Consider the following 72,089-nt stretch of genomic DNA (forward strand, 5'->3'; position numbering starts at 1 on the left):
ACCATACAATATAGTAGAACATCAAGAAACCTACATATAGGGGCGCCTGGGTGGCACAGCGGTTAAGCGTCTGCCTTCGGCGGCTCAGGGCGTGTTCCCGGCGTTATGGAATCGAGTCCCACATCAGGCTCCTCCACTAGGAGCCTGCTTCTTCCTCTCCCACTCCCCCTGCCTGTGTTCCCTCTCTCGCTGGCTGTCTCTATCTCTGTCAAATAAATACATAAAATCTTAAAAAAAAGAAAACTACATATAAAATTTACAGGTGGGCAACATCACTTAAATAAAGCAAAAAACTCAGAAGGAAGAAGACAGGTATATTTAAATAAAATTTAATTTTTGGGGGTCAAATTATGTTCCAAAAGTCAACTGAGATGCAATGATCTGAAGAACTCATTTGAAATGCTGATAACTGGAGAAAAAAAAAAAAAGCAGTAGAAGGGGTATAATATATGGGCATATAATAATAAAGGCCAATAAGAATGGTCATAAAATATATGATGTGTGCTGAAACTGAGGGATAGTTTAAGAAAACAACAAGAGGGCTGTCTGGGTAGCTCAGTTGGTTCAGCATCTACCTTCAGCTTAAGTCAGGATCTCAGGGTCCTGGGATCCAGTCCCACGTGGGGTTCCCTGCCCAGTGGGGAGTCTGCTTCTCCTTCTCCCTCTACCCCTCCCCACCACTCATTCTCTCTTTCTCTCAAATAAATGAAAATAAAATATTTTTTAAAAAAAGAAAACAAGAAATGTCTCTTTCACCAGCAGCCTGGGGAAAACCTTACAGAGCTGTTACATTGTTTGTGGTGGAAACTTGTAAACTGGTGGCCAAAGGGTTACTATGAATTTGCTACAGGAAGTAAGTGTTACAAGGGTGAAGGCAGAAGCTGAAGGCAGCTGTGTTCCAAATACTGATGTTCTTCACCCCAGGGCTTCTCTGTCTCTGCACCGGGGACATTCTGGTAAGAGCTTGCCTGGGGTTGGGGGGTGTGCTGTGCATTGTGGGGTATTTAGACATTACCTCCAGGCACCCCTCTCCACTGTGGCAAAAGAAGCTGGCTCCAGAGTGTGATCAGTGACCCCCCCCAGGGGACAAAATCACACCCGATTAGAGCCACACATTGAGTTTAACAATCTCAACATAGTTTTTCTAGCATTGCAATAATAGCAATTTAATGATAAATAATATGAAAGACTTCAGAAGTGTGAGTAGCAGTCCCTCTGTGAAATTGACATTAGCACTGATTAAATTCATTAAATACTTAATCAAGCAAACCAACAGAGAGAACACTTGCTCTGGGCTAAGTTGAATTGGCTCTCACATGGTGACGGGTCAATATTCTTGGCTTCCATTCTCTCTGACCCTGTCATCCATGCTCCACTGGGGTGTTGGACTCACCTGGCTGGGTGTGTGACAGGAAGGTGTCCTTGTGGAAGTCTGAATTCCTTCCTGGACAGCAGATGATACAGACTAAAGCTCTGTCCTCAGCCAAGACAGCAGGATGGAGTGAAGCATTGGCCTCCAGCCAGAATTAGGACTCGGAACAAACAGACAAGAAGCATGGCTCTTCCCATCCAAGGTTGCACAGACTGATGGACTGGGGACGAGGAGGTATTTACAGCTTCCTGTGTCTGCTCATTAGCACATGTGCCCCTTGTGACTCCAGACTCTAAGCACATAAATCCCAAGTGGAGAAGTCCTCTGGACTGTAAGGATGATTCCCTAATGAATCTTAGTCCCCAAAAGACTAGGTTAGAGATCAAGTGAATCCAGTTCTTCTGTTTGTTTTACTCCATTTCCTTGACCTTGCCCCTTTCCTAATGTATAAATTTCCTAACACTTTATCTAAGCTTCAAGTTATAATTTTCTCCAAGTCTAAAATAGACCGAGAAACACACCTGGGTTAGGGCTCTTTATCGTCAAAACACTGACATGTGGTGGGGACACAGCCCTGCTGTCTCCAGACAGGGTCTATTCTTTTCAATAAGGCAGAGAAGTGGGTTCTTCTGATAATAAACCTTGACCACTACACACATTGGCTTCAAGACACATTTGCCATTACAGTTAGGAATTTCTTACTTTATACAAGTTAAAAGCTGCCCTTTAGTCCCTTGTTATAAAAAAATGTTTATTATAATAGATGTATTTAGATTTTTTAAGTACTATATGTGAGCTTATCATATTATAGGGATTTTTGATTTAATATTTATAAACATCTTATCCCTGAGGATGTACATTTATGAACTCCAATCTACATTGTAGAAATAGTGCTTGGCTCTGCCTAGTGATCTGTCCACATTGAATATCCAAATATGTTGTGGGTCTTGAGTGCCGTTCTGTCAGGAGCCTCTAGTTCTCAATCTCTGGGGCAGTGGTTCTCAACCAGAAATGAATTTGCCCTGGGGAACGTTTGGCAATGTCTGAAGGGAAGCTGCTGAACACCTATAAAACAAAGGAAAACATCCCCACAATATTAGTATCCTGGCGCAAATGTCAACCGTAAATGCTGAGAAATCCATCTAGACCCCCATCTCTCCAACATTAACGTGCCTGTGCGTGCACACAGATCCCACTACAAATGCAGGATCTGATCACAGGTCCTGGGTGGCCCAGACAGTCTTCATTTCTGGCAAGCTCCCGGGGGATGTTGATGTGCAGGTCCTGGTCTATGTTCCTGTGTAAGAGGAAGGTATACGGGGTTTTGTTGTAGGGTTGCAGGGTTCTTGTCTCACGGAGTCGAAGAATGAATCTCGCAGAAACAGAAGGGTGAAGTGAGGAAAGTTTATTTAAGTGAAGGTGAGAACACAAAGGAAAGGGGGAAAAAACTCTCTAGAGTGAGAAGGGTTCTGAATGGGTTGCCACTAAGGGCTTTTCTGGTGGGTCTTTTATAGAAAAGTGACCAGGGAACCTGGTAAATATCTCATCTATAGCATTTAGGACAAACAAGGTGGATTTATAACTATCATGTAAATATTTCATTTATATTTATTTATTTTTTAATGCTTTTTTATTATATTATGTTAGTCACCCTACAGTACATCTCCGGTTTCCGATGTAAGGCTCGATGATTCATTAGTTGTGTATAACACCCAGTGTTCCATGCAATATGTGCCCTCCTTACTACCCATCACCAGTCTATCCCATTCCCCCACCCCCCTCCCCTCTGAGGCCCTCAGTTTGTTTCTCAGAGTCCATACTCTCTCATGCTTCATTCCCCCTTCTGATTACCCCCCCTTCTTTATCCCTTTCTTCTCCCACCGATCTTCCTAGTTCTATGTTCCATAGATGAGACATATCATATGATAATTGTTTTTCTCTGCTTGACTTATTTCACTTAGCATTATCTCCTCCAGTGCAGTCCATGTTGCAGCAAATGTTGAGAACTCATTTATATTTAGAACAAACACGATGGTTTCCTTATGTTCCCTTCTTTCTGGGTAATATCTCGTCTATAATATTTCTCCACATCTGGGATTTCTGTGAGCCTGGTCATGTAGTCCCCTGTGTGAGCCTACTCACGTAGCCCCCTACTTGTCTGTCCCTACCTAGCCTACTTGCCCCTTACTTAGTTTTAAGTCTTCTGCACCAAATACATGTAATTTTGAAAGAATAGTATATGATGGGGGATCATCAAGCCCAACAGTCAAGAGAGAATTCTTGAAAGTTTTACAGTGCAGAAAGGAGATTTTATTATAGCACAGGGACAGGACCTGTGGGCAGAAGGGCTGCACTGGGATTGTGAGGAGTGACTGATTATATACCTTGTAGTTAGTGGGGGTTAGGGATAGCATAAGTCTCTCAGGAATTTAGAAGCAAGGCTATCAGGACCTTGAGGGGCTTGCTGCTGTTAGGTAAGTTGATGTTGATCTTTAATAAAACAAACATTAGGCATTAAGGCAGCCACGAGTTCCTTGAGGAATGTCATGCTCTGCCTGTTTTGGGCATCCATCTGTCTGTCGGCTGCAAGCTTTAAGGAGATTTCCTTTAAGCTACATTTCTCTTGCCTTTGTTTCCCTCACCAGTGTATTCATTCATTTATGAGGCTGTGTAAATTCCACCTTTATTGCTTTGATGAGCGACACAAAATAATGCACTTCTGAAAAAGAAGTTGTAGAGAGCAGAATAAGGCCCTCCCAGAAACGCTCACCTCTTAATCCCCAGGACCTTCAATGTGTTGTTATAGCAAAGAAGGAATAAAACCACAGATTAATAGGGTTGCTAATCTGCTACCATTAAGATAAAAAGATTAGCTGTGATTGTCCAGGTGGGAGGAATGTAATCACAGTGGTCCTCCAACATTGAGGGAGACAAAAGGGTTGGTGTCAGAGAGACTTTGAAAATGATGCACTGCTGGGTCTGAAGGTGGAGGAAGAGCCAGGAGCCCAGGAATGCAGGCGACCAGCAAGAGAGACTGGAATTGGAAAGAAAACAGATTCTCCCTTGAGCTTCTAGAAGGAACTCAACCCTGCAGACATCTTGCTATTAGCGCAATGAGACTCCTTCCAAGATTCTGACTCCAGAACTGTAAGAGCACATATGTGTTTAAGCAACTAGTGTGGGGATATTTTACAGCTGCAGGAGGAATCTCATATGGACATAGTCATAAAATTATTTGAGGGGACTGAGTTTAAGTCTTCCAATTCATTCATCAGCTTCTCTTGGATAAGAGCAATTTGCATTTAAAAAACCCATGTTAAGAATGCCTTAGTGGCTCAGTAGTTTAAGCTGTCTTCAGTTGAGTTCATGATCTCTGGGTGTCCTGGAATCGAGCCCCGCATGGGGCTACCAACAGGGAGTCTGCTTTTCCCTATTCCTCTGCCCCTCCCTCCTGCTCATGCTTTCTCTCTCAAATAAATAAATGAAAATTAAAAAGAAAAGAACCCACATTAACAGAAAAAAATTAAATCAATTTGGAGATATTCTCCGCAATCAGCTGGTTCAGTGAATTCCTCGAGACATAAATATGAGTGTGGTCTGACTCTGAGGTCTTTGAGGTAGTGACCTAGGAAAGGAACTCATGGTCACAATTAAGGTCATCCATTGTAATTTACACTTTTGTGTCTATATTTCTGCATCCTTTTATTTCACGTTGATTCAACCATTCATTCTCTTCAGTGCTATCCCCTCCAACTCTCCCTCGTTTCCTTTCAGCATAAAAGATGAAATCATAGATCATCTGTGTGTATGCATGTGGGAAGTGTGCTTATTTGAAAGAAAAATGTGTACAAATACACACAAGATACAACTACTACACTTGAATATTTTCTTTGGAGTAAAAAAATCAATTTCCACATATTTCCTTCTTTTCTTACAGCATTCATGTGAAATTATGTTCAGTATTCCACACTGCCTTCAGAAATGAGGAAAGAGACCCAGGAAGCTGACATTTTTAGCAATTAGCTAACAGGGCAGTTAAATATTGTGTAATAGTCTAAAATTATACACAGATGGAAGCTTGTACTATACTCTCTTCATTTCCGTGATGCTCCTTTAATTCAACAAAACGTATATTTTCAATATGGAGTTTATAATGTGTCATTAGACTTCAATAATTGACCTAAGTGGGGAAATGTCTATGGTGCAAGGCTAAGGGTAGGGTCTAGAGCACAAGTGGCTGACTCTCCATGGAAGGTTTGCAAACGGGCTCTCCTCACAAGGAAGGAAAGCAAGTGTTAATTATGGATGTAGGAAGAGCGGGATGAAATTTAAAGAATTCACCCAAGTTCATTTAATTTTTAAATAGAAGAATACCTTACCTATAGAAATGTGGTAATAAGACCATGAATTGGCTGAGACAGAAGAGCACTACAGCCCCATACAACACCATGAATGAGCCTTAGAAATATAACATAGAGATTCACGCCTGACTCCAGACCCATGAGGAGCCCAGGAGATCAGAAACACTCCCCAGCATACAATTCCAGTTGATTATAAAGGTATCATTATATCCCATTTCACAAGGACAGCCTGTTACACAGCAAGAGCTGACTGACACAATCATCCAAGAGACCAGATCTGAGGAAATTAGATCATGTGCTGCTTTTTATTTGCCGCACATGATCTGACGTTAAGGAGAACAGTCATGACCATTGTTATTCACGTTTATATCTGATGGCTTTATGACCAGGTGACTATATGTGGGCTCCTTCTGGGTCACTGGGAGAGTTTGAAGGACGTGCATGTTTGTGCAGAAGAACTGGTGACCCTGAACCACACGACCGGCAAGGCATCCAGCTCTCCTGTGAAGTGTCCTCTGATCACGCAGGTGAAGAGATTTCTGAGCAGGAAGGAGGCACAAGATGGGTGATACGGATATTGTTCATTAGCCATCCTTTAGCACTTGTGACAAATATTAGGACAGGGAGGTATTTTGTGTAACAATAGAGAGTGATATTAGCAGGTTGCATTGGAAGATTTCAAGTAGAAACAGGAAGATAATTCGGTGATAAAATATACACGATACTAACCAACCCCTTACCTCAATGAATAAACCTCAGTTGTGGACAGTGAACTTCTAGGCTTCAAGAAATAGATGTACAGTACGAGCTGAGATATTAAAAAAGGAAAATAGAAAAAAAAGAAATATTTTGTGTAGTAACAAAATGGATGTTTTGAAATTCTGCATCATCCTATTTATGGTCATCCTGACACTAAGAATATAGCTGCTCAATCTGTTTGTTCAAATTTGTCTTTCCCTGTAGACGCCCCTGGGAGAGAGATACTTGCTCATCCCTGTCTGCCAGGGCCTGCAGGAGGCTTCCTGGACAGGGAGCTGAATCACAGAATAAAAGCAGGAGACCACTTGAGAAACACAAGAGCACCTTTCTAGAGTAACTGCCTGACATTCAGCTTTTGATTTCTGAAGCATGCATCTCAAAGGCAGTCAGGTTGAATAAACACACTGTGAGGTGTGGGTAACAATGACCAGAGAAGCACTCAGGCTGCCCACCCACCCCCATGAAGTACCTCTTCAAAAAAGCCCTTGGTAAACCTCCATAGGGAGACAAGACTGGCCCTGCTTTTCCCATTCAGCACCCAAATTCTAATCATATAAAAATCTCCCATAAATTGTGAACCCACAAACCCCTAACACTCTGGCCATGGACCCTAATAAAGGGGGATCCCTCAGCAGTGCTCTGTCTTTCCTTCTCAATGCCTCTCTCCCCCTTTGAGACATCTCCAAATGGCTTTAGGGATCCCATGTGCCCTCCAGGACCTGTGAGGAATAGACCTGGTTTTGTTAGAGTTCTCTGATGGGTGCTGCTGAGGCCTGTCTTGCAGTCACAGTAAGAACCCAAGGACTGGTGCAGCCACAGCAGAGGCTCTGGTCAGGGAAGCATCAGTGGGAATGTCCACAAGCACAGGGCGCAGGGGGGTCCCTGGGCTTTCCTAGCGTGAGCATCCCTGTCAGTAGCCTGAGACTTAAAGGGAACAGTGTTAGAGTCCACATTATCAGGAACAGAGGTGAAGGAAGTGGTGAAACAAGATTGACAGACTCAAAGTGAAAACTGGTTTTGAATTCTCCTCTACAATAACAATAAAGTTATGTGTAGGGCTTAGTGGCCAAGTGTAGTTTCTTCCATAAGAGAAATAAAAGTCATGATTATTCTTTTGGTAAATCTAGGGAAAATTTACTTGACATGGTATAAGTCATTTGAAATAAAATTAATTTTAAGAAATCCAACATGTCCCATGTAAGATACAGAAATTTCCAGGCATTTGAGATCCACGTTTGGGGAAAAAGTAAGGAATGTATGAAAATGGACAAAGGAGAAAACTGTCTGTGTATCAGAGCAGAAGCTTAATAAAGTGAGTTATTGAAATGTATGGAGAAGTTGAATTATTAAAAAAAAAAGGAAATTCCAAGAATTAAGTAGGAGAAGCAGATTCTACTTACACAACCTGATTGAAGAATGGCAATTCATGGTTCTGAGGCTGTGACCCTGCAATCGTGGGCACTCCTCCAGCCACAGGACCACTGACCCTTACATCACTGGAACCCCAATGATTCTTTTCAGAGCCCTCTTTATGTCTCTGTTCTTCAGGCTGTAGATGAAGGGGTTCAGCATGGGGGTGACCACCGTGTACATCACCGAGGCCACTGCACTTGCGTGCGAGCTCTGGGTAGCAGAAGAGCTAAGGTATACTCCTAGGCTCGTACAATAAAATAAGGAGACAACTGAGAGGTGAGATGCACAGGTGGAAAATGCTTTATACTTGCCCTGAGCTGATGAGATCCTATGTATGGAGGAACCTATCTTACAGTAAGAGTAAAGGATTCCAGCCAGGGGAGGACCAGCCAGCAGGACAGTTGCAAAATTTATCACCATGTCATTAAGAAAGGTGTCGGAACAGGCATGCCCAATGACCTGATTGAGTTCACAGAAGAAGTGGGGGATTTCCATGCCTGTACAGAAGGTCAGCCGTAACAACATTAAGCTCTGTAACGAGGAATTAAGAACACTGATAATCCAGGACACCAGAACCAGCAGTCCACAGAGCTGGGGGTTCATAATGACCGTGTAGTGCAGGGGCTGACAGATGGCCACAAAGCGGTCATAGGCCATCACAGTCAGGAGAAAATCATCCCAGCCTGCAAAGAGTAGGAAAAAGTACATCTGCATGATGCATCCTGCAAAGGTTATGACTTTGCTCTGAGTCTGGATGTTCCACAGCATCTTGGGGACGGTGGAGGAGGTGAAACAGATGTCTGCAAAGGACAGGTTGGCCAGGAAGAAGTACATGGGGGTGTGGAGGTGGGAGTCAGAGCTGACGGCCAGGATGAGGAGCAGGTTTCCACACACAGTGATCAGGTACACGGAGAGGAAAAGCCCAAATATTAGGGGCTGAAGATCTGGTTTCTCTGAAAATCCCAGAAGAAGAAACTCTGAAATTCCTGTATCATTGTTTGGTTCCATGTGGTGGACATAACTACAAAGAAAGAAAAGAAAATAGCATAAAAATATTCAAGTAATTGGGCTTCATTTATTTATTTAGTATGTTTTTTTTCATTTTTTAAACTTTTACTTTAAATGTCATTAGTTAACCTAAAGTGTCAATTTTGCTTCAAGTGAACAGTACAGTGAGTGATTCAACACTTTCATACAACACCTGGTGCTCATCACAGGTCCCCTCCTTAATCCCCATCCCCCATTTCATCCATCCCCCTCCATGTCCCCTCTGGTAACCAAGAGGGTATTCTCTGTAGGCTGTTTCTTGGTTTGTCTCTTTTTCTCTCTTTTTTCTCCTGGGTTTATTTGTTTTGTTTCTTCAATTCCACATGTCTGAAATCTCTGACTGACTTATTTTGCTTAGCATAATACTCTCTAGCTCCATCCATGTCATTGCAAATGGCAAGATTTCATTTTGTTTTATGAATGAGTAAGATTTGTGTGTATGTGTCCACACACACACACATTATATATATACACACACACCACATCTTCTTTATCCATTCATCTATTGACTAACACCTGGGCTGTTTCCATAGTTTGGCTATTGTAGATAATGCTAAAATCATCCCAATGTGTGTTTCCCTTTGAATTCATATTTTGTATTCTTTGGTTAAATACCCAGTGGTGTGATTGCTGGATCATAAGGTAGTCCTAGTTTTTCACTTTTTGAAGAAACTACATACCGTTTTCCAGATGGCTGCACCAGTTTGCTTTCCCAGCAACAGGGCAAGAGTGTTTCCCTTTCTCCACATCCTCACCAACAACTGTTGTTTCCTGTGTTGTTGATTTTAGCCATTCTGACAGGTGTGAGGTGATACTGCATATAGTTTTGATTAGGGGCAAATGGGCATTATTAACAGAGTGGCATGCTCTAATTTATATTTTCCTATCAAATTATATATATATAAAATATTATTTATTATATATATTATAATATATAAAATATATATAATATTTCCTATCAAATTTATATTTTATATTATAATTTATATTTTCCTATCAAATTATATATAATATTATTTATTATATATATAATATATATATATAATATTTCCTATCAAATTATATATATATATATATTTGTGTAGATCTGATCCCATTTAAGGGAAGTGACCTGACATCTCTGATTAGGAATTCCTGTCCCTTCAGCCCTTTCCCTAAGAGGGAAGGTATTACAGTTTGAAAGAGAAATGCTTTCCTGTATTTGAGGAATATATGTTGAGTAGTGACATCTTCTAGACAAAGACCATAGGGTTCTGAGATACAAAAGTCCATACGTCGTTTGGGGAAATCCTTAGTAGTGCATTTGCTGGGTTGTAGGGTAGCTCTGTTTTTAATGTTTTGTGCAAGTCCATACTATTTTCCAGAGTGGTACTAGTTTACTCTCCTAGCAGCAATGCAAGAGGATCCCCTTTCTCCACATCCTCGAAAATACCTGTTTTTTCCTGTGTTTTAATTTTAGCTATTCTGACTGGTATGAGTTGATATCTCGTTGTAGTTTTGATGTGTATTTCCCTGATGTTGAGTGATGTTGAGCATCTTTTCATGTGTCTGTTGGCCATCTGGATGTTTTCTTTGGGAAAATGTCTATGCATACCTTCTGCCCATTTCTTAACTGGTTTATTTTGGGGGGGGGTGTTGAGTTTGGTAAGTTCTTTGTAGATTTCATATTCTAATTCTTGATGAGATATGTCATTTGCAAATGTCTTCTCCCATGCTGTAGGTTGCACTACTAGGTATCTACCCAAAAGATAGAAAAATAATAATTTGAAGGGATACATGTACCCCAATGTTTATAGTGGCATTATCAACAATAGCCAAACTATGGAGAGAGCCCAAAAATCCACCGACTGATGAATGGACAAAGAAGAGTCGGCGCATATATATATATATATATATATATATATATATATATATGCATATATATGCATATACATACATATAAATGTATATATATATAATGGAATATTACTTAGCCATCAAGAGGAATGTAATTTTGTCATTTGCAATGACTTGCATGGAGGTAGAGTGTATCATGCTAAGTGAAATAAGTCAGTCAGAGAAAGACAATTTCCATATGATTTCACTCATGTATGGATTTTAAGAAACTAAACAAATAATCAGAGTGGGAGATAAAAACTGAGGTAAACTAGGATACAAATTCTTATCTATAGAGAACAAACTGAGAGTTGCTGGAGGGAGGTAGATGGGGGATGGGTGAAATAGATGATGGGGATGAAGAAGGGCACTTGCAGTGATGAGCACCCAGGGTTTATGGAGGCGATGAAATACTGAATTCTACACCTGAAAGTAGTATTGCTCTGTGTGTTAACTACCTGGAATTGAAATAAAAACATGGAGGGGATAAAAGTCCATACAATTCAACGATGGAGAAAGAATATATATAATGAATTAAAAAATAATATAAAATATCAGACAGTGACAGGTGCTATGAAGGGAAGAAAAGGTAGGTATAAACAGAGTAGATGGGGAGGGTGCTATGTTTAATAGGATTTCAGGAAGTCCTGCCAAGAAGGTGACATTTTAACAGAGGTTCCAGAAAGACTGAGCAGGAAGCAGGAGGATATCTGGGGGAGGTGGTTGCCCTGCAGGGAAAGCAGAGCAAAGGACATGCAGAAGGCACTTACTGCAGATCTGCAGATCTCAACATGCAGTCAGTGTGGTGAGGGAATGAGCAAGAGGGAGAGAGAATAGAGGTGGTGGCAGAGAATGTTGAGGACCGAGGTGGCCCTCCTGCCACTGACGGGACTTCAGGACACAGGAGTCCTTCCTTCACATGGTGTTCTTTGCATCTTATTAATTGTGTTCCAAGGTGTTCTGTGAATAGAGATAGATCCCTTCCTTATTTCCATCTGTTGATTAATATTCTGGCATTTAAGGGTCACTAATTGGAGTATATGAACTCGGGTACCATTGCCCTGTGGACTGCTTATGCCCCACAACACACAGGTACACACACACACACACACACACACACACACACACTCACACACAGTACACACACAGTACACACACACACACACACACACACACACACACACACACTGTGCACTCTGACCTCCTAACACTGTTACTATCATGCTTTTCTCACCCCCAGCCACAATAATGTTGAAAGAAATGGTAAAAGGCAAACTGTCAACATCAAATTACCCTTACCCTGAAGAGTGTGTAAATGGTACTTAAATTCTAGTTAGTTGATGTGGAAACATGGGCTCCATTTTGATATGATCACATTGTGGCCCATTTTTAAATAAACACAAAAGAAGCTTCATAAAACATAGAAAGAAATGGACATGAGGGGTCAAGGAGATCTAATAAGCTCAGGGGGTTCCTGAGAGATTGTGATGAGCAGAAAGCTTCCCTGGTTCTGGCAGCATTCCAGCCCCAGTCCACTGCCCTGATGCCCAGAATAACTAAGAAAGCAGAAAACAAACAAGAATGGAGAGCTGGTTTTATGCTGTGAGGATGTTTTCCTGATTGAATATCCCTCTAGGAAAATGTGTAGAGGGAATAAAGCTGCAATTTACAGGAGAAAATACAGGATGTACTACCCAATGTAGGACAATAGGAGGGGATTTTTAAAGATGAAATAATAAAATATTTTTCTGAATGATTATGAGGGCAAAACGTTTGGAGTCAGAAAACTAGGTTTTGAACATCAGATCTGCAACATATAAGATGTTTGATCTTTGAAGAGACGAGTAATCCATTCCAAATGTGACTATCCTCAGGCAGATAGTGGGGATAGCAGCACCCATCCTCCTGGGGTGGCAGACAGCGGTCATCACTACATGTAAGAAGCTTACAGCACAGTTCCTGCCTGTGAGTAATTGAGTTCTTTTCACTAGTGAACAGATTTGGCTGAGTTTTCTCCTCTTTTCACAAATGTCTCCATTGTATACACACCCTCGGTAATGAAGTATTACAAAGTAAAGCTAGTTAGCATACCCCATTTTGCATACAAAACACAATTTCTCATGTGAATACTCACTGCGAGAGAAGATGCTGAGAACTGTATGTCTCAGGAACTGCTGTTGCAAGGGAGCAGCTACCTGCATGGGTCTGGAACTTTCTCTAAATACAGAACATACTCAAAAACAGCACATCCTAAAAAGGTCACTTCACAGATCTGCAAGCCAACTACTCCATTTTCCTGCTCCCCTCAGCTGCAGACTCCTTGAATATGTTCTAATGTCACTGGAACCAGTTTATGTCTCCCATTCCCTTCCTCTGTGGCATCCAACTGCCCTTCCATTCCCACCACATACTGTCAACAATGATGCCTGTGTTGCTGAGTCCAAAGGGCACTTCTCTTTAGAACACATTACATAAATTAATTATAAATGAGTCTATCTCGTCTCAGGTGACCTCAGGTAAAAGTTCTCAGGTTCCATTCTCTCTGATCCTTTCCTGAAATACCTGCTGAGCTCTCAGACTCACCTGGGTGGGGTCTATAAGATGAAAGCCTCTGTGTGCAGGTCTGAATTCATCTCTAGATGGTTGATGATGGAGACAGAGCTCTGTTCCCAGACAGGACAGCAGGAAGCAGTGAAGATTGGGTCACCCAGCCAGACTTAGGAACACAAAATAACAACGATGTCCCGGCCAGTCCAAGGATTCACATGCTGACGTTCTAAAGCAGAGGAGATATTTACAACTCCCTGTGTCTGCTCACTAGGCGCTGTTTCCATTGTTACTCCCACCTCAGAGTACTCATTCCCTGCGGGCCACTGGTCTGGACAGAAAGGAAAATATTCTTACGGATACTCTGTTCCTGGGAGACTAGAGTAGAAGTCAGGTAAATCCAGTTTTGTATTCCTCATTCTCATGAACTTGCCTGCCTTCCAGAGGTCTAACCTAGCACATCCCCTTAACCTTGAGATGATATTGAATTTATTTTGATTGTTTACTTTATCATTTATACCTTTGGGGTGATGTTAATAAACAAGCCATGTGTTCCTCTTTGTGTGTGCTTTGGGGAGAACAGTCTTAGTACTCAGGCTAGAGTCCGAAATAAATTTGCGTGATCCTTCAAAGTGAGGTCCTGTGAGTTGACACCAAATATATCCATGAATACATCTTAATAGGCACAGTAATGTCCCCAGAATATTTCCTCATCTTAACCTACAGAATCTGTGCATATGTCTTGTGTCATGACAAGGGAGAAGTAAGGTTGCCAATGGTATCAACATTGCCAGTCAGCTGACACTCGGGTAATGTTATTCTGATTATCCAGGTGGGCTCAATAGGTCACAGGGGTCCTCCACCTGTGGAAGAGGGAGGCAGAAGACTTGGAGTCACAGAGAGATTTTGAGGTGCTATGTTGCTGGCCTTGATGATAAAGGGAGGGCACATGGGTCAGGGAGTACAGGTGGCTCTAAAGCTGGAATAGGCAAGAAAACCTATTCTCCCCAGACCTTCAGAATGAACTCTTTCTGCAGGGACAGTGATTTTAGCCCAGGGGGACTTATTTCAGTCTTCTGGCTTCCAGAACTATCAGAAAATAAATGATTTGTTTTAAGGAACAGCATGGCCATTTGTTGCAACCACAGTAGAAATCTAATCCAGACATTAATCCAATACACTTTGTTGAAGGGAAATGAATTCACCCTTGGACCTTGTTCATTTTTATTCTCTTGGATTAGGATATTCAGTATCGAAATCCTACTTCAAGTAGACAAATCTGAAGTCACTTTGGAGCTGCTCAGCTCCAATAGCTGGTACAGAAACTCTCCCGTGCCATGAGCCGAGCTGACATACAGACACTAAGGTAGAAAAACTGAATCCTTAAGGCAGTTTGTTCTATCTTAAATCTTGGTGTCCACATTTTTACATCCTTTTACCGTGTTGCTAATCTAAATATTCATTGTTTTCATTCTTTTTAAAAATTTATTTATTTATTTATTTATTTATTTATTTATTTATTTATTTATTTTTTAAAGTTCCATGATTTATTACTTGCGTATAACACCCAGTGCCCCATGCAATATAAGGAGGGCACGTATTGCATTCTTTTCATTGTTATCCTCTCCCACTTTCTCTCAAGTTTCCTTTTGAATTGAAAGATGGCCTAATAATGAGTCCACACTTGTGCATATGAGAGCCTAAGTTTACTTCAAAGAAAAATGTGTATAAACACACACACACACACACACACACATCACACTCCTCACTTTGAATATTTTTGTGGGGATCTACAAAACATGACCACACCTTTGTTTATTAGCCACAATCTCTTTGAAATTAGTCTTATTATCCCATGTTATCTTCAGAAATTAGAAAACCAAGGCTCAGGGGCATTAAATTTTTTAATTTTTTTTTTTTATATTATGTTGGTCACCATACAGTACATCCCTGGTTTCTGATGCGAAGTTCGATGATTCATTAGTTGCGTATAACACCCAGTGCACCATGCAATACGTGCCCTCCTTACTACCCATCACCAGCCTATCCCATTCCCCCACCGCCCTCCCCTCTGAAGCCCTCAGTTTGTTTCTCAGAGTCCATAGTCTCTCATGCTTCATTCCCCCTCCTGATTACCGCCCTTTCTTTATCCCTTTCTTCCCCTACCGATCTTCTTAGTTCTATGTTCCATAGATGAGAGAAATCATATGATAATTGTCTTTCTCTGCTTAACTTATTTCACTTAGCATTATCTCCTCCAGTGCCGTCCATGTTGCAGCAAATGTTGAGAATTCGTTCTTTCTGATAGATGAGAAATATTCCTTTGTATATATGGACCACAGCTTCTTAATCCAGTCATCTGTTGAAGGGCATCTCGGTTCCTTCCACGATTTAGCTATTGTGGACAATGCTGCTATGAACATTGGGGTGCATATGGCCCTTCTCTTCACTATGTCTGTATCTTTGGGGTAAATACCCAGTATTTCAATGGCTGGGTCATAGGGTAGCTCAATTTTTAACTTTTTAAGGGACCTCCACACTGTTTTCCAGAGTGGCTGCACCAACTTGCATTCCCACGAACAATGTAGGAGGGAATCCCTTTCTCCACATCCTCTGCAGCAATTGCTGTTTCCTGCCTTGTTGATTTTTGCCATTCTAACTGGTGTAAGGTGGTATCTTAGTGTGGTTTTGATTTGAATTTCCCTGATGGCTAATGATTTTGAACATTTTTTATGTGTCTGTTGGCCATTTGTATGTCATCATTGGAAAAGTGTCTGTTCATATCTTCTGCATTAAATTTTAATAAGCTACAGAACCAAGTAAAGCTTATTGCGCACTTTCTGGAATTATATAGAAACAGAATCATTCAGAATGTTCTCCTAAATTTCATACAACTCCTCTATGCATCAGACAGTACACTTCAGTTTTTTTTATTATTATGTTATGTTAGTCACCATATAGTACATCCTTAGTTTTTGATGTAAAGTTCCATGATTCATTACTTGCGTATAACACCCAGTGCACCATGCGATACGTGCCCTCCTTACTACCCATCACCAGCCTATCCCATTCCCCCACCGGCTCCCCTCTGAAGCCCTCAGTTTGTTTCTCAGAGTGTATTGTCTCTTGTGGTTCATGCCCCCTTCTATTTACCCCCCTTTCATTCTTCCCTTCCTTCTCCTACCGATCTCCCTGCTATTTCTTATATTCCACAAATGAGGGAAAACTTATGAAGTTGTCTTTCTCTGTACACTTCATTTAAAAAAATTTTTATCAAAGTGTACTTGATGCACAAAGTTACAGTAGTTTCTGGTATGCAAATTAGTGGTTCAACCAGCAACACAGTGTTATGCTGTGCTCACCACGAATGTCAAGCTGTATACTTTAAACAGGTGCAGCTCACTGTATATAATTAGACTTCGGTGATACAGTTGAAAGACAAAGTGTAGAGGAGCATGGCTGAGGGCGGGACCTGCAGCACTGGTAGAGCTGATTCACAGCGAACAGGGATGGAAGATATCTCTCCTAACAAGAATGAAATCAGTGTCTATTGGGATATGTAACCAATGAAATTAAATTAAGGCAATTCACATTTGGAATGTCTGCTCTCAATCAGTATCTGGTACTGATTTTCTATTCAAAGGACCCTTTCCCAAAGAATAAAAAAAGCCCAATGTGAATAGAAGGAAGGAAATCATAAAAAAGAAATGTTTTGTGTAGTAACAAAATGGATGTTTTGAAATTCTGCATCATCCTATTTATGGTCATCCTGACACTGAGGATATCCCTGCTCAATCTGTTTGTTCCAATTTGTCTTTCCCTGTAGACACCCCTGGGAGAGACATAATTGCTGATCCCTATCTGCCAGGGGTTGTGGGAGGCTTCCAGGATAGGGAGCTGAATCACAGAATAAGAGCAGGAGACCACTTGAGAAACACAAGAACACCTTTCTAGAGTAACTGCCTGACATTCAGCTTTTGATTTCTTAGGCATGCATCTCTAAGGCAGTCAGGTGGAATAAACACACTGTCCTGTGTGAACAGAGAAGCACTCAGGCTGGCCCCCCACCCCCATGAATTACCTCTTCAAAAAGCCTTTGGTAAACCTCCATAGGGAGACAGGACTGGCCCTGCTTTTCCCATTCAGCACGCAAATTCTAACCATATAAAAATCTCCCATAAATTGTGAACCCACAAACCCTTAGCACTCTGGCCATGGACCCTACTAAAGGTTGATTCCTCAGTGGCACTCTCTCCTCTCCAAAACTCTCTCTCTCCCTTTGAGACTGCGTTGAATGGCCTTTGGGATCCCCTGTGCACTCCAGGACCCCAGGAATAAACCTGGTTTTATTAGGGTTCTCTGATGGTGCTGCTGAGGCCTGTCTTGCAGTCACAGTAAGAACCCAAGGGCTGGTGAAGCCACAGCAGAGGCTCTGGTCAGGGAAGCATCTGTGGGAATGTCCACAGCACAGGGGTGAAGGGGGTGCCCAGCTTTCCTAGCCTGAACATCCCTGTCCGGAGCCTGAGACTTAGAACAATGTTAGAGTCCACATTCTCAGGAAGAGGAGTGATAGTAGTGATGTAAAAACACTTAAAGACTCAAGGTGAAAACTATGGATTTGTATTTTCATCTACAAAATGTTATGTGAAGGGCTTAGTGGCCAACTGTAGTTTCTTCCACATGAAGAATATAATCATGATTATTCTTGGGAAATCTAGGGAAAATTTACATAACATAGTAAAAGCCATTTGAAATAAAATTATTTTTAAGAAATCCTACTTGCCCCATGTAAGATAGAGAAATTTCCAGGCATTTGAGAACCAAGTTTGGGGAAAAAAGTTAGGAATGTATGAAAATGGACAAAGAGGAAAGCAGTCTGGGTATCAGAGCAGAAGCTTAGTAAAATGAGTTACTTAAATGTATGGAGAAGTTGAACTCAAACAAATGGAAATTCCAGAAAATATATAGAAGGAGCAACTTCTGTTTCCACAGCCTGATCAGTTAATGGTAGTTCCTGGCTCTGAGGCTGTGAGCCCTGCAAACATGGGCAAGTCTTCATTCCCTGGATGATGGGCCCTTATATCACTGGAAACCTAATGACCTTTTCAGAGCCCTCTTTATGTCTGTGTTCCTCAGGCTGTAGATGAAGGGGTTCAGCATGGGGGTGACCACTGTGTACATCACCGAGGCCACAGCACTTGTGTGGGAGCTCTGGGTAGCAGCAGAGCTAAGGTACACTCCCAGGACTGTGCAATAAAATAAGGAGACAACGGAGAGGTGAGATGCACAGGTGGAAAATGCTTTATACTTGCCCTGAGCTGATGATATTTTATGTATGAAGGAAACTATCTTAGAGTAAGAGTAAAGGATTCCAGCCAGGGGAGCACCACCCAGTAGTACAATTCCAAAAGTCATCAACATGTCATTAAGAAAGGTATCAGAACAGGCATGCCCGATGACCTGATTGATTTCACAGAAAAAGTGGGGGATTTCCACCTCTGAACAGAAGGACAGATGCAACACCATTAAGCTTTGTAACAAGGAATTGAGAACACTGATGACCCAGGACACCAGAACCAGCAGTCCACAGAGCCAGGAGTTCATGATGACCGTGTAGTGCAGCGGCTGACAGATGGCCACAAAGCGGTCATAGGCCATCACAGTCAGGAGAAAGTCATCGCAGTCTCCAAAGATTATGAAGAAGTACATCTGGGTGATGCAGCCTGCATAGGTTATGACTTTCCTCTGAGTCTGGATGTTCCACAGCATCTTGGGGACAGTGGTGGAGGTGAAACAGATGTCTACAAAGGACAGGTTGGCCAGGAAGAAGTACATGGGGGTGTGGAGGTGGGAGTCTGAGCTGATGGCCATGATGATGAGAAGGTTTCCACACACAGTGATCAGGTACATGGAGAGGAAAAGAGCAAATATGAGAGACTGCACTTCTGGATCCTCAGAAAATCCCAGAAGAAGAAACTTGGAAATTCCTGTATCATTGTCTGTTTCCATGTGGTGGAGATGACTACAAGGAAAGAAAAAAAAAAGAGTGTAAAATTTTTCAAGTAATTGTGCTTCATTTATTTACTTATTACTCTGTTTTTTCATGTTTTTATGTTTTTCTTTAAATGTCAGTTAGTTAACCTAAGTGTCATATTTGTTTCAAGTGAACAGTGTAGTGATTCAACTTCAATACAACACCTGGTGCTCATCACAAGTGCCCTCCTTAATCCCCATCCCCCATTTCATCCATCCCCCTCCACCTCCCCTCTGATAACCAAGAGGGTGTTCCATGTAGTTCAGTGTCTGTTTCATGGCTTGTCTCTTTTTCTCTCTTTTTTCCCCTGCGTTTATTTGTTTTGTTTCTTATATTCCATGTACGACTGAAATCGTATGTCACATGTCTTTCTCTGACTGACTTATTTCACTTAGCATAATACTCTCTAGCTCCATCCATGTTATTGCAAATGGCAAGATTTCATTTCATTTTATTAATAATATCCGATATACATCAATCTCCCACACCTTCTTTATCCATTCATCTGTTGACTGACACTTGAGCTGTTTCCAAGTTTGGCTATTGTAGATAATGCTGCTAAAAACTTTCTGTGTGTGTATCTTTCTGATTTAATATTTTTGTGTTCTTTGGGTAAATACCTAGCAGTGCAATTCCTGGATCATAGGGCAGTTCTTTTTTTTTTTTTTTTTTTTGAGAATCTACATACTGTTTTCCAGATGGTTGCCCCAGTTTGCATTCCCACAAACAGGGCAAGTGTGTTCCCCTTTCTCCACATCCTCACCAACAACTGTTGTTTCTTGTGTTGTTGATTTTAGCTATTCTGACAGGTGTGAGGTGATACTGCATTATAGTCTTGATTAGGGCAAATGGGCATTATTAGCAGAGTGACATGCTATAATTTATATTTTCTTATCAAGAAAGAAATATACATACTTTTACTGATGTTATCCTGTTTAAGGGAAGTGACCTTACATCTCTGATTAAGAATTCCTCTCTCTTTAGCCCTTTCCCTAAGAGGGCAGGTATTACAGTTTGAAAGAAAAATGCTTTCCTGCATTTGAGGAATATATGTTGAGTACTGACATATTCTAGACAAGGAACATAGGGTTCTGAGATACAAAGTCCATACATCTTTTGGGTAAATCCCTAGTAGTGCATTTGCTGGGTTATAGGGTAGCTCTATTTTTAACGTTTTGTGCAACGTCCATACTATTTTCCAGAGTGGTACTAGTTTACATTCCCACCAGCAATGCAAGAGGGTCCCCTTTCTCCACATCCTCGAAAATACCTGTTTTTTCCTGTGTTTTCATTTTAGCCATTCTGACTGGTGTGAGTTGAAATCTCATTGTAGTTTTGATGTGTATTTCCCTGATGTTGAGTGATGTTGAGCATCTTTTCATGTGTCTGTTGGCCATCTGGATGTTTTCTTTGGAAAAATGTCTATGCATACCTTCTGCCTATTTCTTAACTGGTTTATTTTGGGGGGGTGTTGAGTTTGGTAAGTTCTTTATAGATTTCAGATTCTAATTCTTGATGAGATATGTCACTTGCAAATGTCTTCTCCCATGCTGTAGGTTGCACTACTAGATATTTACCAAAAGTATGGAAAACTACACATTTGAAGGGGTCCTTGCACCTTGATGTTTTCAGCAGCAATATTAAAAATAACCAAGCTATAGAGAGAGCCCAAATGTCCACCGAATGATGAATGGATAAAAAATCGGGTATACATACACAAACATACCTATATATAATGGAATATTACTCGGCCATCAAAAGGAATGAAATTTTCTCATTTACAATGACCTGGATGGAGCTAGAGTATATTATGCAAAGTGAGATAAGTCAGCCAGAGAAAGACCATTACCATATGATTTCACTCATGTGTGAATTTTAAGAAACTACACAAATGAACATAGTGGGAGAAAAACAATAAGGCAAACCAGGAAATAGTCTCTTTACTATAGAGAATAAACTGAGGAGATAGGTGGTTAGGGGGATGGGTGAATTAGATGATGGGGATTAAGGAGGGCACTTGTAGTGATGAGCACCCAGGGTTTATGAAGGCATTGAATCACTAAATTCTACACCTGAATTAATATTTCACTGTATGTTAACTAACTGGAATTTAAATAAAAACAACCTAACCCAAGCAGGAGAAGAGAAATAATAAAGATTAGAGCAGAGATAAATGAAATAGAAACCACTGAGGGCTTCAGAGGGGAGGGGGGTGGGGGACTGGGATAGGCCGGTGATGGGATTAAGGAGAACACATATTGCGTGGAACACTGGGTGTTATATGCAAATAATGAATCATGGAACATTACATCAAAAACTAGCGATATACTTTATGGTAACTAACTTATTAAAAATTATTAATAAAAAAAGAAAAAGAAACTAGAAAATCAGTAGAACAGATCAAAGAAACTAGAAGCTGGTTCTATGAAAGAATTTATAAGATCAATAATCCACTGGCTAGACTTGTCCCAAAGAAAAGGGAAAGGACCCAAATTAATAAAGTCATGAATGCAGGGGAAGAGATCATGACTAACACCACAGAAATAAAACAATTATTAGAATTTATTACCAGCAATTATATGCCAACAAAGTAAGCAAACTAGGAGAAATGGTCACATTCCTAGAAAATTCTAAACTACCAAGACTGAAACAGGAAGAAGTAGACAATCTGAACAGACCAATAACCACGAACAAATTGGAACAGTCATCCAAAACCTCCAAAACACAGGAGTCCAGGTCATGATGGCTTCCTAGGGGAATTCTACCAAACATGTAAGGAAGAAACAATGTCTGTTCTACTGAAGCTGTTTCAAAAATAGAAATGGAAGGAAAACTTCCAAACTCGTTCTATGAGGCCAGCATTACCCTGATCCCAAAACCAAACAACGAACCAATCAAAAAGGAGAATTACAGGCCAATATCCCTGATGAACATGGATGCCAAAATGCTCATTAAGATTCTACTCAATAGGATACAACCATACATTAAAAGGATTATTCACCATGACCAGGGTGTATTTATTCCTGGAATGCATGGAGAGTTCAACATCCATAAATCAATCAACGTGATAGAGCACATCAATAAAAGAAAACACAAGAACCATATGATCCTCTCGGTCGATGCAGAGAAAGCATTTGAGAACATCTTTTCCTGATTAAAACTCTTCAAAGGGGGCACCTGGGTGGCTCAGTCGTTAAGCGTCTGCCTTTTGCTCAGGGCATGATCCCGGCATTCTGGGATCGAGCCCCGCATCAGGCTCCTCCGCTGGGAGCCTGCTTCTTCTTCTCCCACTCCTCCTGCTCATGTTCCCTCTCTCGCTGACTGTCTCTCTCTCTGTCAAATAAATAAATAACATCTTAAAAAAATAAAACTCTTCAAAGTACAGGGATAAAGGGAACACACTACAATATCATAAATGTCATCTATGAAAAGCCCAAAGGGAATATCATTCTAAATGGGGAATAAATGAGAGATTTTCATTTAAGATCAGGAACAGTACAAGGAGGCCCACTCTCTCTATAATTGTTCAATGTAGTACTAGAAGTCCTAGCTTCAGCAATCAGAGAACAAAAATAATTAAAAAGGCATTCAAATTGGCAAAGAAGAGGTCAAACTCTCTGTTTTTAGCTGATGACATGATACTTTATGTGGAAAACCTTAACGATTCCACCCCAAGTTATTTGAACTCATACAGCAATCAGCAACGTGGCAGGATATGAAATCAACACAGAGAAATCAGTTGCTTTCCTATACATTAACAATGTAACTGAAGAAAAAGAAATTCAGGAATTGATTCCATTTACAATAGCTCCCAAAACTATAAGATACCTCGGAATAAACCTAACCAAAGAGGTAAATGATCTCTACTCTAGAAACCACAGAATACTTATGAAAGAAATGGAGGAAGACACAAAGAGATGGAAAAATATTCTAGACTCATAGATTGGAAGAATAAACCTTTTTAAAAACGTCTATGCTGGGGGGCCTGGGTTGCTCAGTCGTTAAGCGTCTGCCTCCGGCTCAGGGCATGATCCCGGCGTTCTGGGATCAAGCCCCACATCAGGCTCCTCTGCTGGGAGCCTGCTTCTTCTTCTTCTCCCACTCCCCCTACTTGTGTTCCCTCTCTTGCTGGCTGTCTCGCTCTCTCTCTGTTAAATAATTAAATAAAATTGTTAAAAAAACAAAAACAGTCTATGCTGCCCAGAGCAATCTACACATTCAATGCCATCCCTAACAAAATACCAATTACATTTTTCACAGAGCTGGAACAAATAATCCTAACATTTGTATGGAACCAGAAAAGACCTCAAATTGACAGGGGAATGTAGAAAACCAAAGCTGGGGGGCATCACGATGCCTGACTTCAAGTTACATTACAAAGCTGTGATCATCCAGACAGCCTTTTTTATTATTTATTTTTTTTTATTTTTTATTGGCACAAAAACAGACACATAGATCAATGGAACAGAATAGAGAACCCAGAAATGGATCCTCAACTCTATGGTCAACTAATCTTCAAGAAAGCAGGAGAGAACATCCAATGGAAAAACAGCAGTTTCTTTAATAAATGGTACTGGGAAAACAGTACATCCACATCCAGTAGAATGAAGCTAGACTATTTTCTTACACCATATACCATGATAAACTCAAAATGGATCAAAGTCCTTTATGTGAGACAGGAATCCAACAAAATCCTAGAGGAGAACATAGGCAATAATCTCTTTGACCTTGGCCTCAGCAACTTCATTCAAGACAGGTCTCTAATGGCAAGGGAAAGAAATGCAAATATGAGCTTTTGGGACTTCATCAAGATAAAATGCTTCTGCACTGCAAGGAAACAGTCAACAAAACTAAGGCAACCCACGGAATGGGAGAAGATATTTGCAAATGACACTACAGACAAAGCACTGGTATCCAAGATCTACAAAGATCTTCTCAAACTTACCACCCATAAAACAAATAATCCAGTTGAGAAATGGGCAGAAGACATGAAGAGACACTTTTTTAAAGAAGACATACAAATGCCTAACAGAGACATGAAAAAATGTTCAACGTCACTAGCCATTATGGAAATACAAATCAAAACCACAATGAGCCACCATCTTACACCAGTTAGAATGGCTAAACTTAACAAGACAGGAACCAACAAATGTTGGTGAAGTTGTGGAGAAAGGGGATCCCTCTTACACTGTTGGTGGGAATGCCAGTTGGTACAGCCACTTTGGAAGGCAGTGTGGAGGTTCCTCAGATGTTAAAAATAGAGCTACCCAATGACACATTGATTGCGCTACCAGGTAATTACCCCAAAGATACAGATGTAGTGAAAGAAGGGGCACGTGAACCCCAATGATCATAGCAGCATTGTCCACAATAGCCAAACTGTCGAACAAACTGAGATGTCCTTCAACAGACGAATGGATAAAGAAGATGTGTTTCATATATACAAAGGGATATTACTCATCCGTCAGAAAGGGTGAATACCCCTCATTTGCATTGACATGGATGGAACCGGAGGGGATTATGTTAAGTGAAATAAGTGAAGCAGAGAAAGACAATTATCAAATGATTTCACTCCTATGTGGAACATGAGGAATAGAATGGAGGACCACAGGGGAAGGGAGGGAAAACGGAATGAGAAGAATCAGAGGGAAGACAAACCATGAAAGACTCTGGACTCTGGGAAACAAACTGAGGGTTACAGAAGTGAGGGTGTGGGGGGATGGGGTGACGGGGTGATGGGTAATAACGTAGGTGCCTGTTGTGATGAGCACTGGGCTTTATATGCAACTAATGAATTGTTGAACACCACATTGAAAACTAATGATGTACTATATGCTGGCTAAGTGAATATAATTTTAAAAATGAAAAAAAAAACAAACAAGAAATAAGCTAAAAAATAAAAGTAAATAAATAGATAAATAAAAACATGAAAAAATAAGTCCATAAAATCCAATGACAGAGAATAATATATATAAAAAATAAAAATCATATACTGTGTCAGATGGTGAGAGGAGATACGAATGAAAAAAGTCTGTATAAAAACGAATGGATTGGGAGTTTTAATAAGTTTGATAAACTAAGTTTTAATAGGAGTTCAGGAAGACCTGCCAAGAAGGTGACATTTTAACAGAGGTTCCAGAAAGACTGAGCAGGAGGCAGGAGGATATCTGGGGGAGGTGTGTGCCCTGCAGGGAAAGCAGAGCAAAGTCCCTGCAGGAGGCACTTACTGCAGATCTGCAGATCTCAACATGCAGTCAGTGCGGTGAGGGAATGAGCAAGAGGGAGAGAGGAGAGGTGATGGCAGAGAATGTTGAGGACCAAGGCGGCTTTCCTGCCACTGATGGGACTTCAAGACACAGGGAGTCCTTCCTTCACGTGGTGTTCTTTGCATCTTATTAATTGTGTTCCAAGGTGTTCTGTGAATAGAGATGGATCCCTTCCTTATTTCCATCTGTTGGTGAACATTCTGGCATGTAAGGATCACATATTGGAGTATATGAACTTGGGTACCATTGCCCTGAGGTCTTCTCATGCCCCACAACACACACACACACACACACACACACACACACACACACACACACTATGGTCTCCAGGCACTGGTGAACATTCTGGCATGTAAGGATCACATATTGGAGTATATGAACATGGGTACCATTGCCCTGAGGTCTTCTCATGCCCCACAACACACACACACACACACACACACACACACACACACACACACACACACACTATGGTCTCCAGGCACTGCATTACACTGCGCTTTTCTAGCCCGACAATATTGTTGAAAGAAATGGAGCAAGGCAAGCTGTCAACATCAGATTATCTTCACCCTGAGGACTGTGGAACTAATATTTAAATTCTAGTTAGTAAGCTTCCCATGGACATGGAAATATGGGCTCCATTTTAATACAATCACCTTGTGTCCTATATTTAAAGAAACACACACACACACACACACACACACACACACACACAGTTCCAAAACACAGAGAGGAAGGAAATGGGCACAAGAGGCAAAAGAGATCTCATAAGCTCAGGCAGTGCCTGAGAGATTGTGATGAGCAGAGAGCTTCCTTGGTTCTGGCAGCATTCCAGCCCCAGTGAACATCTCCAGATGTGCAGAATAATTAAGAAAGCAGAAAACAAACAAGAATGGAGTGATGTTTTAATGCTGTCAAGACATTTTACTGATTGAATATCCCTCTAGTTAAATGTGCAAAGGGGATAAACCTGCAATTTACAACAGAAAATACACAATCTATGGCAATAAATGGGGATTATTGTTCTTTAAAAATTTTTAAATGATTTTATTTATTTATTTATTTATTTACTTACTTATTTGGGAGAGAGACAGTGAGTGAGTGAGTGAGAGAAAGATAGAGCGAGCTCCAGAGAACACCCGTGCGGGGGTGGGGAGAGGGAGAGGGATAAACAGGTTCCCAAATGAGAGGTAGCCTGACATGGGGATGGATCCCAGGACCCTGGGATTAGGATCTGGGTTGAAGGCAGATGCTTAACACACGGAGCCATGCAGTCACCCCAAGGGGATTTTTAAAGATGAAATAATAAAAGACTTTTCCAAATGATTTTAAGTGCTAAACTTTTGGAATCAGAAAACGAGGTTTTGAACCTCAGATCTACCACATATAAGATGTTTGAACTTGGGAGAGACAAGCAATCCATTTCAAATGTGACTATCCTTAGGCAGATAGTGAGGATAGCAGCACCCATCCTCCTGGGGTGGCAGACTGGGGTCATCACTACATGTAAGAAGCTTACAGCACAGTTCCTGCCTGTGAGTAAATGAGTTATTTCCACGAGTGAACAGATTTGGCTGAGTTTTCTTTTCTTTTCACAAATGCTTCCACTGTATACACACCTCTCGGTAATGAGGTACTATAAAGTAAAGCTAGTTAGCATACTCCTTTTTGCATATAAAACACAATTTTTTTATGTGAATACTCCTTGAGAGAAGGTGCTGAGAACTGCATGTCTCAGGAACTGCTGTTGCAAGGGAACAGCTACCTGCATGGGTCTGGGGCTTTCTATAAATACAGAATATGTCAAAAACCACCACATCCTAAAAAGCTAACCACACATGCCTCTCAGCCCAATACTCTGTTTTCCTTCTCCCCTTGGCTGCAAACTCCTTGGATATGTTCTAATTTTACTGGAACCACTTTAGGTCCTCCAGTTCCTTTCCCCCGTCTCATCCAACTGGTCTTCTATTCCCACCATGTATCATCAACAATGATGCCTGTATTGCTGAGACCATTGGACATTTCTCTTTTGAACACATCACATAAATAAATTATAAATGCGTCTACTTCATCTCAGGTGACCTCAGGTAAAAGTTCTCAGGTTCCATTCTCTCTGACCCTTTCCTGAAATTCCTGCTGAGCTCTCAGACTCACCTGGTGAGGTCTCTAAGGTGAAAGTCTCCCTGTGGATGTGCCGATTCCTCCCTGGATGGTTGTTGATGGAGATCGAACCTGTTTCCAGACAGGGCAGCAGAGAGCAGTGAAGCATGGGTCCCCCAGCCAGACTTAGGAACACAAAAGCAACAACCATGTCCTGGCCAGTCCAAGGGTCCACAATGACGTTGTGAAGCAGAGGAGATATTTATAGCTCCCTGTGTCTGCTCACTAGGCGCTGTTTCCATTGTTACTCCCACCTCGGAGCACTTCATTCCCTGTGGGCCACTGATCTGGACAGAAAGTAACATGTTCTTGCTGTTACTCTGTTCCAGGGAGACCAGAGTAGAAGTCAGGTGACTGCAGTTTGTATTCCTCATTCTCCTGAACTTGCCTGCCTTCCAGAGGTCTAACCTCCTTGCACATCTCCTTAACCTTGAGATGATATTGAATTTATTTTGTTGATTGTTTACTTTATCATTTATACCTTTGGGGTGATGTTAATAAACAAGCCATGTGTTCCTCTTCGTGTGTGCTTTGGGGAGAACAGTCTAAGTACTCAGGCTAGAGTCCGAAATAAATTTGCGTGATTCTTCGAAGCGAGGTCCCGTGAGTTGACACCAAATATACCCGTGAATACATCTTAATAGCACAGTAATGTCCCCAGAATTTTTCTGCATCTTAACCTACAGAATCTGTGCATATGTCTTGTGTCATGACAAGGGAGAAGTAAGGTTGCCAATGGTATCAACATTGCCAGTCAGCTGACACTCGGGTAATGTTATTCTGATTATCCAGGTGGGCTCAATAGGTCACAGGGGTCCTCCACCTGTGGAAGAGGGAGGCAGAACTCCTGGAGCCACAGAGAGATTTTGAGGTGCTATGTTGCTGGCCTTGATGATAAAGGGAGGGCACATGGGTCAGGGAGTACAGGTGGCTCTAAAGCGGGAATAGGCAAGAAAACCTATTCTCCCCAGACCTTCAGAATGAACTCTTTCTGCAGACACAGTGATTTTAGCCCAGGGGGACTTATTTCAGTCTTCTGGCTTCCAGAACTATCAGAAAATACATGATTTGTTTTAAGGAACAGCATGGCCATTTGTTGCAACCACAGTAAAAATCTAATCCAGATATTAATCCAATACACTTTGTTAAAGGGAAATGAATTCACCCTTGGACCTTGTTCATTTTTATTCTCTTGGATAAGGATATTCAGTATTGAAATCCTAATTCTAGTAGACAAATCTGAAGTCACTTTGGAGCTGCTCAGCCCCAATAGCTGGTACAGAAAATCTCCCGTGCCATGAGCCGAGCTGACTTACAGACACTAAGGTAGAAAAACTGAATCCTTAAGGCGATTTGTTCTATCTTAAATCTTGGTGTCCACATTTTTACATCCTTTTACTGTTACACACCAATCTAAATATACATTCTTTTCATTCTCATCCTCTCCCCCTTTCTCTCATGTTTTCTTGTGAATTGAAAGATGGCCTAATAATGAGTCCAAGAGTGTGCATATGATAGCCCATGTTTACTTCAAAGAAAAATGTGTATAAACACACACACACACACACACATACACACATCACACCCCTCACTTTGAACATTTTTGTAGGGATCTACAAAATATGACCACACCTTTGTTTATTAGCCACATTATCTCTTTGAAATTAGTTTTATTATCCTATGTTATCTTCAGAAATTAGAAAACTGAGACTCAGGGGCATTAAATTTTAATAAGTTACATAACCAAGTAGTTAAAGCTTATTGTGCACATTCTGGAATTATATAGAAACAGAATCATTCAGAATGTCCTCCTAAATTTCACACAAGTCCTCTATGCATCAGACTGTACACTTCAGATTTTTTATTATTATGTAATGTTAGTCACCATATAGCACATCCTTAGTTATTGATGTAAAGTTCCATGATTCATTACTTATGTATAACTCCCAGTGCACCATGCAATACGTGCCCTCCTTACTACCCATCAGCAGCCTATCCCATTCCCCTACCCCCCTCCCCTCTGAAACCCTCAGGTTGTTTCCCAGAGTCCTTAGTCACTCTTGGTTCATTCCCTCTTCTGTTTACCCCCTCATTCATTCTTACCTTCCTTCTCCTATCGATCTCCCTGCTATTTCTTATGCTCCACAAATGAGGGAAACCATATGATAATTGTCTTTCTCTGTACACTTCATTTAAAAATATTTTTTTATCAAAGTGTAGTTGACACACAAAGTTACAGTAGTTTCTGGTGTGCAAATTAGTGGTTCAACCAACAACACTTTATGTTATGCTGTGCTCACCACGAATGTCAAGCTGTGTACTTTACACAGGTAACCAAGAGGGTGTTCTCTGTAGTTAAGAGCCTATTTCTTGGCTTGTCTCTTTTTCTCTCTTTTTTCCCCTGGGTTTATTTGTTTTGTTTCTTCAATTACACATATGCCTGAAGTCATATGTCACTTGTCTTTCTCTGACTGACTGATTTCACTTAGCATAATACTCTGTAGCTCCATCGTGTTATTGCAAATGGCAAGATTTCATTTCATTTTATGAATAATATCCCATATACACCAATCTCCCACATCTTCTTTAACCATTCACCTGTTGATTGACACCTGGGCTGTTTCCATAGTTTGCTTATTGTAGATAATGCTGCTAAAAACTTTCTGTATGTGTATCCTTCTGAATTAATATTTTTGTGTTCTTTGGGTAAGTACCTAGCAGTGCAATTCCTGGATCATAGGGTAGATCTTTTTTTTTTTTTTCTTTTCATTTTTCTTTTTGAGGAAACTGCCTACTGTTTTCCAGATGGCTGCACCAGTTTGCATTCCTACCAACAGGGCAAGAATGTTCCCCTTTCTCCACATCCTCACCAACAACTGTTGTTTCTTGAGTTGTTGATTTTAGCTATTATGACAGGTGTGAGGTGATATCTCATTACAGTTTTGATTAGGGGCAAATGGGCATTATTACAGAGTGACATGCTATAATTTGTATTTTCTTTTTTTTTAAAAGAGTTTATTTATTTATTCGACAGAGATAGAGACAGCCAGCGAGAGAGGGAACACAAGCAGGGGGAGTGGGAGAGGAAGAAGCAGGCTCATAGCGGAGGAGCCTGATGTGGGACTCGATCCCACAACGCCGGGATCACGCCCTGAGCCGAAGGCAGATGCTTAACCGCTGTGCCACCCAGGCGCCCCTATAATTTATATTTTCTTATTGAGAAAGAAATATATACATATTTTTGTGTAGATCTGATCCCATTTAAGGGAAGTGACCTGACATCTCTGATTAGGAATTCCTGTCCCTTCAGCCCTTTCCCTAAGAAAGCAGGTATTACAGTTTGAAAGAGAAATGCTTTCCTGTATTTGAGGAATGTACATTGAGTTTGTTGTCTTCTAGACAAAGACCATAGTGTTCTGAGATACAAAAATCCATACATCTTTTGGGTAAATCCCTAGTAGTGCATTTGCTGGGTTGTAGGGTAGCTCCATTTTTAATGTTTTGTGCAAGTCCATACTATTTTCCAGAGTGGTCGTACTAGTTTACATTCCCACCAGCAATGCAAGAGGATCCCCTTTCTCCACATCCTCGAAAATACCTGTTTTTTCCTGTGTTTTAATTTTAGCCATTCTGACTGGTGTGAGTTGATATGTCATTGTAGTTTTGATGTGTGTTTCCCTGATGTTGAGTGATGTTGAGCATCTTTTCATATGTCTGTTGGCCATCTGGATGTTTTCTTTGGAAAAATGTCTATTCATACCTTCTGCCCATTTCTTAATTGGTTTATTTTTTTGTAGGGGGTGCTGAGTTTGATAAGTTATTTATAGATTTTGGACACTAATTCTTGATGAGATATGTCATTTGCAAATATGATCTCCCATGCTGTAGGTTGCACTACTAGATATTTACCAAAAGTATAGAAAAGTACGAATTTGAAGGGGTCCTTGCACCTTGATGTTTTCAGCAGCAATATCAAAATTAACCAAGCTATAGAGAGAGCCCAAATGTCCACCGAATGATGAATGGATAAAAAACCTGTATATATACATATACATACCTATGTACAATGAAATATTACTCGGCCATCAAAAGGAATGAAATTTTCTCATTTACAATGATCTGGATGGAGCTAGAGTATATTATGCAAAGTGAGATAAGTCAGCCAGATAATGACCATTACCATATGATTTCACTCATGTGTGAATTTTAAGAAACTAAACAAACAAACAAAGTGGGAGAAAAACAATAAGGCAAACCAGGAAATAGTCTCTTTACTATAGAGAACAAACCGAGGAGATAGGTGGTTAGGGGGATGGGTGAATTAGATGATGGGGATTAAGGAGGGCACTTGTAGTGATGAGCACCCAGGGTTCATGAAGGCATTGAATCACTAAATTCTACACCTGAATTAATATTTCACTGTATGTTAACTAACTGGAATTTAAATAAAAACATGACCTAACCCAAGCAGGAGAAGAGAAATAATAAAGATTAGAGCAGAGATAAATGAAATAGAAACCACTGAGGGCTTCAGAGGGGAGGGGGGTGGGGGACTGGGATAGGCCGGTGATGGGTATTAAGGAGAACACATATTGCATGGAGCACTGGGTGTTATATGCAAATAATGAATCATGGAACATTACATCAAAAACTAGGGATATACTTTACGGTAACTAACATATTAAAAATTATTAATAAAAAAAGAAAAAGAAACTAGAAAATCAGTAGAACAGATCAAAGAAACTAGAAGCTGGTTCTATGAAAGAATTTATAAGATCAATAATCCACTGGCTAGACTTGTCCCAAAGAAAAGGGAAAGGACCCAAATTAATAAAGTCATGAATGCAGGGGAAGAGATCATGACTAACACCACAGAAATGAAACAATTATTAGAATTTATTACCAGCAATTACATGCCAACAAAGTAAGCAATCTAGGAGAAATGGTCACATTCCTAGAAAATTCTAAACTACCAAGACTGAAACAGGAAGAAGTAGACAATCTGAACAGACCAATAACCACGAACAAATTGGAACAGTCATCCAAAACCTCCAAAACACAGGAGTCCAGGTCTTGATGGCTTCCTAGGGGAATTCCACCAAACATTTAAGGAAGAAATAATATCTGTTCTACTGAAGCTGTTTCAAAAAATAGAAATGGAAGGAAAACTTCCAAACTCGTTCTATGAGGCCAGCATTACCCTGATCCCAAAACCAAACAACGAACCTATCAAAAAGGAGAATTACAGGCCAATATCCCTGATGAACATGGATGCCAAATTGCTCAATAAGATTCTACTCAATAGGATCCAACAATACATTAAAAGGATTATTCACCATGACCAGGTGGTATTTATTCCTGGAATGCATGGAGGGTTCAACATCCATAAATCAATCAACATGACAGAGCACATCAATAAAAGAAAAGACAAGAACCATATGATCCTCTCGGTCGATGCAGAGAAAGCATTTGACAGCATCTTTTCCTGATTAAATTCTTCAAAGGGGGTACCTGGATGGCTCGTTCGTTAAGAGTCTGCCTTCAGCTCAGAGCATGATCCCAGCATCCTGGTATCGAGCCCCGCATCAGGCTCCTCATCTGGGAGCCTGCTTCTTCGTCTCCCACTCCCCCTGCTTGTGTTCGCTCTTTTGCTGGCTGTCTCTTTCTCTGTCAAATAAATAAATAAATTCTTTAAAAAAAATAAAACTCCTCAAAGTACAGGGATAGAGGGAACATACTACAATATCATAAAAGCCATCTCTGAAAAGCCCAAAGCAAATATCATTCTCAATGGGGGAAAAAATGGGAGCTTTTCACTTAAGATTAGGAACACCAGAAGGATGCCCAGTCTCACCATTACAGTTCAACATAGTACTAGAAGTCCTAGCCTCAGCACTCAGACAACAAAAATAATTAAAAGGCATTCAAATTGGCAAAGAAGTGGTCCAACTCTCTCTCTTTAGTAGATGACATGATACTTTATGTGGAAAACTCAAAAGATTCCACCCCAAGTTATTAGAACTCATACAACAATCAGCAACATGGAAGGATAGGAAATCAACACAGAGAAATCAGTTGCTTTTCTATGTGCTAACAATGTAACTGAAGAAAGAGAAAGAAATTCAGGAATTGATTTTATTTACAAAAGCTCCCAAAACTATAAGATACCTAGGAATAAACCTAACCAAAGAGGTAAAGGATCTTTACTCTAGAAACCACACTTATGAGAGAAATGGAGGAAGACACAAAGAGACGGAATAATATTCCAGGCTCATGGATTGGATGAAAAAACATTGTTAAAACGTCTATGCTGCCCAGAGCAATCTACACATTCAATGCCATCCCTATCCAAATACAAATTACATTTTTCACAGAGCTGGAACAAATAATCCTAACATTTGTATGGAACCAGAATAGACCCCAAATTGCCAGGGGAGTGTTGAAAAAGAAAACCAAAACTGGGGGGCATCACAATGCCTGACTTCAAGCTCTATTACAAAGCCACAGTCATCAAGACAATATGGTATTGGCACAAAAACAGACACATAGATCAATGGAACAGAATAGAGATCTGAGATATGGACCCTCAACTCTATGGTCAACTAATCTTCAACAACACAGGAAAAAACATCCAATGGAAAAAAGACAGTCTCTTCAATAAATGGTGCTGGGAAAATTGGACAGCCACATGCAGGAGAATGAAACTGGACCATTCTCTTACACCAAACACAAAGATAAACTCAAAATGGATAAAAGGCCTTAGTGTGAGACAGGAATCCATCAAAATCCTAGAGGAGAACATAGGTAGTAACCTCATCGACATAGGCCTCAGCAACTTCATTCAAGACATGTCTCTAAGGCAAGGGAAACAAATGCAAAAATGAACTTTTGGGACTTCATGAAGATAAAATGCTTCTGCACCGCAAGGAAACAGTCAACAAAACTAAGGCAACCCATGGAATGGGAGAAGATATTTGCAAATGACAGTACAGATAAGAGACTGGTATCCAAGATCTACAAAGATCTTCTCAAACTCACCACCCACAAATCAAATAATCCAGTTGAGAAATGGGCAGAAGACATGAAGAGACACTTCTTCAAAGAAGACATACAAATGCCTAACAGGGACATGAAAAAATGTTCAACGTCACTAGCCATTATGGAAATACAAATCAAAACCACAATGAGCCACCATCTTACACCAGTTAGAATGGCTAAACTTGACAAGACAGGGAACAACAAATGTTGGTGAGGTTGTGGAGAAAGGGGAACCCTCTTACACTGTTGTGGGAATGCCAGTTGGTACAGCCACTCTGGAAAACGGTATGGAGGTTCCTCAAGATGTTAAAAATAGAGCTACCACATGACACATTGATTGCACTACCAGGTATTTACCCCAAAGATACAGATGTAGTGAAATAAGGGACACATGAACCCCAATGTTCATAGCAGCAATGTCCATAATAGCCATACGGTGGAAGGAGCTGAGTTGCCCTTCAACAGACGAATGGATAAAGAAGATGTGGTCCATATATAGAATGGAATATTACTCAGCCATCAGAAAGGATGAATACCCACCATTTGCATCTACCTGGATGGGACTGGAGGGGATTATCCTAAGTGAAATAAGTCAAGCAGATAAGGACAATTATCATAGGGTTTCACTCTTATGTGGAACATAAGAAATAGAGCAGATGACCTCAGGGGAAGGGAGGGAAAACGGAATGAGATGAATCAGAGGGGAGACAAACCATGAAAGACTCTGGACTCTGGGAAACAAACTGAGGGTTACAGAAGTGAGGGTGTGCGGGGATGTGGTGACGGGGTGATGGGTAATAACGAGGGCACCTGTTGTGAGGAGCACTGGGTTTTATATGCAACTAATGAATTGTTGAACACTACATTGAAAACTAAAGATGTACTATATGCTGGCTAAGTGAATATAATTTAAAAAACGAAAAAAAATAAAAGCAAAAATAAGATAAAAAATAAAAATAAGTAGATAAGTAAAAACATGAAGAAAAGTAAGTACATGCAATCCAATGACAGAGAAAGAATATATATAAAACATAAAAATCATATACTGTGTCAGATGGTGAGAGGAGACAGGAATGAAAAAAGTCTGTATAAAAACGAATGGATTGGGAGTTTTAATAAGTTTTATAAGCTAAGTTTTAATAGAAGTTCAGGAAGACCTGCCAAGAAGGTGACATTTTAACAGAGGTTCCAGAAAGACTGAGCAGGAGGCAGGAGGATATCTGGGGGAGGTGTGTGCCCTGTAGGGAAAGCAGAGCAAAGGCCCTGCAGAAGGCACTTACTGCAGATCTGCAGATCTCAACATGCAGTCAGTGTGGTGAGGGAATGAGCAAGAGGAAGAGAGATGAGAGGTGGTGGCAGAGAACGTTGAGGACCGAGGTGGCTTTCCTGCTACTGATGGGACTTGAAGACACAAGGAGTCCTTCCTTCATGTGGTGTTCTTTGCATCTTATTAATTGTGTTCCAAGGTATTCTGTGAATAGAGATGGATCCCTTCCTTATTTCCATGTTTGGTTAACATTCTGGCATTTAAGGGTCACATACTGGAGCATATGAACTTGCATACCATTGCCCTGAGGACTGCTCATGCCCCACAACACACACACACACACACACACACACACACACACACACACACACTATGGTCTCCAGGCACTGCATTACACTGCGCTTTTCTAGCCCGACAATATTGTTGAAAGAAATTGTGCAAGGCAAGCTGTCAACATCAGATTATCTTCACCCTGAGGACTGTGGAACTAATATTTAAATTCTAGTTAGTAAGCTTCCCATGGACATGGAAACATGGGCTCCATTTTAATACAATCACCTTGTGTCCTATATTTAAAGAAACACACACACACACACACACACACACACACACACACACACACACACACAGTTCCAAAACACAGAGAGGAAGGAAATGGGCACAAGAGGCAAAAGAGATCTCATAAGCTCAGGCAGTGCCTGAGAGATTGTGATGAGCAGAGAGCTTCCTTGGTTCTGGCAGCATTCCAGCCCCAGTGAACATCTCCTGATGTGCAGAATAATTAAGAAAGCAGACAACAAACAAGAATGAAGTGCTATTTTTATGCTGTCAAGACATTTTTTCTGATTGAATATCCCTCTAGGAAAATGTGCAAAGGGAATAAACCTGTAATTTAAAACAGAAAATACACAATCTATGGCAATATATGGGGATTTTTGTTCTTTAAAAATTTTTAAATGATTTTATTTATTTATTTGAGAGAGAGACAGTGAGCGAGTGAGAGAGAGAGAGAGACAGAGATAGTGTGAGCTCCAGAGAACACCAGTGTGGGGGTGGGGAGAGGGAGAGGGAGAAACAGGCTCCCAAATGAGCAGGTAGCCTGACATGGGGCTGGACCCCAGGACCCTGGGATCACAATCTGGGCTGAATGCAGATGCTTAACACACGGAGCCCTGCAGTCACCCCAAGGGGATTTTTAAAGATGAAATAATAAAAGACTTTTCCAAATGATTTTAAGTGCTAAACTTTTGGAATCAGAAAACGAGGTTTTGAACCTCAGATCTACCACATATAAGATGTGTGAACTTAAGATGGAGAGACAAGCAATCCATTCCAAATGTGACTATCCTTAGGCAGATTGTGGGGAAAGCAGCACCCATCCTCCTGGGGTGGCAGACTGGGGTCATCACTACATGTAAGAAGCTTACAGCACAGTTCCTGCCTGTGAGTAAATGAGTTATTTCCACGAGTGAACAGATTTGGCTGAGTTTTCTCTTCTTTTCACAAATGCCTCCATTGTATACACACCTCTTGGTAATGAGGTACTATAAAGTAAAGCTAGTTAGCATTCCCCTTTTTGCATATAAAACACAATTTTTTATGTGAAAACTCCTTGAGAGAAGGTGCTGAGAACTGTATGTCTCAGGAACTGCTGTTGCAAGGGAACAGCTACCTGCATGGGTCTGGGGTTTTCTATAAATACAGAATATGTCGAAAACCACCACATCTTAAAAAGTTCACCACACATGCCTCTCAGCCCAGTACTCTGTTTTCCTTCTCCCCTTGGCTGCAAACTCCTTGGATATGTTCTAATTTCACTGGAACCACTTTAGGTCCTCCAGTTCCTTCCCCCGTCTTATCCAACTGGTCTTCCATTCCCACCATGTATCATCAATAATGATGCCTGTATTGCTGAGTCCGAAGGACACTTCACTTTTGAACACATCACAGAAATTAATTATAAATGCATCTACTTCGTCTCAGGTGACCTCAGGTAAAAGTTCCCAGTTTCCATTCTCTCTGATCCTTTCCTGAAATTCTTGCTGAGCTCTCAGACTCACCTGGTGGGTCTCTAAGATGAAAGTCTCCGTGTGGAGGTCCCAATTCCTCCCTTGGTGGTTGATGATGGAGACTGGAGCTCTGTTCCCAGACAGGGCAGCAGGAAGCAGTGAAGCATGGGTCCCCCAGCAGACTTAGGAACACAAAAATATTTACAACCATGTCCCGGCCAGTCCAAGGATTCACATGCTGAAGTTCTGAAGCAGAGGAGATATTACAGCTCCCCGTGTCTGCTCACTAGGTGCTGTTTCCATTGTTACTCCCACCACAGAGCACTTCATTCCCCGTGGGCCACTGGTCCGGACAGAAAGGAAACTTTTCCTGCTGAGTCTCTGTTCCTGGGAGACCAGAGTAGAAGTCAGGTGAATCCAGTTTTGTATTCCTCATTCTCATGAACTTGCCTGCCTTCCAGAGGTCTAACCTCCTTGCACATCTCCTTAACCTTGAGATTATATTGAATTTATTTTGTTGATTGTTTACTTTATCATTTATAGCTTTGGGGTGATGTTAATAAATAATCCATGTGGGGCGCCTGGGTGGCTCAGTCAGTCACGTTTCTGCCTTCAGCTCAGGTCATGATCTCAGGGTCCTGGGATCCAGTCCCACATTGGGCTGCTTGCTCAGCAGAGAGCCTGCTTCTCCCTCTCCCTCTACCTGGCAATCCCCCTGCTTGTGCTCTCTCTCTCTGACAAATAAATAGATAAAATCTTTTAAAAAATAAATAAATAAGCCATGTGATCCTCTTCAAGTGTGGTTTGGAGAGAAAAGTCTAAGTACTCTCCTTAGAGTCTGAAATAAATTCTGTGTGTGATTCTTCAAAGTGAGGGCCCCTGAGCTGACATCAAAAACACCTCTGAGAAAGACTTTAGTAGACAGAATAGCATTGACATAATATTTCCACATCTTAATCTACAGAATCTGTGGATATGTCTTGTGTCATGGCAAGGGAGAAGTAAGTTATAAATGGTATTAACATTGCTAGTCAGCTGACTCTAGGAAAAAAGTTATTCTGATTATCCAGATGGGCTCAGTAAACCACAAGGGTCCTCCAGCTGTGGAAGGGGGAGGCAGAAAACTTGGAGTCAAGAGAGATCTCGAGATGCCCTGTTGCTGGCTTTGAAGATAAAGGGAGGGCACATGAGGCAGGGAGTACAGGTGGCTCTAAAGCCAGAATAGGCAAAAAAACCTATTCTCCCCAGACCTCCAGAATGAACTCTTCCCTGCAGACAGTGATTTTAGCCCAGGAAGACCTATTTCTGTCTTCTGACTTCCAGAACTATCAGAAAATAAATTGATTTGTTTTAAAGCAGCAGCCTGGTCATATGTTACAACCACAATAAAAATCTGAATGAGACATTTATCCAATAGCACTTTGCTCAAGGCAAATTAAATTCAGCGTTGGATCTTATTCATTTATATTCTCTTGAATAAAGATATTTGGTGTTGAAATCTGAAGTCACTTTGGAGTTGTTCAACCCCAAAAGCTGTACAGAAAATCTCCCATACCATGTGCCGTACTGACCGTGCAGGCACGAAGGTAGAAATATCGAATCATTAAGGCCACTTGTTCTATCTTAAAGTTCGGGCCCAAATTTTTACATAATTTTACTTTTTAACAAATCTTTTTTTTTTTTAATAATAATATTTTTTATATTATGTTAGTCACCGTACAGTACCTCCCTGGTTTTTGATGTAAAGTTCCATGATTCATTAGTTCTGTATAACACCCAGTGCACCATGCAATACGTGCCCTCCTTACTACCCATCACCAGCTTATCCCATTCCGCCACCCCCCTCCCCTCTGAAGCCCTCAGTTTGTTTCTCAGAGTCCATAGTCTCTCATGGTTTACCTGTCTTGACAACAATTTAGGCTCAAGCCAATTTCACAGTGTTTTGATAAACAGAAGTTTGTTAACACATTTTAAACATGAACAGAGGCTTTCTGATGTTGATTTTCTTTTACATCACTACCTTTCACTCCTCTTCCTGAGAATGTAGACTCTAAACTTATTCTGTTTACATCTCAGGCTCCCAACAGGGATCTTCAGGCTAGGAAAGCCTGGGCACCCCCTTCACCCCTGTGCTTGTGGACATTCCCACAGATGCTTCCCTGACCAGAGCCTCTGCTGTGGCTGCACCAGCCCTTGGGTTCTTACTGTGACTGCAAGACAGGCCTCAGCAGCACCATCAGAGACTCTAACAAAACCAGTTTATTACTCACAGGTCCTCACGGGCAGAGCCAGAAATGTCTAGGGGGGCAGAGACTCCAAGCAAGAGAGAGACGGCCTACAACTGGGGCCCTGCCCTTATTGGGGTCCATGGGCAGAGTGGCTAGTGGTTTGCTGGTTCACTCTTTATTGACAAGTTTAAAACTTAAGAGTGAAATTCTGGCATGAAAAAGAAAAGCAGGATCACTCATGTGTCAGTATTGGGGTGACGCAGGGCTTTCTGAAGAGGTGCTACATGGCTGGGGCCGCCTCAGTGCTTCTCTGGTAATTGTGTCACACACCTGACAGTGTGTTTATTCAATATGGTTGTCCTTGAAATGATTGCCTCAGAAATCAAAAGTGTTTTATTCATTTCAGGGTTACAATAGAATGATTCAACAATTCTATAAATTTCTCAGTATTCATGAAGATAAATATACTCATTTTTAAAAAAGATTTTATTTATTTATTTGACAGAGAGAGAGAGAGAGAGAAAGTATAAGCAGGGAGAGAGAGGCAGAGGGCGAAGCAGACTCTCCACTAAGCAGGGAGCCTAAGCCGGGCTCCATCCTATGACCCTGGGGTCATGACCCAAGCTGAAAGTAGACGCTTAAGGACTCAACCACCCAGACGCCCCAGCATAGTCCTTTTTTTAAAAAGTTTTTATTTAAATTCCAGTTAGTTAACATATAGTGAAATATTAGTTTCAGATGTACAATTTAGAGATTCGACACTTGCCTACGTTACCCTGTGGTCATCACACAAGTACACTCCTCAATCCCATTGACCTCTTTCATCCACCTCTTATTTCATTTTATTTTTAAATGGGCTCCATGACCAGTGCAAAGCCCAACAAGGGACTTGAACTCACCACCCTGAGATCAAGACCTGAGCTGAGATCAAGAGTCTTAGGCTCAACTGACTGAGCCACTCAGGTGCCCCTTAACGATTTTTAAGTGCACAGCTCAGCGGGATGAAATACATTCCCATTGTCATGAGTTGACACCACCATCCATCTCCAGAACTCTTTTCACCTGGTGAACCTGAAGCTCTACACCTGAAAATATATTTTTTAATTACCAAAATATTTTATCATTTTGGAAGAAACAACAGCTCTTAATTTTTCTTAGAGCACTGAACTCTTAACTGTTTTGGCAAAAGTTTCAGGGAAGCCAGAACTGTAGTCCTCATGGTTTGATGTCAAAGGAATACAGTTCCTCCCCTCTTGAAGGGAAAATTAGCAATCATCAGTGCTGTGTCCCACCATGAGTCAATATTTTCAAGACCCAAGAAGCCTAGTAAAGAAAGCCCCTTCGCTCTTAGATCTGGAGAAATGTTGAACTCAGGGCTGGGGTAAGCTGCTAAGAGTTTAGGTCTGTGGGAGGCAGGTGAGTTCAGGGAAGAGTAATAAGCACATTAACCTGACTCATAAGCTGGTCTCTTGGGAACAGGAAACTAGGAAAGAAATTCCTATCTGGGCAGACCAATGTCCCATGAGGGATGATGTGCACAGGGGTTGGAGAAACAGGAGGGAAATATACCTAAGAAGCAGCTAGTGAGCTATAAATATCTCTTCTGCTGTTGTCCATCAGCAGGTGTAAACTTGGGCTGAGTGGGACATGGGTATTTCTTCTGGAGTCCTAGGTCTGGTTAGGAGACTCCTGCTGCATCATTTGAGAATAGAGCTTTAGTGTCCATCATAAGCCATCGAAGGAGGAACTCGGACTTCCACACAGAGACCCCCATGCAGGTGAGTCTGAAAACCCTGCAGGTACTGCAGGAAAGGGCCAGAAAGAATAGAAGGGTGAGAACATTTACCTGATGCTACCTGAGAGCCAGTCCAGCCCTGCCCAGCACCAGGACATCACTGTGGTTGTTGGCTTGCTTGACTAACTAATGAATGGATTTACGTATGGTCCTAAAATAAAAGTAAACATTGAAATCAGCCATGCAGGGGAGATCGTTGAGGATTAACTAGTGATGATGGAAGAGTGGCGATGGGTAGTAGAAAGTGGTCTTGTTAAAGTTGAACACCAGTCCAAGAAGCTTTGTGATTAGGGAGAATAGAGATGTAGGGTATTAGCTACGAGGGATATGCAGTCAAGGGACAGCATTCCTTTTATTCTTTTTAAGCCAGGGACAATTTGAGTGTGTTCTCATATTGATGAGAAAGATCCAGATCAATGGATCATGAGACATACATTTCACAGTGTCCTTTTTTATGCTGGGCATTCCAATATTTTTTTTTTAAATAATAGGTGAAAGGGGATATACCAAAAAGGTTTACGTTGCAATTATTTCCTCAATGGCCAGGATGAGTACACTTGTGGGTTTCTTAGGCGTTTGCTTTCTCTATTGAAAATTGTCAGTGCCATTTCTGTGCTTTTCTTTGGTGGGTTTCATGTCTTTATATACCTGATTTGGATTGCAGTTTTTCAAACATAAGAATTGGAGTTTTTCCACCAACTTTGCTGTTCGACCTTTAGTTCCTTTTTGTATGCGTAGATGTATTAGAGGGTAGTAAGAAAGTGAATACATTTTGTGTGCTCAAACCTATCATTCGGTCATATGTTCCTCCCCTCTATTGCATGTTTAAGTGTAGAAAGTTCTTCTGTATCATTTGAAGTAATAAATCACCTTTTATACATATTTCTAACCTGTGTTCACATTTCTGTTATTCCCTATTCTACCTTTTGGACTTCTGTGATTAGATCTATTTCTGAATGTCACGTCACCTGTAGCCGTCTTTTGGAAGATATTCTTCTTTATTATTTGACTAACATTCACCTTTTCTTCCTAAACAAATATGAATTAATATATCTTTATATAATATGAAATTATAACTTTAGATAATGCTTCCTACCCACTTTTTAAAGTACTTTTGGCTATATTCTTTTATTTCTAAGTTTTTATTTTTTTTAAAGTAATCTCTACCCCTACATGGGACTCGAACTCACAACCTCAAAATCTAGAGCCGCATGTTCTACCGTTGAGCCAGCCAGCCCCCTGTTTCCAAGTCTTTAGCACTTTAATCTTGAATTAGTGATCCACGTTGATGTCATTGTATTAACACTATTTTATGCCTGTCTAGAAAGTTAATTTTAGATTGTCATTGTGTTTCAGACTCTTGTTTGAGATAGCTCCATGCCTAACCTAGGCTCACTCCTACTGCTATCCTTTGTTCCGAAAGCTCTTAGTTTCTTGTAAAACTTACGTTTCTATATTATGCACACAAAAATATTCATACACTTTTATACCAATTCTTGCACAGAAAGTTATGCTCATTGTAAATAGCCTTTAACTCTGGTACAGTCTTCTTTTTAATAGCTTGTCTCGCTCAGTAGCACCTTACGGTCTTGTCTGCATCAACCAGTAGAATGCTAATTCATTACTTCAGCGGTTGCATAGTATTTCAGGGTGTGGCTGATTCTTTTGCACTTTTGAAGATTTTTCATATTTTTTCTCATTAAATTGCTATTGTATCATTTATACAAAAGTATTTCGAGATTGAGTTAAAATGCTGGTTCTTCACTGGGGGCAATTTTGTCCTCCCGGGGACATTAAGCAATGTCCAGATATTTTAGGCTGTCAGATAGGGGAGGCGTCTCTAGAGACCAAGCACGGTCCAAATCGAAAGATCCTACAATACTTAAGATCATACCTTCTAGATTGATCCATGTTGTTGCAAATGGCAAGATCCCATTTGTGCCTCTTAGTGCACTTCATCAACTCCCCCAACATCTAGCCTCTGGTAAGTACCAGTTTGTTCTTTGTATCTGTCTGGTTGTTCATTTGCTCTGTTTTTTAGATTACACATATAAGTGAGATCATATGGCATTTGTCTTTGATTTATTTCACTTAATACACCTCTGGATCCATCCATGTTGTTTCTAAAGGCAATATCTCATTCTTTTTTATCGCTGAGCAATACTCCATTGTATATATACACATACCAATCTTCTTTATCCATTCACCTATCACTGGACACTTGGTTGCTTCCATATCTTGGCTATTGTAAACAATGCTGCAATAAACATTGGTGCACATATATTTTCAAATTAGGGTTTCTGTCTTCTTTGGGAAGCAGCATTACTTGACCCCCCCATGAGGTGGTTCGACTTTTAATTTCTTTAGGAACCTCCACACTGTTTTCCACAGTAGCTGAACCAGGTTGCATTCCCACCAACAGTGCACTAGTGTTCCCTCTTCTCCACATCTTCACCCACACGTGTTATTTCTTGTCTTTTGTACTAGCCAGTCTGACTGGTGTGAGGTGATTGTCTTAATCTTTTGGATGTCACATAAATGCAGTTATTTTATTTCCTTTTCGGATGTTCACTGTTCATATGTAGACATGAAACTGATTTTTTTGAGGGTTGGCTTTATATCCAGTTACTTGGCTGAATTAATTTATTATTTCTATTAGTGTTTTTGTGGCATTTTTAGGATTTTCTACATATAAGGTCATACCGTCTGCACACAAATTTATTTCTTCCTTTCCAGTTTGGATGCCTTTTATTTCTTTGTAAATAAGATTTACAAATCTTATTATATGCTCTGGGTAGAACTTTCAGTATTATGTTGAGTTTAAATTGTGAAACTGAGCATCCTTGCCTTGCTCCTCATCAAAGAGGAAAAATGTTCATTGTATCCCCATCAAGTATCATGTTTACTATGGGTTTTCATAAATGGCTTTATGTTGAGACAGTTTCCTTCCATTCCTAATTTTTAGTGTTTTTGTCATGTTCCATGCACAAATATAAACATTAATTTCCTGAGTGCAGAATATAAACAATAATGCACCTGCCAGGTTAGTAATGCATGATTGTGTCTTGCTCTTTCTCTCTTATTTTGGTAGTCACATCAATGACATGGAACTAGAGAATGATACGCAAATTTCTGAATTTCTTCTTCTGGGACTTTCAGAGGAACCAGAATTGCAGCCCTTCCTCCTTGGGCTGTTCCTGTCCATGTACCTGGTCACCATCCTTGGAAATCAGCTCATCATCCTGGCTGTCAGCTCTGACTCCCGCCTCCACACCCCCATGTACTTCTTCTTGGCCAACTTGTCCTTTGTTGACATCTGTTTCACCTCCACCACCATCCCCAAGATGCTGGTGAATATACAAATACAAAGAAGAGTCATAACTTATGAAAGCTGCATCATGCAGAGGTACTTTTTCATACTTTTTCTAGGTTTGGATAACTACCTCCTGACTGTGATGGCCTATGACCGTTTTGTGGCCATCTGTCACCCCCTGCACTACATGGTCATCATGAATCCCCAGCTCTGTGGACTCCTGGTTCTGTTGACCTGGACCATAAGTGTCCTGCATTCCTTGTTACAAACCTTAATGGTGTTGCGGCTGTCCTTTTGTACAGTCTTAGAAATCCCCCACTTTTTTTTGTGAACTCAATCAGATGATCCAACTTGCATGTTCTAATACCTTTCTGAATAATGTGGTGATGTATTTTGCAGCTATCCTGCTTGGTGGTGGTCCTCTTGTTGGGATTCTTTGCTCTTACTCTAAGATAGTTTCCTCCATACTTCATATCTCATCCACTGAGGGGAAGTACAAAGCATTTTCCACCTGTGTATCTCATCTCTTGGTTGTCTCCTTATTTTATTGTTCAAGCCTAGGTGTATACCTGAGCTCTGCTGTTACCCAGAGCTCCCATGCAAGTGCAGTGGCCTCAGCGATGTACACAGTGGTCACCCCCATGCTGAACCCATTCATCTACAGCCTGAGGAACAAAGACATAAAGGGGGCTTTAAATGTATTTTTCAGGGGGAAGTCATTAAAGGGCCATTTTTTAAGAAGTACCTGTGATTGCAGCCTTAATGCTTAACAGCCAGAAATTGTGATGCTTTAATCAGATCATGAAAGAAGAACTTAATTCCTCTTTGTATCTCCTGGAGTTTCAATTTTTCTAAAGTTCATCTGTTTTATTAAACTTTCTGTTCCTTCTGATAGCCACCAATTTTTCCTGTTTTTTTTTCTTAATTTCCAAAGTTCCAGCCTTGAATCAGAAACAATTTTGAGATTCATATTTGCCTCATAGGGTGATGAACTGTCCTAGTTTTATGAAATAAGCCACACTTGGCAACTGAGGCCATTTTTATAATATTATGGTAGAGGAAATTCTGAGATCACACTTTTTCACTCTGTGTCTGCCATTCCTTTCTGTGTTACTACCTTAAATGCTCTTCCTGATAATAGAGACTTCAGCCTACGAGTTTGTTGTGTAGCTGGTCATGGGGCTTCATGATCCTCAAGAGGATCTGTTCTCTTATCAGCTCAGCAGCCACAGTATCCCCGGCCCGGAAGAGTAAGGCAGAAATTGCTTATGCAAATCACCCTTCCAGTGTAATCTTCAGAAAGACGAATTGCATAAATGAATTGACTTAATGTGGGCTCAGTATCAGAGAAGACGGGAAATACGATGAAGTAAAATTTTCTATCACAGCATATTTTATTGCAGAAAATGTGTCTTTGATGATGAACATCTACTCATCTACTCAAGTGTAGGACCTTTGGTGTCCATGTTTAGAGGGTTTTATTCATTGGACTGAAGAAGTTGATGGCAGAGTTTATATTATTTAATTGGATGATTTACTGTTTCTATTTGAAAATTTCCAGTGCTGCCTACAAATATTACCTCTTCTATTATCCTAAACTTAATATCTCTCCTTTTAAATGTTGTCATAAATGTTATATTGTGAGTGAAGGAACAATAAATGTATTCACTCTGTCATTCATTTCTTTATTATGCTCTAAACCCTTTTCGATCCTATGATCAAAGGATGACTCAGTCAAGAGTGGGAATTCCTGCTCAGTAACGCTCTGGGAGTGAATACTTGTGACTGAGCGTCCCACAAGACACTCCTGCAAAAGCATAGAGGTCTTTCCAACCTCTACAAGTTACCTGGAACAGAATCTCAATGGTAATCACTTTTTAGTACAGTTATCTGAAATAAATGTGAATAACCAGGTCATTATGCATACTCCTATCAAATATCAGAACAAATGTCAAAAATAAGAAGCAGTATGTTAGTCTCAGTTCTGTTTACATTGATTATTTTATCAGTCAGCTATTGCTGTAAAACAAGCCATGCTAAAAGGAAACAATATATGATAAATGCTTTTTTTTTTTTTAAATCACAACGGTGTCTATGTTGGGGAATTCTGGTTATTGCTGGTCTCCTCATGATCCTGCTGTCAACTGTGGGTCTGCTGGAAGTGCTCTGCTAATCCTCTCTGTGTTCTCACATTTGGGGTTCTTGCTGGTGGTACGCTGGTCTACTTTGGCCATCATTAGAGCAACTGGACTCTGCTTCACATTTTTTCTCCTCCTGTAACAGGCTGGCTTGGATTTGTTTATGTGGCAGAGGCAGGGTTACAAGAGAGCAACAGAAACACACCAAGGCCCCTTGAAGCACAGTCATTTTCAGCATACACTGTTAGCCAAGGCAAAGAAAATGCTACATCCAGTCCACATTCAAAGGTGGAGAGACCCATTCTACCTCTCAATGGGAGGAGCTTCAGTCACATTGCAAAGTACCCGGATACAGAGATAAGTGGGGAATGGGGACCATCTCTGCAAAAGGTCTACCACGAGTGTCATTTTCAATTCCATAAAGTTTTATTGGTGCAGGACATAAAATCAACAGACAGAGCAATATCGTACAGTACAACACAGTGATGCAACAATTCTACATATACCTTGGGGCTCATCATGGTGGGTGTGTTACTAAGGGTTGAGTCTGCAGGATTTTTATATTTAGCTCATATCATCTGTAAATAAAGACAATTGTATCTTTCTTTCTTTCTTTCTTTCTTTTTTTAATTTGAGAGAGAATGAGAGAGAGAAAGCATGAGACAGGGGAGGGTCAGAGGGAGAAGCAGACGCCGTGCTGAGCAGGTAGCCTGATGCAGGACTCGGGGTCTCCAGGATCATGACCCAAGCCAAAGGCAGTCACTTAACCAACTGAGCCACCCAGGCGCCTCTATCTTTCTTTCTTTCTCTCTTTCTTTCTTTCTCTCTTTCTTTCTTGCTTTCTTGCTTTCTTGCTTTCTTGCTTTCTTACTTTCTTTTTCTTTTTTTCTTTCTCCCTCCGCCTTTCTTTCTTTCTTTCTTTCTTTCTTTCTTTCTTTCTTTCTTTCTTTCTTTCTTCCTTCCTTCCTTCCTTCCTTCCTTCCTTCCTTCCTTCCTTCCTTCCTTTCTCATTTGGATGCCTTTTATTTCTTTATCTAGGCTGATTGCTCTAGCTAGGACCTACAATATTATGCTCGACAGGAGTGGTGAGAGTGAACACCCTTGTCTTGTTACTGATCTCAAAGTAAAAGTTTTCTAACCATTAACCATTGAGTATGATGTTATTGTGGGTTTGTCATATATGGTCTTCTTTTGTGTTGAGGTATGTTCTTCCTATACCCAGTTTGTTGAAGATTTTTTTAAAACTCATTAAAGGATGTTGTTTTTGTCAAAACCTTTTCTGCATGTGTTGAGGTGATAATATGATTGTTATATTGCATTCTATTAATGGGGTGTGTTATATTTATTGATTTGCTTGTGTTGAATCATCTTTGTATCCCAGGGATAAGTACCAGTTGATCATAGCATATAATCCCTTCAATGTGCTGTTTAATTCAGTTTTCTAATATTTTTTAAAAATGTTGTGTCTATGTTCATCAGGGATATTGGTTCATAGTTCCTTTTTTTTTTTTTTTTTGTACAGACTTTTCTGGCTTTGGTATCAGGTAATGCTGGTCTTGTAAAATGAGGTTGAGAATGTGCTCTCCTCTCTAAGTTTCTGGAAGAGTTTGAAAATGATTTTCATTAATTCTTCTTTAAATGATTAGTAGAATTCACCTGCAAAGCTCTCTGATCCTGTATTTTCTTTGCTGGGAGATTTATGATTACTGATTTAATCACCTTACTCATTATTGGTTTGTTCATATTTCCTATTTCTACCTGATTTATTCTTGGTGGGTTATATGTTTCTAGGGATGTATTTATGTATTCTTGGTTGTCCAATTTGTTCAGAGTAAATTGTATATAGTGGTCTCCTATGATTCTTTTATTTCTACGGTATTGGTCATAAGATATCATCTTTTGCTGACAATTTAAAAAAATTAAGAATTTTTTTAAAGATTATTTATTTATTTATTCATAAAGGAGAGAGAGGAGGAAGAGAAGGAGAGAGAGGCCAACTCCATGCTGACATGGAGCTGGAAGCAGGGCTTGATCTCATGACACTGCGATCATCACCTGAATGAGAACCAAGAGTCAGACTCTTAACTGAGCCACCCAGGCACCTGCTGCTGCTTTATTTATTCGCATCTTCTTCCTCACCCCTTTTCTTTGGTCTAACTAAAGGTTTGTCAACTTTGCTTAGCTGTTCAAAACGTTGGCTCCTAGCTTTGTTAATCTTTCTGATTGCTTTTCTCGTCTATATATCATTTCTGTACGCTCTGATATTTGTTATTTCTTTTCCTTCGGCTTTGGATCTAGTTTGTTCTTCTTTTTCTAGCTCTTTGATTCATAAAGTAAGGTTATTTACTTAAGGTCTTTTATTTCCCACATATATGTGAATATCTCAGATATATGTACCTTTATATTCATTGCAGCATTATTAACAATAGCCAACTTATGAAAACAGCCCAGTATCCATCAACAGACGAATTAATAATGAAGGCATATTAATACAATGGAATTCAATAAATAAAAGAAGGCATCCTCTTTTTTTTAAAAAACATGGATTGATCCCAAAGGCATTAGGCTAAGTGAAATAATCAGACAGAGAAAGACAAATAGTGTATGATCTCACTTATATGTGAAATACAGGAAACCGAACTCACAGTAACAGATATTTGCTGATGGTTGGGGTTTGGGGAAATGAGAAGATGCTGGCTAAAGCCTACAAACCTTCGGTTCAGGGAACATAATGTACACCATGATCATTATGATTAACTATATTATGTTGTAAACTTGAATATCGTTAACAGAGTACATCGTAAATGTTCTTAAAACAAAAGGAAATGGTAACCATGTGAAGTGATGGATGTATCCACTAACATATTGTGATAATTTCACAATGTATATGTATATGAAGTCACCAACCACAATTTTATATGTCAATTACATTTCAATAAAATGGATAAAGAAAATTCCTATATCTCTGTCTTATATATGCATTTCATTTTTAAAAATAAGATTTATTCAATCAAAATACGCATCATGAGCATTAATATTTTTTCTAGGATATTAAATATTTCATTTTTATAAAATTTATCATTTGTTTCACTATATAAATTGTTCATATCCCCCCAATTACCACTTCTTAATTGGAGAACACATTGTTTCTTTAAAAAAGCTTCAAATGATGAAAGAGATGGTAGTTTGCTGGATAAAGTTCTGGTGACTATAATGGACATGACAAAATTTAATATCCCAATTCAATTAGCTTTGCTTTAGTGTCCTGTGACATGTGAGGTCAAGTGCCATCTTGTAAAAGTGTGGGCTCATGTCTATAAGCCAAAAGATTTTTTTAATCAAAAGTCTCACGCACAATTCCGATTTCTTGTGGATATGATGCTGCTATTGTTTAGCAGGGTTTAAACAGTAGCAATTGATTATTCTTTGCAGATCACCACGTGGCTTTCAGAACTTTTTTGGTCACAGTGATAATGATGGCACAAGTTTGGGAGCTTCACCAACATCTAACCATTATATGAATTGCTATCATTGTCATACAGTATTTTTTTGTTTGTTTGTTTTGGTTTGTTTTGGTTTGGTTTGGTTTTTGTGTGTGTGTGTGTGTGTGTGTGTGTGTGTGTGTGTGTGTGAGAGAGAGAGAGAGAGAGAGAGAGAGAGAGAGACAGGTCATGATCGGCTCTAAAAATAGGTATCCACTCTTTTGAATCTTAATGAGTTACACCACTGACTATCTCCATTCTTGATCATCTCCCAGGAGGATATTCTTGGATCTGTCTCTACACTTTCCCCAGTCACAACAGAAACTCCTGTCTACTTCAAGGCCTTGAAACTGTTGTTTGTAAGTTAGCTTTCACCCTGGCTTTTAATGTGTCTTTGCTCAAAATGGATTCTGATCTCCCCTGAGGCTCGTCTTTGAATCCAGATCCCCAGAACAAGATTTTTCAAACCACCACTGAGCAGTTCTTTCACCATTATTTGTATTTCAAATGTCACCTCCTTTCAGTGGAACCCTCCCCATAAAACAATAAAACACAGTACCAGGATGAAAACTATTTTGAATATGTCAATGGGAAGGTCAATCAATAGGAAAACAGTACCTACATAAGGATGCCAAGAAGATAGCATCAGTGATGCAACAGTTCTTAGTTCCATCAATCTTGAGTTAGATAGGAGGTTCCTGGTCTCTCTGAGGCATCTGGAAAGAAAAACTTTTATTTCTTTGATCTTTTCTTAGACTAGAAGTGGTGATCTACAGGCAAGGGGTTGGAGGAAATATTTACCTTTGGAGGAAAGCCTGACCATCTGGGGTCAAATTTCCATAACTGCCCAGTGGACACATAATCTAGTCTCACTGTCTTCTCTGAGCTCATTCCACTGCTGAAGGAGGACAAGGACATGAAAAATTTCAAACTTAAATTTACACCAGTGGTAGACTGTTTGCAGAGATGGTCCCACATCGCCATCTTCCTCTGTTGCCATGTCTTTGACAGTGTGTGTAGCACCTTCCAGCAGGTAGTGAAGACTATTCCTCCACTTTTGATCTGGGCTGGATTAGGATTTTTTATTTGCTGTGGCCAGAAAAATATGATGGGAGTGACAGTGGAACTTAGAGTCTTGGTGCATTTCTCTGCTCCCTTGGAACTTTGCCTCCAAAAAGTGAATTAAGCCAGGTGGGCTGCCAGAGGAAGTGAGGAAATGTGGAGTATAGCCCAGTTGTCCAAGTCAAGGCCATCCTAGACCAGCCATAGCTAGCTAGCCTATGGCTAGCTATTATATTTATTGTATTATATTAGAATATATTACATTATATTATATTATATTATATTAGAATATTAGAATATTATATTAGAATTATATTATATTATATTAGAATAACCTGGTGAGATCAGCTGAGCTCCCCCAGCTGAAACAGTGTTAACTCAAGACTCTTGAGGAGATCAACAGAGATTAGAACAAGTCATCACCATACAATTCCTTTTGATACTAAAGACATTAAAGCAAGCCATTTGTTGTCAAGATGATTTGCTATGTAGCAACATTCACGACCAGCTATTATTTCCAGTTTATTTTGGAAAACTGTTAAAAAGTGACTCTACATCTGTATCTTTGGGGTAAATACCCAGTAGTGCAATGGCTGGATCATAGGGTAGCTCTATTTTTAACTTTTTAAGGGACCTCCACACTGTTTTCCAGAGTGGCTGTACCAACTTGCATTCCCACCAACAATGTAGGAGGGATCCCCTTTCTCCACATCCTCTCCAACAATTGTTGTTTCTTGCCTTGTCAATTTTTGCCATTCTAACTGATGTAACGTGGTATCTTAGTGTGGTTTTGATTTGAATTTCCCTGATGGCTAAAGCTAATGTAGTGAAGAGAAGGGCCATGTGCACCCCAATGTTCATAGCAACATTGTCCACAATAGCTAAATTGTGGAAGGAGCCGAGATGCCCTTCAACAGATGACTGGATTAAGAAGATGTGGTCCATATATACAATGGATAATTACTCAGCTATCAGAAAGAACGAGTTCTCAACATTTGCTGCAACATGGACGGCACTGGAGGAAATAATGCTAAGTGAAATAAGTCAAGCAGAGAAGACAATTATCATATGGTTTCTCTCATCTATGGAACATAAGAAGTAGGAAGATCAGTAGGAGAAGAAAGGGATACAGAAAGGGGGGGTAACCATAAGGGGGAATGAAGCATGAGAGACTATGGACTCTGAGAAACAAACTGAGGGCTTCGGGGAGGGTGGGGGAATGGGATAGGCTGGTGATGGGTAGTGAGGAGGGCACGTATTGCATGGTGCACTGGGTGTTATACACAACTAATGAATCATCGAACTTTACATCAAAAACCAGGGATGTACTGTATGGTGACTAACATAACATAATAAAAAATATTATTGTAAAAAAGTGACTCTAATGAGGATCCTATTCTGATACCAAGTAGAGTAGGACTTGCATTTTTGTGGAAAAATTATGGCGACCCAGAATCAGGTAACTAGGTGGGAATTTATGCTCTCTGTGTCCTGCAGAGACGTCTTGATTTTAGCCCAATGAGACTCATTTTTAGCTTTGACCTCTACTACTGGAAAAGTGTAAATTTGTTTCTTTTAACCCCTCAGTGTGGTGTTGGTGATAGCAGCAATAGAAAACTGGACAAAGACATTTCTTCAATAAAATTTCCTTTGAAGAAACTGAATTTAAGCCTCTCAGTTCATTCACTTATCTTCCTTGGGTAAGGGCATTTTGAGTTGAAACCCTACCTTAAGTAGAAGAAAAATCTAAAGTCAGTTTGGAGATATTCAACCTTACTAGCTGGTATCGAGACATGCTCCTTGCATAAATGTCAATGTGATTGTGTCTTTGAGGACGCTGGGAATTAAAATAGGAAAAGTGATTCACTGTTAAAATTACAGCCACCTGTTCTACTCTAAAATTTTTTGTCTTTATTTCTACATTCCCGAAATATCATCTGAATACAAAATTTCATTCTTTTCATTTATTTAGCCTCCAAGTTTCTCTTAAGCTTTCTTTCAACACAATAGGTAGATATAATGATTTATAATGAGTGTCATGAGACTTCTGCATGTCTATATGTGCACGTGAGTGTGTTTGTTTGAAAGAAATATGTTTATATACATATACATTTAAACACATACCCTAACAATTGTATAACAAAGCAGTTTTAGAACTTATTGTGCACCTTCTTGATTTCTATGGAAATGGAATCATTGCTTATGTACTGGTGATTTTTCAATGATTCTTTTAATTCCTAAAGTTGTACACATTAAATATGTACAGTTTATTGCATGTAATAATGCTCCAATATATTAATTAAAATTTAAAATTCTAGTAATGCACGACTCAAGGTCGATCTGGAGCACAGGTAGCTGAGTCCCACCTATCGTGGTGGGAGCTCTCTTCCAACTGTGAAGAAGCAAAGGTTCACATGTGGATGTTAAAATAGTGAATGAAATTAAGACAATTCACACTTGATAAAGTCATTTAAAAAATAGAAGAATACCTATATATATATAAAAGGAGTGAAATGTCATATGTTGTTTAAGAAGGAAGAGCACGAAAGCCACACACCTCACGATGAGCCTTAGAAACACAAGGTACAGATTCGCACCTGACTAAGGACTCATGAGGAGCCCTGCAGAGATCAGAACAACTCCCCACCCTTTGATTCCCTTCAATAATAAAGAAATTATATTATGCCATTTTATTTTATGCTTTGTATGCAGCAAAGTTCTGATACTTGAAAGTAACGTTCATGATTATTCTGTTCTTCAAGCTTATTTCATATAATTGTATTAAAAATGACTCCATTGAGGACCCTTTGAGGCAACATAGAAAAGGACATGCAAGTGTGCACAAAACTTGTGATGCTGAATCACACCTGGACAGGAACCCAAGCTTGCTGGTGAGTCACCTGTGGTTATGAGGATCATAGATAATGGATGATACTGATGCTGTTTGTTCACTGCCCTTTTAGAGGTTACATGGCAAAATTTCAAATAGTGGGAGATATTTTGTTTAGAGAAATGGAAAGAATCATGTTTGTATTTCACACTGGAAATTTTCAACCAGAAACCACAAAATAGTTTAATAAAACCCCAAACATGCCACTGGTCTTTCATCATAATGAATACACCTTAAAAATGGACCCTGATATTCCATAATTCAATGACTAGGTGAAGTGTCTGAAAAAGAAATATTTTGCATCGCAATAACTGTATGCTTTAATATTTTGCTTCATCATCCTTAAAGTCAGGTTTGACTCTAGGCCATATTATGTCAATCTACTTTTTTCTGTATGTGTCTTTCTGTGTAGATTCTACTTGGAGGCATGTATTTTATTATCATTTTTTTTGCCAGTGGGAGACATGGTGGACACAAGCTGTATAACAACAGGATCCTAATGTGTAGAAAAATCTGCATGATGAGCTAAAACCACCAGTACGTCAAAGTCTGCATTCTCAGGAAGAGCAGTGAAGGTAGTGAGATACAAAGGAATGCTGTACACAAGAGTGAAGCACATGGTCTCAGATTTTTCTGTTATAAACTTACATAAATAGCTGAGGTGGCCAAGAGTATATTTTCCATAGTAGTATTCAGTCTAACAAAAGAAAAAAATATTCACTATGACATATTTTATTTAAGAAGAAATTATTCTTAACAGATCCATGTAGTCATTTGAAATAATTGAGAATCTCCAGAAATTTCACATCCACAGTTAGGAATAACATTGAGAAAGTAGGAAAATGACAAAAGGAAAATCTCTTGGATACCAGAGATATCACAAAGCTTAATAAATGGAGTTACATAAGTAGAGTGGTCAAAAAAAAATTCCAGGAAAAAAAAATAGAAGACGTATGTTCTACTTAAAAATCAGATCAAAGTATCTCAACATTTGGTTCAGGCATTGGGCGCTGCAATCTTGGGCACTTCTTCAGCTCCAGGATGATTGTCCCTTTCAGAGCTGCCATCCCAGAGAATCTCACCAGAGCCTCCTTTATGTCTCTGTTCCTCAGGCTGTAGATGAAGGGGTTCAGCATGGGGGTGACCACCGTGTACATCACTGAGGCCACTGCACTTGCGTGGGAGCTCTGGGTAACAGCAGAGCTAAGGTATACTCCTAGGCTTGTACAATAAAATAAGGAGACAACAGAGAGGTGAGATGCACAGGTGGAAAATGATTTATACTTGCCCTGAGCTGATGAGATCCCAAGTACGGAGGAAACGATCTTACAGTAAGAGTAAAGGATCCCAAGAAAGGGACCACCAGCCAGCAACATAGCTGCAAAATATATCACCATATTATTGAGAAAGGTGTCAGAACAAGCAAGTTCTATCATTTGATTGAGTTCACAGAAAAAGTGGGGGATTTCCACCTCTGTACAGAAGGACAGCCGCAACACCATGGAAGTGTGTAACAAGGAATGCAAGACACTCAGGATCCAGCATACCAGAGCCAGCAGTCCACAAAGCCGGGGGTTCATGATGACCATGTAGTGCAGGGGGTGACAGATGGCCACAAAGCGGTCATAAGCCATCAGAGTCAAGAGAAAGAGGTCTAATCCTGCAAAGAGTGTGAAAAAATACATCTGGCTGATGCAGCCATCATAGGTTATGACTTTGCTCTGAGTCTGGATGTTCCACAGCATCTTGGGGATGGTGGTGGAGGTGAAACAGATGTCTGCAAAGGACAGATTGGCGAGGAAGAAGTACATGGGGGTGTGGAGGTGGGAGTCAGAGCTGACAACCAGGATGAGGAGCAGGTTTCCAAACACAGTAATCAGGTACATGGAGAGGAAAAGCCCAAATATGAGGGGCTGCAGTTCTGGTTTCTCTGAAAATCTCATAAGCAGAAACTCTGAAATTCCTGTATCATTTCCTGGGTCCATTAGTGGAGGTGACTACTAGCACAGGGGAACAGAACAAGAATAATTTTGAGACAAATGGGCATTGCTCACATTGTGGAAATGTTACAATGAATATTTTCCAGTCAGAACTAATTTCAGTATTTTGTGAATGGGTCTGGGCCCCTTGAGGGTATACTCGTTTCCTCCCTGATTAGAAATTTCCATCCCAGCATCAGATGTTCCCCATAGATCAGGTATTGTACAGTTTGAATAAGAAATTATTTCATACATTTGAGGAGTATATAGTGTTGACAATGTTTGCAGCATTTCCTAGTCATAAAGTAGAGGGTGCTGAAAAGCAGAAGTCCCTGCAATTCTGTGATTCTGGCAGGATAGAAGCAGATATAAAGAGTAAATAATCCTGGAACAGGGACAAGTACTATGAAGAACACAGAAGCAGGTTAAGGGAGAGAGTAGAAGATCAGTAGAAGAAAGGGAAGAAAAAAGGGGGGGTAAAAAGAAGGGGGGATGAACCATGAGAGACTATGGACTCTGGGAAACAAACTGAGGGCTTTGGGGGGGTGTGGGGAAATGGGATAGGCTGGTGATGGGTAGTAAGGAGGGCATGTATTGCATGGTGCACTGGGTGTTATACACAAGTAATGAATCATGGGACTTTACATCCAAAACTAGGGATGTACTGTATGGTGACTAACATAATAAAAATATTAATTAAAAAAAGGGAGAAAGTGGATGGGTGTTATGTTGGGTGTTCAGTCAAGACTGGCTAAGAAGGTGACATTTGAACAGAGACCTTATGGAAGAGAGGGTGGATGATGGGAGGTCTTCCTGGCAGAGGGAATGGCCAGTGCAAAGGCCTTGAGGAAGTGCTTCTATCAGAAAATCAAGGGTCAGAAGGGAATCAGTGTGTTGAAGGGAATGGACAAGAGGGACAGTGATGAGAGGTGGTGGCAGTGAATTTCATAGAATCATGTGGCCTCATAGCTGCTTAAAGTTCAAGACACAAGGACTTCCTCATCCACACTATATACCTCTTGCTCTTTATGAATCTGGTTGCAATAGTGTCCTGTTAATTAAACACCCCTCCTTAGTAACATCTGTTGATCCAGTTTGGCATGTGTATTAAAAGGGTCACCTTGAAGCAGCAGAGCCTGTGTATCTCTGCTCTGAGGACCACTCTCACTCATCAAGGTGCCTGCACACACACACACACACACACACACACACACACACACACACACACACAGAGTCACATACACACACCAGCACACCATATCCTCCTGATGGGTGTTACTTCTATGTCCTTCTCTCCTCCTCCCAGCTCACCCCAACACACTGTTTAGGATATGAATGCATACACATCAAATACCTTTCCAAATGTGGAAATAGTACCCAGTAACTCCTATTCTTAGCTTCCCAGGAGCAACTCATCTTGGAGTGCCATTTTGGAATGGCCACTTTCTGACCTGTATGTAAAGGAACAAAAACATTGTGTTCAATAAACAGACTGAGGGAGAGGGAAAGGGAGAGAGAGAGATAAATAAAATGACATAAAGGGAATGAAAAATAAAATAAGACAAACACAGGGAGGGAGTAAAACTATAAGAGATGGAAATGGGGAGGGAGGCAAACCATAAGAGACTGTTAACTCTAGGACACAAACTGACATTTGCAGGAGGGGAGGTGGATGGTGGGATGAGGTAACTGGGTGATGGGTATTAAGGAGGGCCCTTGATCTAATGATCACTGAGTGTTATATGCAACTGATGAATCACTAAATTCTACCTCTGAAACTAATTATACAGTATATGTTAACTAAAATGAACTTAAATACAAATAGATTAAAGTAAATGATATTAAAAAATAAAATGATCTAATAAGATCAGTCATCCAAAGAAACTGTAAGGAAGGAAATCCTCCCTGGTGTTGGTGGTATCCAATTCTAGTTTTATCCCATTTATACCCAGCAAAAATAATAGAAGAGCAAAAATAAATTTGTCCACAACACAACGTAGTGACATCTTTATGGTGTGAAATACCTTACAGACCGAACATCATAAGAGAAAAATGAATAAGAGAATAAACCAACACTTCTTTGGGCATTTTTATTACCAGATAGAGGATATCCTATACTTGTTTTTTCTGTGCCTTTTCCACATTTATTTGACCAGTTGGTTTTTGTTTGGTCCAATAGAGGATGAGGCGAGCCCCTTTATCACTTTTCTTATTGACATCTTTATTCTTTTTTGTTTTCTTAGCCTTTGGGTTTTAGTCATTTTCTTGACAAGTCTGATGAGCACAACTACTCACGGTTCTGTTCCTTGTCCAACATGGAAAGGCCTCCCCAGACTCTGTAATATCCTTCACACCCCATAGCAATCTATCCTCTTACTCCGAATACTCATGTGACTTATCGAAGGACATTATCTTGCACTCACATGTATCTCACTGCACTCTTGTCTGTCACTATGAGGTAAGGACCAAAGGAGCAAGGACTTCACCTGTGCTGTTCATCTTTTTCCTTATGGGTGTGGATGTATATGCACTTATACAGAAACAATTCAAGAAAATGAGACATCATGAAATCCACAGAATGGCAGGAGGAGATAAAATGAGGTTAGAGAGAGCGGTTTCAGTACAACTGTATTCAACCACACTGAAGGGAGTTTAGAGAACTAACTGAAACAGAAACTACAGGAGCAGTAATTTCACAAAATCCACATGGACAAATAATAAAATTCCCCAAGACCTTGAAATAAAAGTGTATTACATATAAAGTACGTAGAAATTTTTGGAACGTACCAGATTCTCTTTCAGTATTTGTTGAATGGATCAGGAACTAGATCTCATTATATATGAATATTTAATACATGACAAAGGTGCATTTGGATTTAGTTGGAAAAGACTGTTGTTGATGGAAGTTGGCACAAACAGCTTTCTACGTGGAAGGAAGCGCAGTGGCTCCTGGTCTCACACATCTCACAAAAATCAGGAGTAAACCCTCAGCTTAGGAGTAACCATTTCATTTTAGATGCATGTCTAGAAAATACATATCAAGTCCACAGGTGGGCAAACCATCAAAATTAAGGCAAAAAACTCAGAAGTGAGAAGATTGATATATTTAACTAAATAAAATGTGAAAATATTTTATGGCCAAAAATATCTAACTAAAAATCAATGGAGAAACTATGATTTACAACAATTATTTGAATGCTGATAATTATAGATAAATAGGTATATAGTATGTGGACACATAATAATAATAATAGACAAATGAACCTGGCGATCAAATATGGGATCTTTGCTTGAGGACACTATAGTTTAAAAACTCAAGAAGAAATCTTTCACTTCATCACCCTGAGAAAACACTCTAGGGCTGTTGCGTTGGTTAGGCTGGAACTCTTACAAATAATAAAGGAGGATTTCCTAATTTTGCTGTCAGAATTGTGGAGTATCACAACATCTTGGAGTGGCTCTGAAGACAGTTACAAATTTTAAAAACACCTATGTTCTTTGGGGTGCCTGGCTGACTCAGTCAGTAGAGCATACAACTCTTGAGCTTGCAGTTGTAAGTTCAAGCCCCATGTTGGGTGTAGAGATTACTTAGAAAATAAAATTTACAAAAATACAGATATGCTTTAACTCAGGGTTTCCTCAGCCTCTGCACTACGGACATTCTGGGCCAGAGTCTTCTCTGTGGGGGGCTGTGCCCGGTGCGTTGTAGGGTGTTTAGGGCATCCCTGCCCTCCATGCATCCCTCCCCAATGTGACAGACCAAAATGTCTTGGAACATTGCTTAATGTTCCCTGGAGGACAGAATCAGCCTTAGTTGTGAAACATAGTTTTAACTATTTAAAAATATTTTGTAGCATTGATATAATTACAATTTAAGGAGAAAAAAAATATGAAGGACTATCAAAAGTGTAAGAGACAGAGCCACACCATGAAATGTCACGCAGGCATGGAAGTAATGAATCGGCATCACACCGGTTGATTAGAGGGACATGTAGAAGGTACTCCTGAGTCAGAAGGATTGGGGGAGAGAAGCTAGAAAGAAAGATTGTGCCAGAACATGAAGAGTACTTATGATACGCATAGGTGTCTTTTTATATATTTAAAATGGAAGTATGTGAGTATGTAAGTGTGCATACCACAGGATAGTCTTAACAGAAGACTTTTGGAAGAAGAACCATGAAAACACACTTAGGTGAATCAGAGTGTCTCATAAAGATATAAGGAATAAGATTGCTTATGGAAGGTAAAAGTGATTCATGCTCAAACATAAAGAAGAATGCCTTCCATGTGATAGCATTTCTATTTTAGAGATACAGATCTAACAATAAAAGACCAAAAGGAACAATAAGGAATATAGTGACTTGAACACTAGTCAGAAATACGTATAAAGGGTGATTTGTGAGCACAAATTATGCAGAAGGACATTCACTTTCATTTTTTGGAAAGTACATATTCACAAGTGAAGAGTATGAAGGTAAGAGGTTAATTCTTTCAGAAAGAAAGAAAGAAAGAAAGAAAGAAAGAAAGAAAGAAAGAAAGAAAGAAAGAGAAAGAAAGAAAATAGAAAAAGCAGTGGAGGGAATATATTATGATTAACTCACAGACTTTACCACACAACATTTCTATATTTTCACACATTCTGCACAAGTACATCTACGCATACATAAAAAAGCAAAATGCCAAGTGGCTAATTGGTGAAATAAACAGCAATACTTTGTTTGAAAAAAGTAATAAAAAACAGGAATAAAACCACTTGGACCCTACTATGCAAACAGAGACAATTTCAACCGAGAAAGTGGGTGGCTAGCTAACCCAGACCATATTCAGGCTCACAGGTAATGAGGTAATTGTAAAGGAAGCTCATTAGCAGACCATTTTGCACATAATCCATTTAAAATTTTTCATCTGAATACTCGAAAGGAGGTACTGTGATATGTATGCTTCATGTACTGCCCTTGTAAGGATATAAGCAGGAGAATTCTGTCATCTGGATTTTACTCATCAGTAAGGAAATGTAGTCTACTATGTCCCATCTTAAAAATGACAAGACATGGGGCGCCTGGGTGGCGCAGTCGTTAAGCGTCTGCCTTTGGCTCAGGGCATGATCCCAGTGTTCTGGGATTGAGCCCCACATCAGGCTCTTCTGCTGGGAGCCTGCTTCTTCCTCTCCCGCTCCCCTGCTTGTGTTCCCTCTCTCGCTAGCTGTCTCTCTCAGTGTCAAATAAATAAATAAAATATTTTAAAAAATTAAAAAAATAAAAATGACAAGACATGTCCTCACTTCACTGTATATCCCCCCACAGCTAATACTTGACTTTTCTACTCTGCTTAATTGCAAAGATCCTCGGTCTCATATTCTAAGTTTATGCTTTCCATCCCCTGTCTAACTGGCTTTCCATTAGTATGATTTACTTGTTAAAGTTGAAACTTGTATTTCTGAGATCCATATTCACTTCTGTTTTTATCATCATAAATACATAAGTGAATTAATCAAAGAATTTATTACTCAAGGCAGCAATCAGCCACAGCAAACTCTTAGCTCGGGGCTAGGCTGGATTGGTCCTCAGGTGACCTCAGGTAAATGCTCTTGACTTTCATTCTCTTGACCTTCTCCTGCAGTCCCTACTGGGCAGTAAAACTCATCTAGATGGGGTCTCAGAGAGGAAGTTCTCGACATGGACATCAAAATACCTGTCTGGTTAGTAGATGATGGAGGATGGAGCTCTGTCCCCAGACAAGAGAGCAGGAATGGGTCAGACTCCAGTGCCCCATCCAGACTCAGGACTGCACAAGAGACGACCAGGTCTTGTCCAGCCCGGGGTTGCCCGAGCTGCGGGACTGCAACAGAGGAGTATTTACAGCTGGTTCAGTCTGCTCATTAAGATCATTTACCTCCTGTTCCTCCCACCTGAAGGCACATGATTTCCCTGCAGGACACTAGTGTGGACAGAAAGGACATTTATCCTGTTGCATTTCTGTTGCTAGGAGACTGGGTGATGAGCCAGGTGAAGTCAATTTTTCTTACTCTTTTTCTATGACTTCTGCTTTTCTGAGATCTAAACTCCCAGCCCCTTATCCCGCTCTTGAACAAACATTTTCTCTTGTTTAAGACTGAGGAATTGATCCTGACTAGGTCCTAGATCCTGACTCACTTGTGGTGGAGACACAACCTCTGATATCTCTAGAATTTTACTTCTCCCTTTTTTAACAAAGATGAAAATTGTTCCTTAAATATGAAACCCTGGACACTACACTGCTTGGCTTCATGACAATTTTCCAAAAACAATTAGGAATTTCACACTTCTTTTTTTATGATGATTTTTTATTATATTATGTTAGTCACCATACAGTACATCCCCAGTTTCCGATGTAAGGCTCGATGATTCATTAGTTGTGTATAACATCCAGTGCACCATGCAATACATGCCCTCCTTACTACCCATCACCGGCCTATCCCATTCCCCCACCCCCCCCCTGTGGCCCTCAGTGTGTTTCTCATAGCCCATAGTCTCTCATGTTTCATTCCCCCTCGTCCAACTCGTCGAGTATGGCATTCAAAGCCTTTGATTCTTTGCTTAGTTTTTGCCAGGGTGTTCTGTCTATTTCTGATAGTGGAGTGTTGAGGTCCCCTAGTATTAATGTATTTTTATTTATATGTCTCTTTATTCTGGTTAAGAGTTGGCTTGTGTATCTTGCTGCTCCCCTGTTGGGGGCATATATATTTATAATTGTCATATCCACTTGTTGAATACTTCCCTTAAGAATAATATAGTGCCCTTCTGAGTCTCTAACTATAGTCTGTAGTTTAAAATCCAGTTTATCTGATATGAGAATTGCTACCCCAGCTTTCTTTTGAGGTCCATTTGCGTGAAAGATGGTACTCCATCCCCTTACTCTCAGTCTGAATGCATCTTTGGGTTCGAAATTAGTCTCTTGTAGACAGCAAATGGATGGGTCATTTCTTTTTATCCAATCTGCAACCCTGTGGCTTATTAAGGGAGAATTTAAGCCATTAATATTAAGACTGAGTAATGAGAGATATGCTTTTAATGATGCCATGTTGCCAGTAAAGTCTTTGTTTGTATTGGCTGTGACTTTCTGTTCTGTATCACTCTTTTGGCCTTTTTACTTTTATAGAACCCCCTGTAATATCTCCTGTAGGGCTGGTTTCGTGGTTACAAAATTGGTTAGTGACTGACGATTCTGAAATGTCTTTATTTCTCCATCAATTCTGAATGACAGCCTTGCTGGATAAAGGATTCTTGGCTGCATGTTTTTCTCTGAAAGAGCTTTAAAAATGCTCCCCCAACCCTTTCTCTCATTCAAGGTCTGTGTAGACAGGTCTGACGTAATTCTGATGCCTTTGCCTTGGTACGTGAGAAATTTATTTGCCCTGGCCGCTTTCAATACTGTATCCTTGGGTCTAATATTTGCAAAATGCACTATGATGTGACGTGGCATAGGTTTGTAGTGGTTGAGCTTGGGAGGGGTCCTCTCTGCCTCTTGGACATGAATGTTTGTTTCCCTCGCTAGATTAGGGAAGTTTTCAGCTACAATTTGTTCAAATATCTCTTCTAGTCCTCTGTTTTTCTCCACCCCCTTGGGGATGCCAATGATTCTAACATTGGATCGTTTCATTGAGTCAGTAATCTCCCATAACCAACATTCGTGGGCGTGGATTTTTTTAAGAGCATCTTCTATTTTCATTTTTTCCTCTATTAACCCATCCTCCAATTAACTAACCCTTTCCTCTGCTTTGGTGACCCTGGCCGTCAGAGCCTCTAGTTTTGCCTGCATTTGGCTCATAGAATTTTTATTTTCTGTCAAATTCGCTCTCATTTCTGACCTTAGGGATTCTATATTCTCAGTAACCTTTTCGTTAATACTTTTTTCAATTCTGCTCATCATTTTGACCATCGTTACACTGAATTCCATTTCTGATAATTTGGTTACATCCATATCCATTATTTCTGTGGCAGAGGCCACAGACTCACTGTCTTTTCTTTGCTGGCGGGGGGGGGGGGCTTTTCCTTCTTGTCATTCTGATGAGGAGAGGTTGCAGGGTTGTCCAGAGCCCAAATTATTGACTGGGTCCCAGGCCGTGTCCCTTGTTTTATAGGGATCTGAGGGATGTGGGCCTCTTCTTTAAAGATTTTATTTATTTATTTATCTGAGAGAGAGAGACAGACAGTCAGCATGTACGGGAACAGAAGCAGGGGAGTGGGAGAGGAAGAAGCAGGCTCCCAGCAGAGGAGCCCGATGAGGGACTCCTTTCCGGAAAGCCGGGATCACGCCCTAAGCCGGAAACAGGCACTCAATGACTGCGCCACCTAGGCGCCCGGGTTGTGGGCTTCTTGATTTTTCAGCCTGCCTTTTGTGTTCTGGGGGAGGGGCCTGCCGCACCAATACTCAGGCAACCCTGTTTGGGTAGAGTCTCTGTGTCCCCCGCGAGGGGGGATGGGGATGGGCATGCTGTGAGCCGTTATTTCCAGGCTTTTGTTCTCTGGCGGCTTTCCCTGGCGGTCGGCTATGCCTCTTCTGAGAGTCAGAGCAGCAGAGGCTGCATTGTCACAGAACAGGGGGATTGCGGCCCATTCTCCACTGATGCTCTGGCTGCTTTAACTCCGTTACTGTTGGTGCTGCTCAACCCTGCAGCATCCCGGGATGTGTGCCCCACACCCGGCGTCCCTGCCCTCACTTCCAGGGCCGGCACGTCTCTGTCCTTTGTGTTTCTAATGCCGCCAGCCACCAGCCGCCCCTCGTGCCTCCGGGTCTCCCGGTCTCAGTCTATGCCCGGTGAGCACACCGCGATTCCGGAGTTCCGTGAGAAGCCTGGTGGCGCGCGCACCCGGTACAGCGTCTCAGTTTGCTGTTTTGCAGGTGCCCACCGCGAGTCCGCCCACTCCCCCATGCAGGTGGCCCGCCAGCCGCCAGCCGCCCCGCGCAAGCTCCGGGAGCTCCTGGTCTCAGTCTGGATCCTGTGAGCACACCGGAATTCCGGTGTTCCGAGAGAAGCCTGGTGGCGCGCGTTCACGGCTCACCAGTCTCAGTCCGCTCTCCCGCGGGTGCCCTCCATGAGTCCGCCCGCTCCCCCGTGCAGGTGGCTGCTGCTTCCTGGCACCCAAACGCAGCGGCTCCCTCCCCCTTCCGTTTCCCTTCTGATATCTGTGTGCGGTTTTTACGGCTCCCCTCTTGGTACCTCAATACTCAGCGCTGGAGATGTTCATTTGTAGAGATCCAGATGTATCTTCCTGCATCTCAGGCTGATTCTGTGGTTATTTAGGCTGGTCTGGTACCTATCCAGCTCGACTCAGGGGACCCGCTGAAAAAGGGGTCCCCTACTCCTCCGCCATCTTAACCTCCTCCGGAATTTCACACTTCTATCACAAGTTCAGGCTGTGACTTAAAATGTCACTATAAAGTGTTCATTGCAAGACGTATATTTAGATATTTTTATAAACTGTAATATGAGTTCAGCACCCTATAGGAATTACCTGATTAAATTTTTATAAAAGTCCATTCTGTGAGGAAACACTAGTGTGAGCTCCATTACCCATAGAGACAGGAGGCTTGAAGAATTTAGTGATCTTCTCAAAGTTATCATTCCAGAACAGGATGAGTGTTGATTGCATTCTGTCGGGATGTTCCCAGTTTTTAAACTCTGTGCCAGTGGTCCCAAGTAGAGGTGGTTTTCCTCCTTCTGGGCATATCTGGCAATGTCTGAGGGACGCTGCTAAACATTTCCAATGAGCAGGACAGCTCCCAACACAGATAATGACCCTGCCTCAAAGGTCAAATGGAGACTGTGAGATAATGTACTCTAGACCATCACTTCTCCAACTTCAAGTTGCATAGGAATCACCTAGGATTCTAGGTTAAATACAGATTCTGTTTCAGCAGGTCTGGTGGACCCAGGAGTTCAACATTTCTAACAAGCTCCTGAGTGATGTCGATGCTGCAGGTCATGGTCTGTGGACCACTCTTTGAATAGCAAGACTGTCATCCTATGATAGTGGAAAGTGTAGGTGGTTGTAGGTCTTCTTCACAAAAAAATATTGTGTTTGCAAAAAAGTTTCAATGACTAGTATATCTAGTCATTCTATGGGGTGTGATAAATTCTGTTTGTTTCTTATAAGGATCCTTGGGTGGCATCAAATAAAATACCTTTAGAAAAGACTTTCTAGTAGGCAGAATAAGAGCTTTCTGAAGTCATCCACATTCTAATACCTACAAACTTTGACTATGTTATTTTTTATAGGAAGAGGGACATTCAGTAGCAAATGAAATAAGACTGCTAATCAGCTGACCTTCGGCCAAGAACATGCAGATGGACCCGACATAATCACCATGGTCCTCTGAATGTGGGAGAGGCAGGGAGAATAGTTGGATCAGAGAGAGATGTGAAGTTGCCCTGTCACTGGCTTTGAAGATGGAGAAAGGGCAATGAGCCAAAGAATGCTTGTTGTCACTAGAAACTGCGATAGGAAAGAAAAGAGTCTGTCCTGGAGCATCCAGCAGGAAGCAGGTGCTGCAGACATCTTGATTTTAGCCCACTGAGACTTATTTCAGGCTTCTGACCTTGAAAACAGTGAGAACATAAATTTGTTTCTTTGAAGCCTCTAGTGTGGTAATTTATCACAGCAGGGATAGGAACGTAATACAGACATTTATCCAATAAAATTGTTTTTGAGGCTAAACTTTTAGTTTCTCAATTAATTCATTTATCTTCTTTTGATTAAGGGCATTTAGTGTTGCAATTAAACATTAACTGGGAGAAAAAATATAATAAAGTCAAGTTGGGACTTCTACTCCATTGCTGAAATGGAATGGGAAAAGTGAATTCCCCATTGCTAAGATACACATGTGATGTACTTACTTTATTTATTTATTATTGCTTTTTGGTTTTTTATTAAATTCAATTAGCCAACATATAGTACATCACTAACCTCAGATGTAGTGTTAAATAATTCATCAGGAATGTATAATACCCAGTGCTCATCACATCACATGTTCTCCTTAATGCAGATCCCTCAGTTACCACAACCCCACCCACCACCCTTTTCACAACCTTCAGTTTGTTTCCTGGAGTCAAGAGTCTCACGGTTTGTCTCTGTCTCTGATTTCTTCCCATTCAGTTTTCCCTCCCTTACCCTATGATCCTCTGCACTATTTCTTATGTTCCACATATGAGTGAAAACAAATGATAATTGTTTTTCTCTGATTGACTTATTTCACATAGCATAAAACCCTCCAGTTTCATCAATTTTGATGTAAATGGTAGGTATTCATCCTTTCTGATGGCTGAGTAATATTCCACTGCATATATGGACCACAGCTATATCCATTCATCTATTGAAGGACAGCTCGGCTCCTTCCACAGTTTGGCTATTGTGGACATTGGTGTTATGAACATTGGGGTACATATGGCCCCTTCTTTTCACTACATCTGTATCTTTTAGATAAATACCTAGCAGTGCAATTGCTGGGTCATAGGGTAGCTCCATTTTTAACTTCTTAAGGAACCTCCATACTGTTTTCCAGAGTGGCTGTACCAGCTCGCATTCCCACTAACAGTGTAAGATGGTTCTTCTTTTTCCACATCCTCACCAACATCTGTTGTTTCCTGTCTTGTTAATTTTAGCCATTCTAGCTCATGTACAGTAGTATCGCAATGTGGTTTTGATTTGTATTTCCCTAATGGTTAGTGATACTGAACATTTTTTCATGTGTCTGTTAGCCATTCGTATGTCTTCTTTGAGAAGTGTCTGTTCATGTTTTATGCCCATTTCTTGACTAGATTCTTTGTTTTTTTGGTGTTGACTTTGAGAAGTTCTTTATAGATCTTGGATACCAGCCCTTTATCCATGTCATTTGCAAATATCATCTCCCATTCCGTGGGTTGCCTCTTAGTTTTGTTGACTGTTTCCTTTTCCGTGCAGAAGATTTTTATCTTGATGAAGTTCCAAAAGTTCATTTTTGCATTTGTTTACCTTGCCTTTACAGAGGTGTCCAGAAAGAATTTGCTGTGGCTGAGGTCAAAGAGGTTACTGCCTATGCTCTCCTCTAGGCTTTTGTTTTTTTTTTTATTTTTTTTAATTTTTTTTTATTAATAATGATTTTTTATTATATTATGTTAGTCACCATACAGTACATCCCCGGTTTTCGATGTAAGGCTCGATGATTCATTAGTTGTGTATAACACCCAGTGCACCATGCAATACGTGCCCTCCTTACTACCCATCACCGGTCTATCCCATTCCCCCACCCCCCTCGCCTCTGTAGCCCTCAGTTTGTTTCTCATAGTCCATAGTCTCTCATGTTTCATTCCCCCTTCTGATTACCCCCCCTTTCTTTATCCCTTTCTTCCCCTACTGATCATTCTAGTTCTTATGTTCCATAGATGAGAGAAATCATATGATAGTTGTCTTTCTCTGCTTGACTTATTTCACTAAGCATTATCTCCTCCAGTGCCGTCCATGTTGTAGCAAATGTTGAGAACTCATTCTTTCTGATTGCTGAGTAATATTCCATTGTATATATGGACCACAACTTCTTAATCCAGTCATCTGTTGCAGGGCATCTCGGCTCCTTCCACGATTTAGCTATTGTGGACATTGCTGCTATGAACATTGGGGTGCATATGGCCCTTCTCTTCACTACGTCTGTATCTTTGGGGTAAACACCCAGTAGTGCAATGGCTGGATCATAGGGTAGCTCAATTCTTAACTTTTGAAGGGACCTCCACACGGTTTTCCAGAGTGGCTGTACCAACTTGCATTCCCACCAACAATGTAGGAGGGATCCCCTATCTCCACATCCTCTCCAACAATTGTTGTTTCTTGCCTTGTCTATTTTTGCCATTCTAACTGGCGTAAGGTGGTATCTCAGTGTGGTTTTGATTTGTATTTCCTTGATGGCTAATGATTTTGAACATTTTTTCATGTGTCTGTTAGCCATTTGTATGTCTTCATTGGAAAAGTGTCTGTTCATATCTTCTGCCCATTTTTTGATTTCTTTATTTGTTTCTCGTGTATTGAGTTTGAGAAGTTCTTTGTAGATCTTGGATACCAGTCCTTTATCTGTAGTGTCATTTGCAAATATCTTCTCCCATTCCGTGGGCTGCCTCTTAGTTTTTCTGACTGTTTCCTTGGCTGTGCAGAAACTTTTAATCTTGATGAAGTCCCCTAAATTCATTTTATCTTTTGTTTATCTTGCCTTTGGGGATGTGTCATGAAAAAGGATGCTTTGGCCGATGTCGTAGAGGTTGCTGCCTATGTTCTTCTCTGGGATTTTGATGGATTCCTGTCTCACATCGAGGTCTTTCATCCATTTGGAGTTTATTTTTGTGTATGGTGTGAGACAGTGGTCAAGTTTCATTCTTTTGCATGTAGCTGTCCAATTTTCCCAGCACCATTTATTGAAGAGACTGTCTTTTTCCCACTGAATTTTTTTTTCCTGCTTTATCAAATATTCGTTGCCAACAGAGCCGAGGGTCCATTTCTGGGCTCTCTATTCGGTTCCATTGGTCTATGTGTCTGTTTTTGTGCCAGTACCATGCTGTCTTTGTGATCACAGCTTTGTAGTACAGCTCGAAATCCGGCATTGTGATGCCCCCAGCTTTGTTTTTCCTTCTCAACAGTTCCTTGGAGATTCGGGGCCTTTTCTGTTTCCATACAAATTTAAGGACTATTTGTTCCAGTTCTTTGAAAAATGTCTTCGGTATTTTGATCGGAATAGCATTGAAAGTGTAGATTGCTCTGGGTAGCATGGACATTTTAATTATGTTAATTCTTCCGATCCATGAGCATGGAATATCTGTCCATCTTTTTATGTCTTCCTCAATGTCTTAAGAGTGATTTATAGTTTCTAGAATATAGGTCCTTTACGTCTCTGGTTAAGTTAATTCCAAGGTAATGTATGGTTTTTGGTGCTATTGTAAATGGGATGGATTCCCTAATTTCTCTTTCTTCAGTCTCGTTATTCGTGTATAGAAATGCAACTGATTTTGGAGCATTGATTTTGTATCCCGCCACTTTACTGAATTGCTCTATAACTTCTAATAGTTTGGGAGTGGCTTCTTTTGGGTTTTCCATACAGAGTATCATGTCATCTGCGAAGAGAGACATTTTGACTTCTTCTTTGCTGATTTGAATACCTTTGATCCCTTTTTGTTGTCTGATTGCTGTTGCAAGGACTTCTAGTACTATGTTGAATAATAGTGGCGAGAGTGGGCATCCTTGTTGAGTTCCTGATCTTAAGGGAAAGGCTTCCAGCTTTTCCCCATTGAGAATAATATTTGCAGTAGGCTTTTCATAGATGGCTTTTATGAGATTGAGAAATGTACCTTCTATTCCTACACTCTGAAGGGTTTTAATCAGGAAAGGATGCTGTATTTTGTCAAATGCTTTTTCGGCATCGATTGAGAGGATCATATGGTTACTGAGTCTTTTCTTGTTGATATGATGTATCACGCTGATTGATTTGCGAATATTGAACCACGCTTGCATCCCAGGTATGAATTCCACTTGATCGTGATGGATAATCCTTTTAATGTACTGGTGGATTCTATTAGCAAGTATCTTGTTGAGGATTTTGGCGTCCATATTCATTAGGGAAATCGGTCTGTAATTCTCCTTTTTGAGGGGGTCTTTGCCTGGTTTGGGGATCAAGGTAATATTGGCCTCATAGAATGAGTTTGGTAGCTTTCCTTCTGTTTCTATTTTTTGAAATAGCTTTAGGAGAATAGGTATTATTTCTTCTTTGAATGTTTGGTAGAATTCCCCAGGAAAACCGTCCGGGCCTGGAGTTTTGTTGTTTGGAAGGTTGTTTATGACTGACTCAATTTCTTCATAATTAATTGGCCTGTTTAAGAAATCAATTTCTTCCTGTTTCAATCTTGGTAGTTTATAGTTTTCCAGGAAGGGTTCCATCTCTTCCAGATTGCTTAGTTTATTGGCATATAGCTGTTGATAAAAATTTCTAATAATCCTTCCAATTTCCATGGTGTTCGTCGTGACCTCTCCCTTTTCATTCATAATTTTAATAATCTGGGTC

At 40.5% G+C, this 72,089-nt stretch overlaps 2 protein-coding genes and 1 pseudogene across 2 annotated transcripts; 1 reads left to right on the forward strand and 2 right to left on the reverse strand.

Annotated features, from left to right (window-relative positions):
• Nucleotides 1-7,980: 7,980 nt before the first annotated feature.
• LOC125283796 (olfactory receptor 7A17-like) lies at nucleotides 7,981-8,913 on the reverse strand. Its single transcript, XM_048227196.1, has one exon. The coding sequence runs from the start codon at nucleotides 8,911-8,913 to the stop codon at nucleotides 7,981-7,983; it is 933 nt and encodes a 310-aa protein (XP_048083153.1).
• A 6,689-nt stretch (nucleotides 8,914-15,602) lies between these two features.
• LOC113249277 (olfactory receptor 7A17-like) lies at nucleotides 15,603-57,041 on the reverse strand. The gene is made up of 3 exons (XM_057311575.1): nucleotides 56,545-57,041; nucleotides 32,091-32,101; nucleotides 15,603-19,373 (listed from the first exon to the last, which is right to left on the reverse strand). The coding sequence occupies exons 1-3, from the start codon at nucleotides 57,039-57,041 to the stop codon at nucleotides 18,457-18,459; spliced, it is 1,425 nt and encodes a 474-aa protein (XP_057167558.1). The 3' UTR covers nucleotides 15,603-18,456.
• LOC125280932 (olfactory receptor-like protein OLF4) lies at nucleotides 45,222-46,254 on the forward strand (annotated as a pseudogene).
• Nucleotides 57,042-72,089: the final 15,048 nt, after the last annotated feature.

Source organism: Ursus arctos, unplaced genomic scaffold (assembly GCF_023065955.2).
Source record: "Ursus arctos isolate Adak ecotype North America unplaced genomic scaffold, UrsArc2.0 scaffold_14, whole genome shotgun sequence".
Taxonomy (NCBI): domain Eukaryota; kingdom Metazoa; phylum Chordata; class Mammalia; order Carnivora; family Ursidae; genus Ursus; species Ursus arctos.

Excerpts from the sequence above, each read along its gene's own strand:
- LOC125283796 (XM_048227196.1), bottom strand. The coding sequence starts at position 8,913 with ATGGAACCAAACAATGATACAGGAATTTCAGAGTTTCTTCTTCTGGGA.
- LOC113249277 (XM_057311575.1), bottom strand. The coding sequence starts at position 57,041 with ATGGACCCAGGAAATGATACAGGAATTTCAGAGTTTCTGCTTATGAGA.